This window comes from Oryx dammah, unplaced genomic scaffold, assembly GCF_014754425.2.
Source record: "Oryx dammah isolate SB20612 unplaced genomic scaffold, SCBI_Odam_1.1 HiC_scaffold_12, whole genome shotgun sequence".
Taxonomy (NCBI): Eukaryota; Metazoa; Chordata; class Mammalia; order Artiodactyla; family Bovidae; genus Oryx; species Oryx dammah.
This window is the reverse complement of record NW_024070196.1, coordinates 12,590,200-12,662,288: the sequence shown is the minus strand read 5'-3', so window position 1 is coordinate 12,662,288 and position 72,089 is coordinate 12,590,200. Positions and strand designations below refer to the sequence as shown.

The window sequence follows — 72,089 nt, the reverse complement described above, 5'->3', positions numbered from 1 at the left end:
GACTCTCTGCAACCCCATGAACCACAGCACGCCAGGCCTCCCTGTCCATCACCAACTCCCGGAGTCTACCCAAACCCATGTCCATTGAGTCGGTGATGCCACGAAACCATTTCATCCTCTGTCGTCCCCTTCTCCTCCTGCCCTCAATCTTTCCCAGCATCACGGTCTTTTCAAATGAATCAGCTCTCCTCATCAGGTGGCCAAAGTATTGGAGTTTCAGCTTCAACATCAGACCTTCCAAAGAACCCCCAGGACTGACCTCCTTTAGGATGGACTGGTTGAGTCTCCTTGCAGTCCAAGGGACTCTCAAGAGTCTTCTCCAACACCACAGTTCAAAAGCATCAATTCTTTGGCATTCAGCTTTCTTTATACTCCAACTCTCAATTCCATACATGACTACTGGAAAAACCATAGCCTTGACTAGACGGACCTTTGTGGACAAAGTAATGTCTCTGCTTTTTAATATGCTGTCTAGGTTGGTCATAACTTTCCTCCAAGTAGTAAGCACCACAAGCCAATAAATTTAGAGACAAGTTGTTGGGGGCAAGAACAGTGGCATTATTCAGAAAGCCGGCAGACCAAGAAGATGGTGGACCAGTGTCCCAAAGCATCATCTTGCCCAGGTTTGGATGCTAGTATCTTTTCTAGAGCAAAGAGAGGGAAGTGAGGAGATAAAGTAGATGAGGTGATGTTCTTTAGTCACTAAGTCGTGTCTTAATGTTGTCTAAGCTATAGGCAACATCCCTTTAGGGACTGCGTGCATGCTTAGTCGCTAAGTCGTGTCCCACCCTTGTGACCCCATGGACTGTAGCCCTCCGGGCCCCTTCTGTCCAGGAGATTTCTCAGGCAAGAATACTGGAGTGGGTTGCCATTTCCTTCTCCAGGGCATCTTCCCAACCCAAGGATCAAACCCAGGTCTCCTGCATTGGCAGGCAGGTTCTTTACCACCGAGCCACCTGGGAAGCCCTGTTTACTGATTAACTTGTAGAAAAAGCAATAGCATACAAAGGTTAAAATAAAAGAAAGGGATCCAATATGGAGTCAGATTTGTTCTTCCCCCTTACACTCCCAGGGTAGCAGTTTCACAATTCTTATCTCTTTCACTTTGCCCTCAACTTCTCCTCCCAGCCTTGTAACCTGAACCTCTGTTTGTACAATATCAAGGTTGAAGCATTTATGCTGTGTTCCTTAAACAAAGTCAAGCCTCCTGTGATTTGCCCACAGGTTGATTCCACATGTTCCAAGCCAGTAAACAGTGTTTACTATCATTACCAGGTAAGTAGTATCCATGTAGAGCCAAGTCCTGAGCATAGTCGTAAGACTGCCCAGCCTCCTCAATGGCTGCAACATCACAACCATGCCCCTCAATGGAAAATGTTTCTATGGTTATGTTCAAATGGATTCTCCTCCTCTGTGCTCTATCATGTAACCAAAATAACATTTAATTTTAGTTTGCTTTTTACTTAGACATACTTTTTTTTATTATCAAAATTTTATGTTGTTAAAAATTTGTATTGGAGTGTAGTTAGTTTACAATGATATGTTAATTTCAGGTGTACAGCAAAGTGAGTCAGTTATACATGCACATATATCTCTTCTTTTTCAGATTGTTTTCCCATATAAGTTAATATAGAAAATTGAATATAGTTCCCTGTGCTACACAGTAGTGGACTATGACTTTCTGATGATGGGAATTTTTTTCTTGTAGTTTCTGATTCCTTTTCTGCTCTTTTCTTTTGCCTATGTGGGATGAGGTTTTGATATGTCAGCTTGTCTAGTCTGCTGCTGCTGCTGCTAAGTCTCTTCAGTTGTGTCCAACTCTGTGTGACCCCATAGACAGCAGCCCACCAGGCTCCTCCATCCATGGGATTTTCCAGGCAAGAGTACTGGAGTGGAGTGCCATCGCCTTCTCCATTGTCTAGTCTAGAGTTCTGATATTCTAACTCTAATCAAGGTGTTGCTGTGAAGAGCTTTTGGTAATTAAAGGCCCCAATCAGTTGATTCTAAGTAAGGAGGATTAAAGTGGATGGGGTGAAGTTTCTGTCAGAGAAAAACAAGACATTTCTCTGGACCTGTGCACAACAGCTTCGACCTGTGCACAACAGCTTCTACCTGTGCCCATGGTTTCAAGCCTGCCATGATGTTTTCTTCCTCATAGCCTGGCCTATGGGCTTGAGACTTTTGTCACCAAGCCCACAATCAAGTAAGTCCATCCCTTTGTAATCTATCATCTATCTATCCTTTCATCCATCAATCTTCTATCATCGCTAACTGCTTCTGCTTTTCTCTTTGAACCCTGCTGTTCTTTTATCACAATTTCAAGATTTACCAGGGTTTTATCATACTGTTTAGTCCACAAAATCCCCCGTTTTCCGGAGCTGTTCCCCCCACCTCCAGTCCACATCATTCTCTGGCCCCAACAGACAGCCACTTTCTCAGGACTTACCTTCACTGCTCTCCCAAGTTGAACTTATGTTTCCTGGATTCATATCATCCTGTCTATTGGTTATTCTTCCTCATTTTGTTGGAGTTCAACCAAAAGTTATTTCCTTTAAAAAAAAAAAAAGAAGGTAAATTTTGAGAAAATGTTTCACATTTTGCTCTCCCTGTTGCTAGACAGTTTGGGTACAGAATTCCAGATTGAAAATGACTTCGCTAAAACCTTTGAAAGCACTGATAAGAGTTTTTCTTTGCTCTCTAGGATTGCTGGTGAGAAACCCATACCAGCAGATTATCAATCTGTTTTTAGATGACCTATTATCTTTCACCACTGGAAGCTTTTAGCTTTGTCCTGCTAAATTCAAATGATAGTTCTCATTGTTATTAAAAATTATTCCACCAATTTTGCTAGGCATACCCTGTTCACTAGAACCTGTGAATATGTTATCTTACAAGGCAGAAGGGACTTGGCAGATGTGACTAAGTTAAATATCTTGAAAGTGAAAGTGAAGTCGCTCAGTTGGTCCAACTCTTTGCGACCCCATGGAGAGTGTATCCTACCTCTCTAGGTCCATGGGATTTTCCAGGCAAGAATACTGGAGTTGCCATTTCCTTCTCCAGGAGATCTTCCCGACCCAGGGATTGAACCCGGGTCTCCTGCATTGTAGGCAGACACTTTACCTCTGAGCCACCAGGGAAGTCCCCAAAAGGGAGAGATTATTTGATGGTCCCAATGTAATCACAGAAGTTGTTATGAGGGAAAGAGGGAGGCTAGGGAGTCCGAATTAGAGAAGGAGATGTAACAGTGGAAGCAGAGGTGGGCACCATCCAAACTGTTGAGGGTCCGAATACATTAAAAAGGCAGAGCAAGGGTATATATTCTTTTTTGTTTGAGCTGAGAAATCCTCCATCTCCTGCTTTTGGACACTGATGCTCCTGGTTCTCAGATCTTCAGATTGGGACCAATTATACCACCAAATTTCCTGGTTCTCCATCTTGCAGATAACAGATCAAGGGATTTCTTGAACCTCATAATGCATGAGTGCCGGGGTCCTGCCCCAGTTGGATCCAGGGTATCTGAAGTGTGATGGCGTCGGCGAAGAAATTTAGAGAGAGATAAAGAAAGGATGTTTCAGATAAGAAAATAGAGGAGAGAAAGAGGCTGATATTACTTGGTTTACACAGAAAGCCAGCAAAGTCCCAAACAAGTGACTTGCTTTGTTCACAGAGGCCACAGGCGCCCTCCCAGTCTCCCGAGGGAGTGAAGACACAGAGCGCCTTCCCGTTCAGGTCTTAGAAGCCCGGGCAGGAAAGTGAACACAGAGAGCCTCTGTGCTCCAAGGGATCAGCCTGAAAGAGAGCGAGAGAGAGAGAGAAAGAAAGACACGGGGGAACCAGGCTTTCGTGGAACTGATTCTGGTCCGTCACTTTATTTTTCAGGGAAGCTTTTATACCTTGACTGGTACATAGAGGGAAATGAAAGATGCAAAGTCATACGGAGTCAGCCCAAACATTACATCTGTTTCGTCTTTGTTGAAACCAGGCTTTTTTCTGCATACCTTTCCCATAAACAATGTTGTGTACATTATCTTCCGACCTTGGAGGCCTGTGAACATTTTATGACCCTCTTTTGATAAAGGCTGCTCAACCAGAAAACTTATTTTCCCTTGAAATGTTTTTTCTTTATATTTCTAATCTATGTCAGCCTCAGAAAGTATTAAACAGAGTTACATTTCTCATGGAGCAAAGGTGCAGTGAGTTACAACAAAGAAAGAACCAATAAGCTCAAAGGTCTGATGTGGTTAATTCCAAGGCTACACTTGTTTTTCTTACATTCCAACTATGTTAACTAATGCACTCCCAGGTGCACAGTGGATAAGAGATATGGGAACTTAGCAGCAAGCATTGGCTCAACAATTAAATCTTACGCCAGCACTACTCTAATAGCTTTTAACTCTTTGAAAGGCTCTATATTTTTAGAATTTTTAGGCTTCCCGTGCCTCTCACCATTGGGAGGCTGTGAATAATCACATGAGTAGCTGCAAGAGTCTGGATAAACCTGCCAAGCAAGCTAGAATGCTAACAGGGGGAGTTGAATTGAAATACTCCTTTCATGCCCAAGAGACTTATTAGCTATAGCCCTAAGTTGATTTTCTCCAGAGAAAGGTGGTCGGGGATAGCCCCCTGTTAATGTCAGAAGAGTTGGTGAAAGGCACAAAATAGTAAGACAGACAGATTCTCGTTTTGGGGTAGATGCTCGAGCAGGTCCAGGGGGCCCCTCGAAATCTGCCTTGCTTGTCAGGTCTCTTCTGCATGACCTTGTCATGGGTGGGATGGCCCAGGGAGTCCCTCAAGTCCTGAAGCCTTGCTTATCAGGTCTCCTTCACATGACCTTGTCATGGGTGGGATCTCCCGTGCTGGCTCCCAGCACATGAGCACACTCCTATTATCTTGAACCTCATAATGCTTGAGCCCACTCCTATTATATATAATAAGAATAAATATATGCATATATATAGAGAGAGAAAGAAAGAGATAGAGAAATACATATATAAAATTACATGTGTATATGTTAACTCAGCATTAATTTTTTTCAATCATTAGCAGAAATGTTCACCACTCATTCAATAAATAATTAAGCATCAATTTTGTGCAATATAATATAATAAGATCTGTTTGGGGCTGGATGCTTGGGATATAAAGGTGAGCAAAAGTAGATATATTTTCTGCTCTCATAGAGTTTACGGTCTTGAGATCACAGAAGCAAATGTAAAATTACATCTGTGGTGAGTGCTTCAAAGAAGTGGCACAATAGCCTATGACTGAATGCGGGCTTGCTGACCAAGTCTGAGAGGTAAGTGAAGGTTTCTGTAAGGAAATGACTTGTGAGTACCATAATTTTCAGTAAACGCCATTTTATATTTTATAAACATTTATATATATATATTATTACTGCATACATAGATTTCACCAAACATACAGCACATGAGAGATGATAGAGTAGAAGTGTGAAGTGTTTAGCATAGCGTATGGGGAGACCTGAGAGGCCGGAAGTCGTTGCCAGCAGATGGCTGTATAGCCTAGAGCAGCTCAACTTGGCTTCCCTGAGCAGGAGTTTTTTAGCTATACAGTGATGGAGTTGCATAAAATGATCTGTTAGGTCATTTCCAGATCTATAAGTCTGTCAAAATTTGTATATTTTCACTAAAAGTCTTGTCTCTCTTAAGTGTTTTGATTTAAGAACTAATTCTACTCAGGTCATGTAGAATTTCCTAAGGAAAGATCACTTGTTCAAGAAATATTTGGGGGGTACTTGTTGTCTAATCGTGTGTGCATGAATATGTGTGTGATGTGTATGTGTGTGTGTAGAGAGAGGGGAAAACATGTGAGTAAGATGGGTCATTTTAATTGAAAATAGAAATACATTTCTGTGTTGACGAATACATATTTCTGTCTGTTTCTGGGAGATGCATTGACTGAAGAACAGGGTTTCAATCAACAATTACTTTTTGGAGCATTGATTAAGTATTCCCTTGGGACTTTTTATATGAATCCTGACTTTGTTTTCAATTGTAAAATGTCTTAAATGTTAGCATGCAACAATGTTAACACCTGCTCTGAAAATATTATTGGAAACTGGATGAACAGTGCATGCATGCATGCGTGTGTGTGTGCGTGTGTGTGTGTGCACGTGTGTGTGTGTAGTTCATTTATTGGTAACAAAAGCCCTCTTGGGGGGAAACACAAGATCTATTTTCTAATTTCATAGAAATATACTTAGAAATGACTGCATGATTTGGAAAATTCAAAGGGAAAGTTGTATGTAATTTAAAAAAAACACTAAAATCGATTTTAGAATTAGACTAACTGTTTCTTGAAGTGAGTGATCTTTAATATTTTGTTTATCAGTTTGTACTTATTCTGGTATGTGATTAGAGATGCTTATGGTTTAGAAACAGTAATATAATCCAAGTGAATCGATTGCCCATATTTTTTAAAAATAAAGACATACACTTCCATTTTTTATTTAATGTCAAAATATCCTGTTCATAATTTTAATTTCTACTTTGGGCTTCAAATTGCAGGGAAATTTGAAGCCCCTTCAAATTGTTCTTTCACCACTGAAGCAGTCCTTCTCACCAAGGACAGCGTGGGAACTCAGCTGAACTCACAGGAAGTCTGCCATGATTTCTTTGGGTACTATTGAGTCAGTGAGGAAAAAGGAAACATAAGTGACAAGGGGAGGAGCCTCACCGGGGTCACTGAAAACAGTCAAGAGAGAAATGGCTCATTTCACCAACACATTCTTTCCTTCCTGAGAAATCAAGGTTTGCCAGCGGAATGCAGTCCTCAATCCCTTTTGATCTTGGAGGGCCTTTGAAATGCGCACATAATTACAAATAGGCTTTGGGTGGCATGTGGAAATGCTTAGGTAGCATCACCTTTGGAAAAGTGCTGGTGTCCTCCTTCCACAGATCTCAGTTCAAAAGCCGAATTCCTTTCCTGGAAAAAGTTCTGTATTTTTCCCATTTTCTGTAATGAACCTTGTGTTTCAGTTGCTAACTACCATTTATAGTCTAGCCTGCACAATGAGATGACTATTAATGCATAAATAAATACATGTGAACTACTAACAGGTGTCTCTAGAAACTAAGGTCCCCTTCCACAATTCATCTGAGAACTATAGTATAGGCAAAAATAGTAACACACAGAACCTTGATCAGCTGTGGGTATATCCAAATAGCCAAAATGCAGCTGTGGGGGGATTAGGCCACATGGGCTAAATCCTTTCTTTATAATTGTATTAAAGTGCAAGACAGAAGAGATAAAATAAATGAAGCCATTTACATATTTCCTAAAATGACAAAATCTGTGCCAATAGTTCAGAAATACATTTTATTACTTTGCATATGTATTTGTAAATATGGAATTTTTTAACCATTAAAAATTATACCAGTTATTCCTAAAGGAAATTTACCCTGATTATTCATTGGAAGGACTGATAATAATGCTGAAGCTCTAATACTTCAGCCATCTGATGAGAAGAGCCGACTCATTGGAAAAGACCTTGATGCTGGGAAAGATTGAGGGCAAGAGAAGGGGTGTCAGAGGATGAGATGGTTGGATGGCATCACTGACTCAATGGATATGAATTTGAGCAAACTCCAGGAGATAGTGAAGGACAGGGAAGCCTGGCATGCTGCAGTTCATGGGGTCTCAAAGAGTCAGACGTGACTTAGTGACTGAACAACAAAAATTATACTGTGGATGAATATTTGTTGCAATGGGAAAAAGTTTGTGAATGAATATTTGTTGCAATGGGAAGAAGTTTGTGGTAGACTGTTAATTTAAAAATCAGATTTTTAAAAATGTGTACTGAATGGTCTCCTTGTAGTAAATAAATGTATAATATAATATATTTTTATAATAAAAAGAGAGCTGAATTGATAACCAGTAGTTGTTAACAATGATTGTCCCTCAGTTCAGTTGCTCAGTCATGTCCAACTCTTTGTGACCCCATGGACTGCAGCACGCCAGGCTTCCGTGTCCATCACCACCTCTCGGAGCTTGCTCAGACTCATGTCCATCAAGTCGATGATGCCATCCAACCATCTTATCCTCTGGCTTCCCCTTCTCCTCCTGCCTTCAATCTTTCTCAGCATCAGGGGCTTTTCCAATGAGTCAGGTCTTTGCATCAGGTGATCAAAGTATTGGAGTTTCAGCTGCAGCATCATTCCTTCTAATGAATATTCAGGACTGATTTCCTTTAGAACTGACTAGTTTGATCTCCCTGCAGTCCAAGGGACTCTCAAGGGTCTCCTCCAACACCACAGTTCAAAAGCATCAGTTATTCGATGCTCAGCCTTCTTTATGGTCCAACTCTCACATCCACACATGACTACTGGAAAAACCATAACTTTGACTAGACAGACCTTTGTTACAAAGTAATGTCTCTCCTTTTTAATATGCTGTCTAGGTTGGTCACAGGTTTTCTTCCAAGAAGCAAGCATCTTTTAATTTCATGACTACAGTCACCATCTGCAGTGATTCTGGAGCCAAAGAAAATAAAGTCTGATTACCTCTAGATAGGTGTTTTATTTACTCTTTTTGCTGATCTGTGTTTTGCAATTTTTCTTCAAGAAGATTGCATTGCTTTTGCTAATAAGAAAAAAAAAATGCATATTACTGTAAACATATATCACAAAAAGTGTTAAGATCATTTGAGAGCAACTGAGCCACTGATAGATAACATGCAGTGATCATATAAGACATGAGTGAGAAGCAAATAAATAACAGTATAAATGGTTTTCTTAATTCTGAGACTAATTCCAATGTGTGGGTTTTGCCCTCACCACCAAGAATTTCTCTGACATCAGCTAGGTGTACTGCAATTTAACTCATTTCTGACACTTACCTACCAAGAACCCCACAGGTGAAGGGCTCAGTTCCTCAAGACTGGCTCTCACCCCAACAGACGCACACACACATACGCAAACACATCGCAAACACATACATACCACACACAACTGCAAGTCTGTTTATGCCCTGTGCTTCTTATTGACCAGCTATGTGGAGATTCCAGTGACCCCCTCTTTGGATTCCATTAATTTGCTAAAGTAAGTCACAGCACTCAGAGAAACATATTACTTAACACATTACCAGTTTATTATAAACAGGTGTAACTCAGGAACTGCCAGAAAGAAGAGAGGCACAGGGCAAGATACAGGGAAGGGACACAGCTTCTATGCCCTGAGAGCGCCACTATCCCCAAATCTCTGCGTATTCACCAAGGAAGCTCGCTGAATATCATCATTTTGAGGCCTCTTTACATAGGCGTGTGTGTGTGCTTAATTGCTCAGTCATGTCTGACTCTGCAACCCCATGGACCGTATCCTGCCAGGCTTCTCTGTCCATGGGATTCTCCAGGCAAGAATACTGGAATGGGTAGCCATTTCCTTCTCCAAGGGATCTTCCTGACCCAGGGATCTAACCTGGGTGTCCCACATTGCAAGCAGATACCATCTGAACCACCAGGGAAGCCCCATCACATAGGCATGGTTGATTAAATCATTGGTTATTGACAACTGATTCAATTTCCAGTCCCTCTCCCCTCCCCAGAAGTCCCGGGATGGGCCTGAAAGAATGATATACTGCCATTTGAAGCAACATGGATGGACCCAGAGAATATTATGCTTAGTGAACTGAACTGAAAAGGTACAAACTACTATATACAAAATAGATAAGTATATACTGTATAGCACAGGGAATTATACCCATTATCTTATAACCTATAATGGAATATAATTTGCAAAAATATTGAATCATTATGCTATCCACCTGAAACTAACTTAATATTGTCAATCAACTATATTTCAATTTTTAAAAAGATACCTTTATCATTCTTATCAGTTAGAAAATATGAAGAGTTTTAAGAGTTCTGTGTCAGAAATGGAGGGGAAAGCCAAATAAATACTTCTTATCACAGCATCACAATTCCTTAAGACCAATCTTCCCTGGGGTGTGCTCCCCAGAACACACGTGCCACAAAACACTCTGTAAAAAGTACAAAGGAGGTCAACTTTAAGACCTACTACAATATCAGCAACATTTAAGAAAGGACTAACTTACACTACTGGGTGTAAGACAGGTTCAGTGACGTACTACACAATATGGAGAATAAAGCTAATACTTTGCAATAAGTGTAAATGAAAAGTAACCTTTAAAACTTGTATTAAAATTGTTTTAAATAAAAAGAAAGCACTAACTTTTATTGGGGCTTCCCCAGTGGCTCAGCTGTAAAGAATCCTCCTGCGATGCAGGAGATGTGGATTCGATCCCTGTGCCCGGAATATCCCCTGGAGGAGGGCATGGCAATCCACTCCAGTATTATTCTTGCCTGGAGAATCCCATGAACAGAGGAGCCTGGCGGGCTACAGTCCATGGGGTTACACGGAGTCGGACACAACTAAAGCGATTTAGCTTGCACGCATACTCTTTTATTGATTCAAAAAACACTCTGGAAAGTTCTGCAGTGGAGAAACCTGCAGCAACTGTTACTGATTGGACCAAACATACCTTTACCCATAAAACCCTTATTAGCATTCCATGGCTCACTTTAGGAGCCCTCTCTTCTGGTTAAAGCCAAGGAGATGCTCCTCTTTGTTTTAAGTCCCAAAGGCCTCTTGTTTCAATTACTGCAATTGCCTAAAGAAGAAATTCTGTAGCCAAATGTTTTCAGTTGAACATGTCTAAATAAATTAAAGTGCAAAATAAGGGACTTCCCTGGCAGTCCAGCCGTATGCTACGAGGTGCAGCCAAAAGTAAAATAGAAATTTAAAAAATTATGAAGTGCAAAATAAATACAACTGTCAAACAAAGAGCAATCAGTGTCCTTCTGTTGCCTGACACTGAACAGAATTCTCCTTGGTGAGAAAGACACCAAACATTTAATTTCTCTTCAGACTCTAGAGGAGAATTGATTCTCCACAGCAAACTATGGGGGCTCCAACTTTCACCTCTGGCCATCATTCTTCAAGACCTCCTTTTGGCTTCTGCCAATGTGTTCTTGTTTCCTTTATTCTGTAGAAATTGATGTTTCAAAAGGATGTGATGAGAATTTCCAGAGCTGGCTTCCAGTGTGCCCAGGCGCTTGTTGGTTGTTTGGCTCACATAAGACTAACCACGTAGGGTATATGTTAAAATTAATTTATGTTACAGTTCTAAAATAGTAATAAAATAACATTTTTCACTGTGGTAAAATATATACGACATAATATTTACCATTTTAACCAGTTTTGAGTGTAACAGTTCAGTGGCATTAAGTATATTTACGTTGTTATGCAGTTATCATCACCATCCATTTCTAGAAATGTTCGATCACTCCAAACAGATTCTCATGCCCGTATCTGTACCCATAAGACACTAATTCTGCACTTCCCTCCTCCCACCCCCACACCCCTGGTAACTTTTAGTTTACTTTCGGTCTCTACAAATTATTCTTATACTTCGTATAAACAGAATCATTAACATTTGTCCTTCTGTGTCTGGCTTATTTCACTTTGCATAATATCTGCAAGGTTCATCTGAAATAAAATAGTTTTCTATGAATGATAATAATTATTATTTTATATCAGTGAAAGGGACAATACTGTTCATAATCTTTCACCAAGATGTCTTTAACCCACTAAAAGAGAGAGCTCTAGAGGCACACATCCCGTCAGATTCTTTTTTTTTTTTTTTGGTCACACCAGGAGGCTTTTACGGTCTTAGTTCCCCCACCAGGGACTAAACCTGGGCCATGGAAATGAAAGCTCAGAATCCTAACCACTAGCCCACCAGGGAACTCCCCAGATTTGTTTCTTACTCAATTTCGACTGAAATAGAAAATCCTAACCATAATTACTGGTCATCAGAATTAGTAAAATTTTCATGACCTCTGATACTCCTAAATCTTTGTCTCAAACATATACCCAGAAAGTACGTATTCTGGTTTCTCTCTCAGCAGTAAGTCAGTTGTTAGGATAAAAAGTTTTTTTTAGTTTTTAGGATAAGAAAAAATTTAGGATTAAAAAATTTCCCACACGTAATATCCGGGATGTTCTCTATAACAAATTCAGTGTTCTGGAGAAGGGAATGGCAAGATGACAGTAAATGGAGTAGGTCTCCACTTTGATTTCATTTGGCTCTGGAAAGTGTTTCTCCAGGTTTCAGATTAGTTTCAAACTAATTTGCATTAGTTTCTTTTATTTATCCTATTTTCAGGGATATGACATACAAGCACATCCCATAATGTCTTGAATTTCTCCAATGAATGAAAAAAATCACATGTTAAAATCAAACTTAAGATATTTATACCATAATTTGATCATTTTAAGAAATCCTGAAGGCTACAATATTTTATATGATAAAAATGTATACTCGGATATGATAGACTAAGGCTGTTAAAAAATAGATATATCATTGAAATATGCTACTTGAAAAAAATACTTTAAAAAAATGGCATTACTAATGTCATGGAGAAATGCTTTTATCTCATCCCTGATTTTAAAAGCTTGTTTAAACACTTTTATCTCGATAAACAGTTTACTACTGTGTGGAAAAGAAGGCTTGTACTTACTACCAGTTTCTTCACAAAGCATGCTTAAAAGATAAACACTCAGTGACCACAGTTTAAATGTACTATTTTCACCAACTATGTTCTGGAGATGAAGCAAGGGATAAGAACACAACCATTTTATCCAAATAAGTAAACACTTCCTCCTTGAATTCATAACCAATGCTGGCAATATCTTTCCAGCTTACATCATGGCTCACAAAATAATTGCCAACTACATGAAAAATCTCTAGCATGGGGGTGGAGCAAGGAACTAACCAGTAGGTCACTGAGCACTTCCCTTTCATTTATTTCTGCACATTTCTGCCAAGCATTGATTGATACTCTGCACATCTTTGATTCTTTCCAAATGTAAGCCAAGTGTCTGCCAGAAAGCTCACGACAGACATGACCCTTCTATGCTGAATGGCGTTAATGTTCTATGATATACAACAGTCCGCTTGGATTATGAAATTCCCAGTGGCTAATTAAAGGTTCTTCCTGAGCACGGTTATTATCATTAGCCTTATAGCTGGATTTGTAAACTTTTCGGCAGTATGTAACTTCTATATTTTTTGTTTGTTCCTATGTTTTGTTTTGTTTGGTGTACAACTTTGATGAATGTTTCTTTAGCTTTGGTCTCTTCTCCACCTTTAAATGACAAAAATTTATCAATTTCATATTAGAAAGCATTATTTTGTGCTTGTTCAGGAAAAACTCAATTGGTTTATCAGAAAGGTCACGATACTTTGAAAGCAATGCAAAAGCCCCTGTGGCTTCTTGCCATTCTTTAACAAAGTTTTGTAACAGACAATGCAATAGGAACTAGAGGCAAATTGATTGCTGGTCTGATAAAATCAAATTTTCACATATTCATCAAGATTCACTTGTTCTAACATCTATGGCCTCACATTTGCTGTTTGCATTGGACTCCTGTTCACTGTTTACATTTATACTACTGTGCTTCTATTTATATTGCCATTTTCATCACTACCTTTATGTTTTACTTAACTACCTCTAAGCATGTGATTTCATTCTGTGACTTGCCTATCATAACACACAATTAAAAATGTAGAATGAGATGTAAATAGCATTTAAATATATAAAATCTAACAGGGCAGGAGTGAACCATTAACTGGTGAACTAGTTGAGATAAACATTTTCGGAACATAGTGATTATTATGCATGCAACTAGATTCCTATCCAAATGATAAACTGATCTTAACATTCAAACCTGCAAAATGAACAAGAACTCAAGTGTTCCCTTGCTCTTTCCTTCTGTAGCTAGACTGGGAACGCAGATGATCCACAGTCTGCCTGTGACCAAGAATTCCCCCTGGGGTGGGATTTCAGGGTGTTGGGACAGCTGTCTGCCCTCCAGAATAGCTCATCCTCTAACTAGCCTGATAGCCAAAGTCCTCAAGTCATTAGTGACTCCTCCTAGGAGCAAGATAGACCTGGCTCACAAAATTCAAGGTAACTTTTATTAAATATCATGAAGCCCACGGCAGAAAGGTGGTTTATAAATACAGGCAATATATGAAACAGACACAGTCCCTGCCTTCTGGAGCTTATGATTCAGACCTTAAATAAACACATATAAATTGCAAACTACTGATTATGGTAAGTGCTGAAGGAAAAGAAGGACCAAAGAGAGAATCATAAAGTGGCAGGTGCGGGGAGGGGAGAGCTAATTTAAATTGACGGGTCGAGGGCAAGCACTGTGTGAATTATTCTCTTTGAGATCCTCAAAAAGCAGAATAATCCGTGGGTACTATATACATGTACATTCTTTTTTCTAATAACATTTGTGTAGTATAGGAACACCTAAGAGACAACATCCTTTTTGCTCTTTCAATTATTATTATTATTATCACTGGTGCTTGTAGTGTTTGCTATGTTCTAGGCACTGTTCTGGGCTCTGGTGTAGAGTTGTGGATGGAACAGACAAGATTTCTGTTCTCATGCAGCTTAAAGTTGAGATGCTCCTCAGAATATGAAAAGAGAAAAATATAACTAAATTCTGGAGTAATCTGTTAATAAAAAATATATATATGGAACTTCCCTGGTAGCCCAGTGGTTGCGACCTTGCTTTCCCATGCAGGGGGTGTGAGTTCGATGCCTGGTCAGAGAGCTAAGATCCCATATGCCTCTCAGGCAAAACACCAAAACATAAAACAGAAATATTGTAACAAACTCTATAAAGAGTTTTTAAATGGCCCATATAAAAATCTTAAATAAAAAAGCTTATAAAGCATCATTTCATCAATAATGCAAGATCACCATGGGAATAAGAAATATGTCCTTGCCTGACAACACCTGGCTGTAACCTGACTACATGCTAAATCATATGTTTAAAAACAGGCATATATCAGTCAAAACTAGAGAATAGCAATGTTGAAGATAAAACCCCCAAAATGGAGCTGCTGTATCAGGTTGTATAGATCAATGACACCAGACATTAATATCATCTTACTCTTGTGACTGAAATTTGGACTCAAATGGAAATTGGTCTATAAAGAGAATTGTTGACAAGTCTGTGTTACATTTTTATAACTGATCAATAAATTGGCATTCTGGTCAATCTGTAGAAGTATGTTTAACCTGAATGTTTTCAAGAGAGATCATACATCAAGTCTGCAAGGCCTAGTACCTGCCCGTCAGAGTTGCCCCAGGCTTTCTCCCTGAGACCACTGGCTTTAGGGTAAGTTCTCTTTCTGATCAGCAATTTGCATTAATCAATAATCATGACATATTTGGAAGCTACCTCATCAACTATCCCTAGTGAGGAAAATAATGATTTGGGATGTGAGGTAGGAAATGGTTATTTCAAGGTTTACAATAAATCATTTTCAACAAAATCGGCTGATATTCCTAAGAACTGTCGAATAGACTAGAAAATGAAGGAGCAATTGAATCCACAACTTTTGATCCTTTTGTGAGTGTAGTTGCCTGCACTTATCAGTAGGAAGACAGGCTAACACAGCCAACGGAGGGCAGACGTTTCTCATTTATCCCAACAAGCTGAAATAGTACAGAAGATCAAAAAGGAAGCTTTCAGCAGTTCAGTCTTGTCTCCTTTCTTTGTGAAACTGAAAAGAACCAAAGTAGGCACATCTGAATTTGGCATAAATGGGACTAAGAATATTTATCGTAAATGAATATTAGTCATGAGATCAAAGCTGTTCCTTCCAAGTTTAGCAGAAAAACACAAAGAATTTGATAAATATTGAATTATGCTATACGGCAACTGCTCATACTTTTAATATTAATCTGCTTTTATGAATTTCTTTCCTTCTACTTTAAAATCAAAGCCCATCACCAAATACAATTTTAAAAATACTACATTGAATTGCTTTTCATCTCAGCTTAGGGAAGAGTTTTACTTGCTTTCACACCATCATCTTTAGCAATTTTTCCTCTGAATAAGAGGGGGAAAAAAAGCTTGAAATTTCCAGAGAAATGTAGTGAAAAAGAAGCTGCCTGGAGAATGATGTGGTCATGTCAGACATATCACATATATTACTCTTCAGTTAATGTAAAGACATCAAATTAGATTATGGTAATTATTTTGGAAATTTGATTTTTCATTTTATGGAGCTTTCTATCAACTGGAGCGTACATAAGCACCTGAAAACATTGGCCAGTTTTTCTAAACTTTGCACATTAGGATCACTTGGCTGGGGCACAGGTGGATGGTGGAGGGGGTGGGGAAGGGTCAATTTTAAAATTGCTAATACCTTATTCCCACCCATGAGAATCTAGCCCCCTAGCTGATCATAATCTGCCATCAAAATTAAGGACTACTATTCTAAAAAAGAATTTTGGTAACCATCAAAATTCTCAAAATTCAAAAGGCATTTAAGTTTAGGTTAGGTTGCCAGATGAAATAGAGAATGCTTATTTAAATTTGAATTTCAGATAAACAACAAATACAAATACTGCAAAGGCACCCTATGTTTTTATGTACTGACAGCCCTAAATTAGGTTCTTTTTTCTTTTTTTGCTTAAAAATTCTTTGGAATAAAGTTGTTTACCTACTCTTGGAGCTGCTTAGAAACAGACTTCTTTGATTTAAAACAAAACAAACATCATGTGATATCACTTATATGTGGAATCTAAAAATTGGTGCAAATGAACCTATTTACAAAGCAGAGAGTCACAGATGTAGAAAACAAACTTATGGTTCGGAAGGGGAAAGGCAGGGGTGGGGATAAACTGGGAGGTTGGGATCAACATATACACACTGCTATATATAAAATAGGTAACTAATGAGAACTCTGCTCAGTGCTCTGTAATGACCTATATGGGAACAGAATCTAAAAAAGAGTGGGTATGTGTCCATGTCTAACAGATTCACTTTGCTGTGCAGCGGAACACATTGCAAATCAACGATACTCCAATAAAAACTAATTTAAAAATGAAAAACTAAACAAAAACTGGGTAAAGGTGTTAGATGTATTCTTTCCCTAGATCCTAAACCTGTTCATCTCTTCCGAACACTTCCAAGTTCTCCCTTGGTTGTGTCTTGACTTGTGTCCAAGGGTTTACAGTTGTCCTTAGCAGGGAGGGGCAGGGCTAGACAAAGCTAAACCATCTTGTTGAGACCCCAAAGCAAAGTACATCTCTGCTGTCATGATTAGAACTTAACGTTTCATTCAGAAAAGTAAAAGAAGTGCTCTTTGTATATTAAGTGAAAACATCAAGAAACTGGTAGATAGCTGCCACTAACATTATGTATTCCTTTAAAGCCTGCGTGCATGTGTGCTATATCGCTTCAGTCGTGTCCGACTCTTTGTGACCCTATGGACCTTAGCCTGCCAGGCTCCTCTGTCCATGGGATTCTCCAGGCGAGAATACTGGAGTGGGTTGCCATGCCCTCCTCCAGGGGACCTTCCCCGCCTAGGGATGGAACCTGCATCTCTTACATCTCCTGCACTGGCAGGAAGGTTCGTTTCCACTAATGCCAGCTGGGAAGCCTCTATTTCTTTCCAACTTCTAAATAAATACATTAGATAGATGTAGACCTGGGAATCGGTACTGGGAGATTTGATAACTGAGGCAGAAAACTCTCAGATCTGCTGTCTTCCTTGTTTTCTACTGTGTATCTCAAAGAGGAGGAGAAGTGACCATCTCAGCTTCACATACTTCCTCCCTGTTTCTTCCCTGCCTAATTATCCAGTTCTCCCTAGACTATTGATTATGTAACTTTTCTCATTTATTTGTGATGCTGTCTTTCCTATTTACAAATTTTTGTTCATATTGTGAACCAGGTATTTTTAAATTGTGCCTTGTAAGTAATTTTCTGTTATAAAGAAAAGTTCTTAATGTTTATCAATGTTTTATTTTGACTTCCTTAGTCAAGTTTTTAGGAAAGAAGCTTGTCAAACTCCGGGAGTTGGTGATGAACAGGGAAGCCTGGCGTGCTGCGATTCATGGGGTCGCAAAGAGTCAGACACAACTGAGCGACTGAACTGAACGGAACCCCTTCTTTGGGGAGACTTTATTCCATCTCTAGAATCGCATCCTAGTGAGTGGAAGTGTTTTGACGCCAGGACATAGGAGACCAATCAAGGGATTTGGGTCCCTTTTGTGTGTGTGTGTGCTCAGTTGTGTCCGACTCTTTGTAACCCCATGGATTGTAACCCATCAGGCTCCTCTGTCCATGGAATTTTTCAGGCAGAAATATTGGAATGGGTTGCTATTTCCTCCTCCAGGGGATCTTCCCCACCCAGGAATCAAACCCACTTCTCTTTCATCTCTTGCATTTGCAGGCGGATTCTTTACCACTGAGCTACCTGGGAAGCTTTTTATTCCTCATCAGATACTATCAAGTACGTTCAAACAGTCCTCATCTTGCTTCTAGCCCTCTTGTGAAGGAACGGTTCCTTGGGACCACTGCCTTATCCTCACAAAAGGGGGGTGTGCAGACCCCTGTTACTATCTCCTCTGGGTCAGAACCTGCGTGCTCAAGGTATCCTTCAGTCTCAAGACGTTTACCAGTGATACATGTTCTGCGGTGATTTCCAAAAACCTAACTTTAACCTCATTAAGGCTAACTTGTACACATTCTCCTGTATATTTCAAATTATCTCTAGATTACTTATAATACCTAATACAATATAAATACTATATAAATAGTTGCATGGCAAGTTCAAGTTTTACTTTTTGAAACTTTCTGGAATGTTTTTTTCCCAAGTATTTTTGACCTGATAGTGGTTGAATCCAAGGATTGGGAACCCATATGGAGGGTATGGAGAACAGACTGTACTGACTTAAAAAATCACTTTTCTACTTTTTTCCCTTAGTCTTCCCACCTAAGTATTGATAATATCCATAAATACTATAGGTTTTTTTAACTTCATAGAAATGGAATCATATAACATACAGTATTTTATATCTAGTTTCTTTCACTAAATATTATGTTTTTGTGATCCATCAGTGTTGATCTGAAGCATTCTTATGGTTACAGCTTTACAGAAACAGTTTTAACTTCCCACCCCTGCTCTGCTCCAAACCAAGGCAACCTACTTGTGTACGTATGGCTGAGTCCTTTCACTGTTCACCTGAAACTATAACAGCATTGTTAATTGGCTATATACCCCAGTACAAAATATTTTTGGTGTTAAAAAGAAAATTTTTTTTTTAAAAGAAGAAGTTGGGTATGTTCATGGCCAGTTTATCCTTTTTTTGGTATCTTGGCTTTAAGAAGGAGGGATCTCCTCTTAGATCTTTAACTTGGGTAGACCCTGGGCTTTCATTTCTGTTTTTTACACTCTTCAAAGCTACTAAAGCCAACATTTGCCTGGTTTAGGAAATGTTCTTAAGGCAAAACCAGTTCAAGTGCTCTGCTGATATTTCCAGGGTCCCTTCACTATTTAGATTTTGGCCTGGAAATTCACCCTTTTAAATTGCTCTTCCCTCCAGCTGGGAGAGTTGGTTTAAGCAATGTAGCCTTCCATATTATGGGAAATGGAGGTCTTTTATAATAAAAAATTATATTCAACCTGTATTTCTATCCCCATTTTCATTCCAAATGCATTAATGTGTGCTTATATGTGTGCATTTCTTAATCAAAATTTCCTAGTGCATTTTTGTATTATTTTTTCCTCCAGAGATATAACTTGACTCACAGCTCTAATATTTTTTATTTCCTAATTCTTTCATTTCTGCTTTTATCCTTATTTCCCTTCTCATTTTTTTTTTTAATTCTCTAACTTATTGTGTGGAACACTTAGTTCATTTACAGTTAGGCTTTTTTTTTAAAATATTGAAAATTTTTAAATAATGAATTTCTTTTTGAGTTTATCTTTGTTTGCATCCCATTAGTTTTATTATTTCATATCCTTTTGTAAAGGGTCTGTAATTGTAGTTTTGATTTCCTTTATAATCTTAGGCTTATTTGGAATGATTTCCTTCCTCAATTTCCAAAGGATTGCTTTTTTCATCCTTGTTTGACCACTTATTATTAAATTTGGATGTATTTTACTATTTTTAGAGAATGTGACCTTTTCAGTTTCAGAGTTTTAAAAGGTTTACTGAGTCTTTCCAGCCAGCGCCCAGTGATGGACATCTCTCGGGACAACTGGCACAAGCGCCGTAAGACCCGGGGCAAGAGAGAGCAGCCCTACCGCAAGAAGCGCAAGTAGGAGCTGGGACGCCCCGCTGCCAACACAAAGATTGGCCCCCGGCCGCGTACACACAGTCCATGTGCGGGGAGGCAACAAGAAGCACCGGGCCTTGAGGCTGGACGTGGGGAACTTCTCCTGGGGCTCGGAATGTTGTACACGCAAGACAGAAATAATCGATGTTGTCTATAATGCATCCAACAACGAACTGGTCCGTACCAAGACCCTGGTGAAGAACTGTATTGTGCTTCTCGACAGTGGTACGAGTCCCGCTATGCACTGCCCCTGGGCCGCAAGAAGGGGGCCAAGCTGACTCCTGAGGAGGAAGAGATTTTAAACAGGAAACGATCAAAGAAAATTCAGAAGAAAGACGATGAGAGGAACGAGCATGCGAAAATCAGCAGTCTTCTAGAGGAGCAGTTCCAGCAGGGCAAGCTTCTTGCATGCATCGCTTCAAGACCAGGCCAGTGTGGCTGAGCAGACGGCTATGTGCTAGAGGGAAAAGAGCTCGAGTTCTATCTGAGGAAGATCAAGGCCCGGAAAGGCAAATAAACCCTCTTCCCTCCTGTCTTAGCTCATCTAATAAAGGCGTTTACTGTTCTATGCCAAAAGAAAAAAAAGTTTACTGAGTTTTTTGTAGCTTAATATATTATCATATATATTTATATATATAACACATATGTTTATATTTAACATATATATTTATTATATATATATTTAACATATATTTTACAGATCCTTGTCAAAAAGAAGGAATGATACATTGGGTCTAACATTCAGGATATACATAACATAGATTAGATAGATACACAGATACTAATTTTTAAAATTATACTCATTTAAGGCAATTTTTTTCCTACTTGGTTTGTCAAGTCATTAATTCAAACGACAGGTATCCCTATCTTCTTAGGGATAATATGTTCAAGGCTATACCCTTCTAAATTTGAAGGCATTATTCTTTGCAATTAGGGGCATCCCTGGTGGCTCAGCTGATAAAGAATCTGCCTGCAATGTGGGAGACCTGGGTTTGATCCCTAGGTTGGGAAGATCCCCTGGAGAAGGGAAAGGCTACACACTCCAGTATTCTGGCCTGGAGAATTCTGTTGGACACAACTGAGCGACTTTCACTTTCACTTTCCTATACATTACTTTAGAAAACTTAATATTTTCACTAACTAGTGATACTGGAAAGAGTAAAGCACATGATTATTGTCTGTTATGTTTTTATTCCCTGTACCTCTTTCAAACTAAATGTATACCAACTATACCACAGTCAAATACATATCAACCATGGTCTTTATAGATCTTGTCTCTCCAATAAATAACATGATGACTGTGTTTTTTTCTTCATGCCTTGGACGGTCATTGTGTCCATTTTTTCCTAGTAACCATATGTTTAGGGGAGAAAATGAGCAAGAATGGTATCTCTAACTAGTATTTTGACTTTGGAAAGTCCCTCTCTCTCTCTTTACTTCTTCCTTAATCATTATATTGATAAAGTATAGGAATAAAATAAGAATTTAATAGGAATGAAATGACTTCTCATAGAAAATTCGAAAATAGTATCTGCAATATTAAAAACTAGAAAAAATGATACGCAACTCCATCACTCCAAGGCAACAACTATTAACTAGTTTTCCTTGTTTCCTTCTATTTTTTTTTTTTGAGAATTGTTTTTACACAATTAAGATCAATTTTGTGTCCTGACTTTTCTAGTATTTCTTTATTATTTTTTATATCATAGGCATTTTCCATTATTTAAAAATTCTCCATCAAACTTATGCTTAATGCTTCAATAACATTCCACTGTTTACTAAATATTTGTTTAATGATAGAGTATCATTTTTAATATCTTTGTATTATAAATAACATTTTGATGAATTTCTTCTTTTTTTTTCCTCCAGTAATACAGTGGATCCTGAAATTTCAGGTGCATCAGAAGCATCTGCAGAGCCCCTTGTCCAGAGTTTCTGAGTCAGTAAGTCCAGAGCAGGCAAAGAATTTACATTTCTAACAACTTCAGGTCATGCTGATGGTGCCAGAACCACAGTTTGAGACGTGTCACTGGAATCACTGTAACGAATAGAATGTGCAAGGATTTGCTTCAATAAATTTCTGAGAAGCAATGCTTCTTCCTTCCACAGTAGGTTGTATCTTTGACATTGCAGGGAAAAAATTGTAATGCTTATTCTTATTAGAAAAGAAAATAGTGATGTCTATTTAAAGGTTCTCTTAAAGTCTTTTAGTCACTGGCTTTTGCTAACCCATTTGCATTTACTGTGGAATCTTACTGGAACATTCATCCATTTGACCCTGGAGCTCCATCACTATACAGCTGGTCTCTTTCTTTATTATTTTTTTTTGGTAGGTCACCTGCTCTCATTTAATTCATTTCCTTTTGTGTTTTCCTTCCTGTGGGAAGTCTCTGACATCTGTCCCACATACTTCTCTATGAATACAAAGACTCATCTTTTATCTTTTTATTTTTAACTTTTATGAGTCAGTTACTCTTAACCTTTTTATAGTTGTGCTTTTTTCATGCCATATGTTTTAAAAAGACACTCTAGACTGTAATTCTTTATGGTTGCTTTTTTTTAAAAAAAATGTTATTTTTTAACACCTTTAATTGCATTCTGTTGACATTTATATTTAGGTCTGAGCCTAATATGTCACATACTAGGAACACATGGCTTCTCACTTTATTGGCACCATCATGTGGTGAGTTTGTGTATCACACTGGAAAATCTGCTGTATATAGTGAGTCAGGGTGTCATATTATCACATCCTTATGATGAACTTAGAGAGGTCATCATAAACTGGGGAATCTACAGTAATCCCATTACTTTAGTACATAGCAAAATAGGAGCTAATAAACATCAACCATTAAGCATGTGGACACTGGAGTCAAGGACATGAACTCAAACCCTGGCTCAAACCACTTGTAATAAATACTATGACTATGGGTACCGGGTTAATCTCCTTGAGCCTCCGTTTTCTGCAGAGCATGGGGGTACCAGTAGCATCTATCTCGCAGGGATGTGAGAGGAGCAGTTAACATTATGATAACAGTTCACAATGGTCATTAAATAGTTTAATAATATTAGCTATCATTGTGTTGCGTGCTTAGTCGCTCAGCCATGTCCGACTCTTTGCAACCCCATGAACTATAGCCCGCCAGGCTTCTCTGTCCATGAGGATTCTCCAGGCAAGAATACTGGAGTGGGTTGCCATGCCCTCCTCCAGGGAATCTTCCTAACCCAGGGAATGAACCCAGGTCTCCCACATTGCAGGTGGATTCTTTACCATCTGAGCCACCAGGGAAGCCTATTAGCTATCATTAGCTGTTAACAAACCTTCACATTTGGTTTTTCCTTTATATTCCAACTCAATAGGAAGAGTATCAGGAAAGAATAATTCCCCTCACTTTTTAGAAAATTATACCACAATCGTATATTTTTAGAATGATAAGAAATAGCTTGAAAGGGACTTCCCTGGTGGTCCAATGGCTAAGACTCAGTTCTTCTAATGCAGGGAGCCTGGGTTCGATCCCTGGTCAGGAGACTAGATCCCATACACCACACCTAAAGATCCCTCATGTTGCAACAAAGACGGAAGATCCTGTATGCAGTGACTGAGACCCGGTGCAGCCAAATAAATAAAGAGAAGCTGATTGTGAATAATTATATTTTTTAAAAGTAGCATGAAGTTAAAAACTGCAAAAGGTAGATACTGAAAAAATATTTAAAATAAAAATGTTTTGTTTTTTTTTTTAGAAAAGAGGAAGGAAACTACTGGGAAAAAAGATCTTCTTAACTCTACTTACAAAGTGAAGTTTGAAAAACATCTGGCTAAATTAACTATAATTTACAGTCAAAAGAAATAATTATCAAGGGAGCAACTTAACATTGTTTTCAAGGGTGGGAAAAAAACTTTCAAATATTAAAAATGATTTATAGCCTCAAATCTTTCCAAAGGTCTATTAAAGAGAAATGTTTACTTTTATAAATCCTTGGGAAAAAATACACTTAGCACAAATCTAGGCGTTGGGAATTTTTCTATTAAAAATGAATTTTAATTATTTGATTAGAAAAACAGGATGAAAAAGTTACTTAAGAAATAAAGCATGTGAGGTACTCTCTACCTCCCTTAAAATCATACATCATGACTGAGTGGAATCGGGGATCTTGCCAGAACCAGTCTTACACGCAGTTTCCAACTGTGGTTTCCTCAGATAGTTAGCATCATTCAATAAGGTTTTGTTACACCATTATGCAAATGTACTCTATGTGCATTATCTTTCTACTTATTAAATTCATCAAAAGCCATCCAGGGCCAGATTTTTTGTTTTGTCAGCCACACAGTCTTGTTCCCATATTCTTCATCAGCATTTATAGACTGTGAGAGAAAGAAAACAAGAAATGAGAACGATTTCATGAATTTTAAACATGCTGTAACGCTGTTTCAGTGCAATATTCCAGGGTATAACAGCCGTCTGCCACTGCTCCCAGCATACCCAGTCTCAGGGCACTGTCGAGTTGGTTGGAATGGGGATTAACATGTCTATAATCAATTCTTACGTCATTCAACTGGTTGTGCAGCGCAGAAAAATGTCCTCTGTGTCAACCTGAACTTCGGAGGCAAGCAGTCTAGAAAATCATTGCCTTTGATTATTGAAATTTGGGGGTTTTCCAGAAATCCCTCTATTATTGACTGCTATTTTAATTTCATTGTGGCCAGAGAGCAAATTTTGCATAAGTTGAATCCATATAAATGAGTTGAGATGTATTTTTGCTTGGAGCATGGTCTGTCTTGGTATATGTTCTGTGTGCACGAATATGGTATATATCTTCATTTACCTAGCTCTCCTTTCATTTCAGCAATGCTTTGTAGTTTCAGAGTAGAGTTCTTACCTTTCATTGAATTTATTCCTAGGTATTTATAATACTGTTATAAATGGTACATTTAAAATTTTCATTTTCTAATTGCAGCTTGCTATCATGGAGAAATATTGATTTTTCATATACTGATCTTTTACCCTATGAGCTGACTAATTTCAATGATTAATTCCAGTAGATTCCAAAGATAATCTACATGGGCAATTTGTTAATTTAAAGACAATTACTTAATTTAATCTATTAATCAAAAGGCAATTAATAGTTTAAGAATTAGACTTTCTATGTAGACCACTGTGAAGAGGCAGTTTTACTACTCTTTTCTAATCTTTATACCTTCTATTATTTTAGTTATTTTTCATCTATTGTACCATCTAGACCTCTGAAACACAGCCAAATGGAAGTGGTAAGAGCAGACAGTCTCACCATCTTCCTCACAGAATTGACTAATTGACCGCTAAGTATGATAGTAGCTGTTGGTCTTACAGTACCTATACATGTCTTCATAACATAAACTCTGTTCTAATTTCTAATTTTCTGATTGTTTTTGTCATTAATTGGAAATATATCAAATTTTTTTTGATTCATTGAGATATAGAATTTTTTCTCTTATATTAATGTTGTTAAATAACATTGTTTGAATAAATGTTAGGCCAACCTTGCATGCTTGGAAAAACTCCAGTTGACCATTGTATCTTTTTCTATATTGCTATGTCCAATTTACTAGTATTTTGAATAGGATTTTTGCACTTATGTTTAAAATGTGATGGTGGTCTGTGATTATTTTCTTCTAATGTTCACTTAGATATTTCTATCAGGGTTATCTAGTTATCATAACATTTATTGGTAGTATTTTCTCCTTTCTTTTCTCAGAGAGTTTATGCAAGATTGACATTATGTGCTCTTTAAATGTTGAGAGAATTTACCAGTGAAGTCACCTGGGCCTGGAGTTTTCTTTGTAAAGTGCTTTTTGGTCATGAATTCAGACTCTGTAGTAATACAACTACTCTGATTTTCTGTTTCTTCTTGGTTTTGGAAGATTTTGTTTTCCAAGGAATTTGTTAATTTATTCTAAGTTATCAAATCTTATTGATCTAAATTTGTTTATAATATTCTGCTTTGAAGATTTGAATTAGAATTTTTTGACCTCAGTACTACTGATGGAAACAGTGACAGACTTTATTTTCTTGGGTTTCAGCATCACTGCAGATGGTGACTGCAGCCATGAAATTAAAAGATGCTTACTCCTTGGATGAAAAGCTATGACAAAAAAAGACAGCATATTAAAAAGCAGAGAGATCACTTTGCCAACAAAGATCCATATAGAAACCTATGGTTTTTCCAGTAGTCACATACAGACAGGAGAGTCGGGCCATAAAGAAGGCTGAGTGCTGAAGAACTGATGCCTTTGAACTGCGGTGTTGGAAAAGACTCTTGAGAGTCCCTTGGATTACAAGGAGATCAAACCAGTCAATTCTAAAGGAAATCAACCTTGAATATTCATTAGAAGGACTGATGCTAAAGCTCCAATACTTTGGCCATCTGATGCGAAGAGCCGACTCATTGGAAAAGACCCTGATGCTGGGAAATATTGAGAGCAGGAGAAGGGAGCAACAGAGAATGAGATGGTTGGATGCCATCACCAGCTCAATGGACATGAGTTGGAGCAAACTTGTAAAGATAGTGAAAGATGGGGAAGGTGGCATGCTGTAGTCCATGGGGTCAGACACGACTGAGACACTGAACAACAACTATTGATATTTGGGGCAAGAAAACTCTAGTGGGAGACTGTTCTATACGCTGCAGAATGTTTAGCAGTATCCTGACTTTTCCCCGAGGGATGCTGATAGTTTGAAAACCAAAAACGTCTCTCAGTTCAGTTCAGTTCAGTTCAGCTTCTCAGTCGTGTCCGGCTCTTTGTGACCCCATGAATTGCAGCATGCCAGGCCTCCCTGTCCATCACCAACTCCTGGAGTTCACTCAGACTCACATCCATCGAGTCGGTGATGCCATCCAGCCATCTCATCCTCTGTCGTCCCCTTCTCCTCCTGCCCCCAATCCCTCCCAGCATCAGAGTCTTTTCCAATGAGTCAACTCTTCACATCAGGTGGCCAAAGTACTGGAGTTTCAGCTTTAGCATCAGTCCTTCCAAAGAACACCCAGGGCTGATCTCCTTCAGAATGGATTGGTTGGATCTCCTTGCAGCCCAAGGGATTCTCAAGAGTCTTCTTCAACACCACAGTTCAAAAGCATCAATTCTTCGGCACTCAGCTTTCTTCACAGTCCAACTCTCACATCCATACATGACCACAGGAAAAACCATAGCCTTGACTAAATGGACCTTTGTTGGCAAAGTAATGTCTCTGCCTTTCAATATACTTTCTAGGTTGGTCATAACTTTCCTTCCAAGGAGCAAGCGTCTTTTAATTTTATGGCTGCAGTCACCATCTACAGTGATTTTGGAGCCCCCCCCAAAAAAGTCTGACGCTGTTTCCACTGTTTCCCCATCTATTTCCCATGAAATGATGGGATCAGATGCCATGATCTTCGTTTTCTGAATGTTGAGGTTTAAGCCAACTTTTTCACTCTCCTCTTTCACTTTCATCCAGAGACTTTCTAGTTCCTCTTCACTTTCTGCCATAAGGGTGGTGTCATCTGCAAAACTGAGGTGATTGATATTTCTCCCGGCAATCTTGATTCCAGCTTGTGCTTCTTCCAGCCCAGCGTTTCTCATGATGTTCTCTGCATATAAGATAAATAAGCAGGGTGACAATATACAGCCTTGACGTACTTCTTTTCCTATTTGGAACCAGTGTGTTGTTCCATGTCCAGTTCTAATTGTTGCTTCCTGACCTTCATATAGGTTTCTCAAGAGGCAGGTCAGGTGGTCTGGTATTCCCATCTCTTTCAGAATTTTCCACAGTTTATTCTGCCAAATGTTCCTTGGGGCCCAACAGCTCTGATTGAGAATCAGTGTTTTAATGTCTATAGGATCTTTAGTGATCTTTCACCCCGTGTACTGGTAATTTGTCTTTTTATTTTTTAATTTTGTTAGGAGCTTTGCATGGTGTACTAAACAAACCAGGTTCTGCCCGAGATTTGGCCCATGGATCATTTTGCTGACCTTGACTTAGAACATTAACTCTTTTGTAATGGCGGTGATTGCTGGTTTAGTCGCTAAGTCGTCTGACTCTGTGACCCCGTGAACTGTAGCCCACCAGTCTCCTCTGTCCATGGGAATTTTCCAAGCAAGAATACTGAAGCGGGTTGCCATTTTCCTTCTCCAGGGAATATAATTTTTCCCTCTAAGAATACTTTATTTGTCTCATAAATTTGAAAATGCTATATGGTGTTGATGGATATTAGCAAATTAATGGCTATGGAGAGTACTGTTTATCTATGTAGATAACATATGGGCATTATTCTTGCAACAAAACCTCTTACAAATGGATTTTGGGTTCTATGAGAGATAAGCAAGGAACAATATTAATATAACAATATAATACAATTTAATCACATAGATATACTCTCACAACAAGTTGATATAAATTCCTATAATTTGGCAATATTGTTTTTGCTCTTCTAGCTAAGAAAAGCCAGTCTGCAACATCCAAGAATGTTTACCAGGATGAGAAAACAATGATTTTACAGCAGCTTATCGAGTATTGATTTGCTGCCACCTGCTGGGAGGCAGATATGGGTTTCCAGCATCCTTAAAAGGTGAGAATGATGAACTTAGAAGTTGTAAAAGTTTGCTTATCCCATAAAATGAAACATAATATATGTACCTTTAGGCTTGGAAGAAGTCAATAACTCTAGGATAAATTAACTGCATGTAAGGAAAATACGATGTGTATAAAAATGAAAGTATTATTTTCCATTTAAGAGAAATTAGATGCCATATTTACATTTACCATGAAATGATTATATAATAGTTCCTGAAAACGGTGAGCTCCTCAGGTACTGATTGTGGATTTGTGTAAAGGTAATTAATCACTTGACTGGGGCTTATGGAGAAGCTTAAGATCTGAAGAACCACTGCTAAATGAAGATTATAAAAAATAAAACTAAGTCTAATGATAACATTGATTGTGATAGGCAGCAGAATAATAGCCCCTCGAAGCCATCCACGCCCTAATTCTCAGTGCCTAGAGGGTGAAGCCTTGAGCCCAGGGAGCAGAACCAAGAGCCACAGAGGATGATTCCTGGGCCTTGAAGTGTAATGGAGACTGCCAGATTGGATTTTGTAATTGTCTGGGCTTGTGACTCCTTCCTTCCATTTTCTCCCTTTTTGAAAGGTAATGGTTATCATTGCTCTCCTGGACCTCCTCTATGTTATTCTGAGAGCAGAGAACTTGTTCTCTAGTTTCACGGGTCTACAATGGAAAGGGACTTTGGACCCAGCATGGATTATACTCACTTATACCTTAGATGTAGATGATATTTGGGATTTTTGAGATTTAGATGAGATGCTGTAATGGCTTGAAAATCTGGGGGACTTAAAGAGGGGGTGAATTGATCTTGCATGTGAATAGACATGAATCTTTGGGAGCCAGAGGGTGGACTGGGACAAGCAGAACGGCCCCTCCCAGAGATGTCCATAGTCCAATCACCAGAATCTGTAAATAAATTACCTTATGAGAAAAAGTGACTTTGCAGATATGATCAAAGTTAAGAACCCTGAGATGGAGAGATGATCTGGGTGAGACTAATTTGATCACCCAAATCTTTACAGTTCTTTGACCAGTGCAATCTTTGACTGATGTTACTAGCTTTGAGGATGGAAGAAAGAGGCCAAAGCCAGGGGATGTTGCTGCTGCTGCTGCTGCTGCTAAGTCGCTTCAGTCATGTCCCACTCTGTGCGACCCCATAGACGGCAGCCCACCAGGCTCCCCTATCCCTGGGATTCTCCAGGCAAGAACATTGGAGTGGGTTGCCATTTCCTTCTCCAATGCATGAAAGTGAAAAGTGAAAGTGAAGTTGCTCAGTTGTGTCTGACTCCTAGCGACCTCATGGGCTGCAGCCTACCAGGCTCCTCCGACCATGGCATTTTCCAGGCAAGAGTACTGGAGTGGGTTGTCATTGCCTCTAGAATCAGGGAAGATCAAAGCAGCAGCTTCTCCCTAGAGCCTCCAGAAAGGAAGCAGTCAGCTGATGCCTTGATCTCACCCGCAGAGAGACCTGTATTGGACTTTAGACCTGCAGAATGTTAAGATAATATATTTGTGTTCTTTTAAAGCACCAAGTTTATGGTAATTATCTTACAACAGCAATAGAAAATGAATCCAGTAATAACAGCTAACAGGCTATGCTCTTGCATTACAGCACTACATCCATCTAACTCTCTTAAGAAAGGAAGCTAAAGCTCATCTGAAATTATATTACGAAATCTGGCCTTGGTTACCTCTCTGATGTCATCTCCTACTACTCTCCCTCTTGCTTCTGTTATCCATTCACTCCAGTCTCCTTACTATTCTTTAACTATGCCAAGCAAGCCATTCCCTATTTTTAGTATGTGCTTTCCTTAGATATCCACAACTCACCCCTCCCTTTCTCAGGTCTCTTCTCAAACGTCACCTTCTCAGCGGGGTCTTCTTTTTCACCCTATATACGCCCACACCTAACCTGGCACTCTCTAGTTCCTAATTATTCTATAATACATAGCAATTACAATCATTTTATTTGTACTGGAATGTTGATTCTGTTTTTTTTTTCTTGCTCGCTAAATATAAACTCTATGTGAGCAGGAGCTTTATCTATATTGATGACAGTTGTATCTTCAGAACATAATATAGTGCCTGGCACACAGTAGTCACTCAATAAATATTTGTAAGCATAAAGGAATATTTTTAAAACTATTGACAGATTATAAGAATTCATTTATGCTAAAATTCTCATGCAGAATACACAGCATAAAGCGGGGCAGATAATACACATTAACATTGCTTTGGTTGGCAATTAATGGACCTCAGTGTACAGATGCAATATCATGCCTTGAAGAATGAGATCATTTCTCAAATGACTTCCTATATATAGTTCTTAAATATGGTACACCTTTCTCAAGGTCAGATTATAAGAAAACTGCTATACAAACGAGGGCTTCCCTGGTAGTTCAGTTGGTAAAGAATCTACCTGCAATGCAGGAGACCCGGTTCAATTCCTGGGTTGAGAAGATCCCCTGGAGAAGGGATGGACTACCCACTCCAGTATTCTTGGGCTTCCCTGGTGGCTCAGAAGCTCCGCCTGCAATGCAGGAGATGTGGGTTCAATCCCTGGGTTGGGAAGATTCCCTGGAGGTGGGAGGGCATGGCAACCCACTCCAGTATTCCTGCCTGGAGAATCCCCATGGACAGAGGAGCCTGCAGGCTACAGTCCATGGGGTGGCAAAGACTCGGAAACAACTGAGCAACTAAGCACAGCACAGTATATAAATGAATTTTGCATTTTCTTATAAATAAACATAACCAATGCATTTTTAAAAGGTAAGTGCTGGCTACATTTTTTCCCCAACTTTTTAAGTGTTAAAAAAATTTCAAACCTATAGAAAATTTGAAAGACAGAACCACAATAATTAACATAATGCCATATTTTCTCTTAGGGTGTCCCTGGTGGCTCAGATGGTGAATAATCTGCCTACAGTTCGGGAGACAGGAGTTTGACCCCTGGGTCCAGAAGATCCCTGGGGGAAGTAATGGCTACCCACTCCAGTATTTGTGCCTGGAGAATTCCATGAACAGAGGAGCTTGGTGGGCTAGTGACTCAAAAAATCCATACTCCTATCCAAATCACAGTTGCCCACTAATGCAGACAAGTACTCTGCCTTGCTTGTCTTTCAGGATACTGACATTATTGAAAAGTCCAAACAAATCACATTCTGAATTAAACTGTTTCTTCACAGATTCAAGCTGTGTTTCTGTTAGAACATTTAAACAGATTCTAATGTTCTGACAAGAATGCTACAGCACTGTACTTCCAATAATTTGTGTTTTACTCAGTATTGATGCTAGAGTTTTGTTTTGTTTTTTTTTTTTCCATGAAGCAATTATTAACTTTTTGCAAAGTGCTAATGTTCCATGGAATATGCTTCAGGGAACACTTAGACAAGGAAAAAAAAAAGTGAAATGCACTAAAATGTTTTAGAGTTTGAAGTGAAAAAGCAGGTAAGGATTAAAAATCATTTTTAAATTACAAACTTCATTTCCTTAGGATATGCAAACTGAGCTTTCATAAAGTTTTCCAAAACCTACCACAAAACACTGTTCTAATGCTCAGCTCCTGGCTTAAAGAAAGAAGCTTCTCCCAAATTCTGCTGCTGCTGCTAAGTCGCTTCAGTCATGTCCGACTCTGTGCGACCCCAGAGACCGCAGCCCACCCGGCTCCCCCATCCCTGGAATTCTCTAGGCAAGAATACTGGAGTAGGTTGCCATTTCCTTCTCCAATGCATGAAAGTGAAAAGTCAGAGAGAAGTCGCTCAGTCGTGTCTGACTCTTAGCAGCCCCATGGACTGCAGCCTACCAGGCTCCTCCATCCATGGGATTTTCCTGGCAAGAGTACTGGAGTGGGGTGCCATTGCCTTCTCCATCCCAAATTCTATCATTATGTTATTCAGGAGCTAAGATCTAAAACCAGATTTGACTGCTTACATGTTCTTTTTTCCATCAGCCCCTCTCCCTTAGCCTTCAGTTCTAGTTTCTGTAATTGACTTTTCTTGGATCTACAATTACTTTGGGATAAAAGTGGCTGTCTTTTAGTCCAAATAAGAATAATAAAGATGATAAGGAAGACTTAGCTCATTTTTTATTGTCCCATATTCAGTAAGAATCAAGAAATAGCAGAGGAAGGTCTAATCCCTCCCACAGGCATGCAATTATGCAAATCATATGCGGGGGCCTGGGATTTCGGCTCCAGACACTAATTGTAATATTATAATTAGGAATCTATTTACGGCTATTTTTATTCACTGTAATTTGATCCCTGCTATTGCCTAATGATTGTCTTTACTACATTACAGCAAACATATAGGAGATACCAGTATTTCTTAAAAGTCCTACAACTCAAGCTCAGGTTTTACTGTTCTTCCTCGTGATAGTGAAAAGTGAAAGTCACTCAGTGGTATCTGACCCTTTGGGACCCCCATGGACTATACAGCCCATGGAATTCTCCAGGCTAGAATACTGGAGTGGGTAGCCTTTCCTTTCTCCAGGGCATCTTTCCAACCTAGGGATCAAACCCGGGTCTTCTGCATTACAGGCGGATTCTTTACCAACTGAGCCACAAGGGAAGCTCACTCTTCCTGGTAGCTCAGTGGTAAAGACCCATCTGGCAACGGCAGAAACCAGGAGAAACCAAAGGGACAAACCAGACCAGAAGGCAGAAAACAGGAGTTCAATCTCTGGGCAGCGAAGATCCCCTGGGGAGGGGAATGGCAGCCCACTCCAGCATTCTTGCCCGGGACATCCCATGAACAGAGGAGCCTGACAGGCTACAGTCCACGGGGTTCCAGAGTCCACCACCACTTAGCTACTAAACAATAACAGCAGCAACGGATCTAACAGGTTTCCAAAAAACTTAGTTACTATTCTGACGCCCAGTGAGGTCGCAAATGGTAAGCATGTTCGTTTTCGCCCCCATTTTAGGCGAGAACCTTCCCTCTTCGGGTGACTTTCCGGCGGTGGTGAGCGTGGGTCCTTGGTTTTGGTACAAATTAGGAAATAGTAATCAGTACAAATAGGTAACTTTTAAGAGAAAAAACTGCGAGCCCTTCAGCTGTTACAAACCACGCCATGCTTTAAAAACTCGTTGTATTTCAGCTGAACACTGAGCTTTCACTCCCACAGGTTGGAAACTGTTTGCCGAGTTTTAATTCTAATTTCACCATATTATCAAACGACCCATGTCTCACCCTCCACCCATATAGTTATTTTTTAAATTAGAGGATTACTGCTTTACAATATTGTCTTGGCCTCTGCCATACATCAATATGAATCAGCCATAGGTATATAAATACATGAATACATATATACATATGGGGAACATATGTACACCCATATACTTTTAAGCTTCCAGGAAGCATTAGGAAAAGGTTGCGGCTGGGACCGCCGCTGATTGCGCGGATCCGGACCGGACTCGAGCTCCATCTCCCCGGCTTCGCGAAGCGCCGAGGCCGGGAGAGGAAGGACTTAACTCTCCGCCTTTGGAGCCGATGTGAACCTACAGGAGGGCAAAAGCTATCCCTAAAGACTGTCAGCCGCCCTTCTCTGCTGCACTTCTCAGACAGATGTCCGGCGCCCCGGGGTCGCCCCGCGGACCTCCCCACCCTCGAGACCGCCGCCAGGCCTTCGGGGTCCCTGGACCGCCGTCACACCCCGGAATCCCGCGGCCACGCCCGCCGGGACCCAGGCCACGCCCCACGCCGCCGCCCAGCCCCGGGTCGCTCCCGGGGGCCCGGCACCCGGCAGTGGGCGCCGCGCCTGCGCGCGGGAGAGCGCGGGGCGGGGCGAAGCGGCCCGCCGGAAGGGGCGGGGCAGGAGGGCGCTGCACTTTTACGGCCGCGGGCGGGTGAGTACGGGGCGGGGGTTGCGCGCCGCGTCCGGATTGGGGCCAGGCTCGTGCCTCAGGCCGCCGGGGGCTCAGCTCTGCGTCTGGGGCGCCCCCTGGAGAATTCGGGGAAGGGAAAGGGAGAGGAGACTGTGATCGAGTCCGATGATGATGGGGGTGCAGGAAACGTGTGAACGAGTAAGCGTCGGCAAAATGGATTCACAGGGAAGGTTGGTTGGTTTTCTCCTGAAAAAGGAGAATCTCTGTGAACAGCGTGTTACATTTTTCATTATTTTGGACAAGCTTGTGATTTTACCGTTGTGCCGCAGTAAGACAGTTTTCATAAGGTGGCTCGTAGTTTGCCGCTGGCAAATGGTTAACCAGACGGTGGCCTGTAAAAAGGCAATGTAGTTCAGTGTAGCGTCTACCCAAGAGGGAGGTTAAACCTCGTCTTTAGCGGAATAAAAATCAGTAAATAAAAATAGGACTTAGACTGGAAGTCACGGAGACAGCATCAAGGTTCGGTGAAATGCTGTGCTGGGCATGGGCTAGGTCTCTTCCAGCAGACATACTGTGTTCAGTAATTCGTGTTTATCATTATGAAAGATAAATACAAATTGTTATTATGAAAGATAGTCTAAGCCAAAATGGCATGAAAAATTTTAATTACCTTGAGAGTTGTGCCCTAATATACTTTGGAAAACAAACACTACTATAGCTTTTCCAAATTGGTAGAAAACCAGGAGTTTCCCAAAAGCCTGTGTACATTTCTACTTGTTTGGGGCTCTAGTACTCTTGCCTGGAAAATCCCATGGACGGAGGAGCCTGGTAGGCTGCAGTCCATGGGGTCGCTAAGAGTCGGACATGACTGAGCGACTTCACTTTCACTTTTCACTTTCATGCATTGGAAAAGGAAATGGCAGCCCACTCCAGTGTTCTTGCCTGGAGAATCCCGGGGACGGGGGAGCCTGGTGGGCTGCTGTCTATGGGGTCGCACAGAGTCAGAGACGACTGAAGCGACTTCAGCAGCAGCAGCAATGTCCAGAATATTCTTTTGTATAGTGAAAATCCATATCGTTTTGTGTTCGAAGTAATGAAAACCAGGACAGTTCAGTTCCTTTAAGGGCTGTATTCTATTAGAGCCAAAAAAAGAAAAAACATAAAAAGTTGCGTAAGAAATGTGAGTTACGGTTTGAGATATTTGAAGACGTCTAAAAACCTATATTTGGCGTGGAAAGAGCTGGTGACTGCTGGAAACATGTGCCCCTCCACTGATTGTTGCCATGTGGGAATGTGGGTCCCTCATGCACAGATCTGACTTTCCCCATCACAGGCCAAAATCTCTATCTTTGTAATATTTCTTGATTTTTATTGTTATTGGCAACCAATCCTTTATGCACTCACATACCCTCTTTGGGCCAGGAACAGCCAGTTTGTGACATCTGCAGATTATCACCTGAGTACTCAGAAATAATTGGAATTAAGAGAGGAAAAAGTTCCTGGAAACTGTGTCAGGAAGGGATTTAAGAAAACAGTGGGATTTAAGCTGGGTTGAAAAGGAGCGGTGTCATGGAGGAGAAAAATATAACCAGTGACGACTTCCCTGTTGGTCTAGTGGCTAGGACTCTGCATTGCCAATGTAGGGGTCCCTGGGTTCAGTCCCTTGGTAGGAGAACTAAGATCTCACAACTAAAGATTCTGCATGCTGCAGAATAAATGTGAAGCAGCTAAGTAAATAAATATTTAAAGAAAGAAAGAGAATGTAACCAGTGAGTAAAATCTCAGTTGGAAAGTGAATAGCAGGTTTGGAAGATGGTAAGTAAACTCTCCTTAGGAGAAGTCTGAGAAGGCAAGTATGGTAAATGGAGGAAAACTGGTTTGGGAGACCCTTGAAAACACTAGACTAGACTTTATCCTCAGGCACTGGTTCTCAAATTTGAGCTTACGTCATATTCACCTGGCAGGTTTGTGAGATAGTGGCAGGCATGGCCCCCACCTCCAGAGTTCTTGCTTCAGAAGTTCTGGGGGTGGGGCTTGAGAATTTCCCTCTTATCCATTCTCAGTTGCTGGAGTTGCTGTTGGTCTGGGGACCACACTGAGAACTACTGTCCTAGCATGGGGGAAACTATTGGAGGAATTTGAGGTGGATTAGTAAGGAGATCACATTCATGGTTCAGTATAAGTCTTGCTGTGTCATCCAAGATGGAGGATTGGGGAAGGGAGGAAAGAGAGAGAAGAAAAGGTTTCTTACAGTTGGTTAACACCTGTTGGTGCCAGGCCCTCTCATGCGCACAGTTTCCTTTCATAGTCTGACTCTGATGTGTAAGTCTTAATATTTTCACATGGAGAGTAGTAGAGACTGCCCAGGTCCTATAGCTCTGAGATTATCAGAGCCCCCTTAAGACTAGCTCAGATTTGAACTAGGGTAGTAGCAGTGGAAATGAATCAAAACGTTGGCTGGTGATAGAATTTAGAAAAATCGAGACTCGCCCAGAAGACTGAAACCTTGAAGTAGAGGTTGGGAAATCAGTGCTAACTGGAGGAGTGATGAAAGGTAAGGCGGACAGAAACTTTAGAATATTCCCTGCATGAGTTCAGCGCATGTTCTCTATCACTCTTCTGTAACAATGGCCTAGGTAAAAGTTGCTTATTTAAAAAGCCATTCTGTTCTACCCGGATTTTCTGAAAATTATTTGAAAAGGAGAAAGTAAAGCCTCCAATGGGGGTGGTGGTGGTGATTTAGTCCCTAAGCCGGGTCCAACTTGCGAACCCACGGACTGAGCCCTCCAGGCTCCTCTGTCCATGGAATTCTCGAGGCAGGAATACTGGAGTGGGTTGCTATTTCTTTCTCCAGGGGATCTTTTCAACCCAGGGATCGAACCTAGGTCTCCTGCATGGGGGTGGTGGGAGATGGTAAACAGATGGAGGGCATCTGACAGCCTAGCTTCACATGAAAGGTAATTAGCATGGAGAAATGGAAACACATGGTGTAACACCACTTTGCCTGTATGAACTGTTGTGCTGCAGACACTGACCTAATGTATTGATTTTGGAAATCCTCTCTGCTGTTTCTTGCCAGAGTAGTTATTGAAATTAAGAATATTCATTGGATCAATTTCAAGACAAATACTCCAAGTCAGACTGGCTGCTGCCGAACAAATTTTTAATGAAGGAAAACATCCATATATTGAAATCAGACTTTAAGAAGGAAGTCCTAAAAATATACAGTGAAATCTAGAAAAGTGTAAGTTTTCAAACATCAGTCAACTAAGTAATCAACATAATGGAGTTATACATACGAAATTATAGCATACGTTCATTCGTTTATTCTGTGACTGATAAACTATGTTGTGGATCCAGTGATAACTCAGTCTAGGAAGACTGACACTTTTTAAAAAATGGTCACAAAATGATGTGATCAGCATTGTAATGCTGATTTCAAGAGTTAGAAATGGTGACTGAAGGAGAGTAGAAAAGAGGCCACAGAAATGTGTTTAGAGGAGACCCTTTTAAGTTGATCTTCAAGGCTGAGGAGGAATTTGCGAGGTGATTAAGGCATTCTAAGAAGAGACATCAAGAACAATGGCCACAATGTATAAAAAAACTGAGTTTTTCTGGGACTTTCTTGCAGATCAGGATAGCTACAGCAATATGATAAGAGTGGATAAGAGCACTCATAAAGAATATGAAACTAGTTTAATGACTGTCCTGGCTGGATTATAAACTTCATGTTAGGAGCCATGTTGGCTCTGTATGCCAATGAATGCTAAGGCCTTAACAGAGCTCCTAGCAACAGAGCTCCGTAGACTCTCAGTAAATAGTTGCTCAGTGAATGAATGGCTAAATCACAGGGGAAACAAAATTTAACAAATTATACACAAGGAACTTTTAAAGTATTTTAAGCATTTTAAAGTATTTTAAGTGGAGTAATATAGTCAGTTTTACATTTTATGAGGATAAGTGGTGATATGGAAAATGAATTAATAATGGCCATAGTTAGCAGTCAGTCTAATGGGTGTGGGGTGGTATCTCATTGTAGTTTTAAATTGCACTGTCTTTATGATTGATGATGGTGAATTTCTTTTCATGTGCTTATTGATCATTTGTGTATCTTCTTGGAGAACTGCCTGCCTCTTCAAGCCCTCGGCACATTTTTGATTTGGGTTGTTTCTGTTGTTGAGTGTCAGAAGTTCTTTATATATTCTGGATATTAATCTCATGTCAGGTGTATGATTTGCAAGTATTTTCTCCCATCCTGTTAGTTGCTTTTTACTCTGTTGACATTGTCTTTTGATGCACAAATTTTTTAAATTTCCATAAAGACGAGTTTGTTAAAAATACTGGCCATAGCAATGGCTGTAATAGGTTGTGCCCATTGGTAGATTGCAGTCTTCATTTTAAGAAAAACTTGAAAAGTATTAGCATATAGCACATGTAATAGGGATAAAAAATGTTTGTGAAGCTTGTTTCAGGTATATGTCTGTGTATTGACTGGTATAAGTGTGTTTCTTTCTATGAACTTCTGTCAGAGTTTGAAAGCCATTATACTAGAGAAATCTGGGTGTGATGGTAAGAGAATGGAATGGATGTAAAAGATATTTAGAGGAAAACAAGTGTGAAACCACGCACCTTAAAATTCTGCTGTCCATATGAACCCTCTTGCAGGAGAGGGGATGTACTTACCCAACCTCTTTCAGTATTTTTGCCTACTTGGTGCTTTCATTATATATTAATAAGTAGACTTTCTGGTTTATTAGGAATAATGGTGCTTTGAGGTATCTTACTGAGTGTTGTAAGTGCTACAAAATTTCTTTTTATTTTCCTGCTCAGTGTAAAATTGTAGGATGAAACCATACTCTTAGGAATTGTGAAAATTCATTGTAACAGTTTGATTATTGGCCAGCTTCTTTGATTTCTTTCCCTAAGAAAGCAGGAAAGGGTGCTTAGCTACATGAGCAGGTGGGAAGTCCTTCCCCCTGTTGTTGCTTAGTTGCTAAGTCATGTCGGACTGTTCTGCAGCCCCATGGGATTTCCCAGGCAAGAATACTGGAGTGGGTTGCCATTTCCTCTCCAGTGGATCTTCCCGGCCCAGGATTGAACCCAGGTCTCCTGCATTGCAGGCAGGTTCTTTGTCGCTCAGCCACCTGGGCCTGCATGATTTTGCCACTCTAGTAGACTTGGTCTGTTCTGTCTGTGACATGTGCATATGGGCAGAAAGGTGCGCATAGAAGGCTGAGTCATACTGGCGCTTTTTAAAAACTGTGAGCAAGAGCCTTTGTTGTGATTTATCTATGTATTATTATTTTTCAATTGCACTTCCTCTTCATCGCCGCGTGCGGGCTTTTTCTAGTTGCAGTGAACGGGCTGCTTTTCATTGTGGTGCACAGGTCTCCTTGTGGTGGCTTCTCGTTGCAGAGCACAGGCCCTGTGGCTTGCAGGTTTGGTAGTAAGGGCACACGGGCTTTATCGTTCCAAGGCATGTGGAATCTTTCGGACTAGGGATCATTGAACCCATGTCCCTTGTATTGGCAGGCGGATTCTTAACCACTGGACCAATATAGAGGGAAATCCTCTGTACTGGCGTTTAAAAAGTTTATGGACTTCTTTAAAATCCAGTTGGTTTTGTGAAATTAATGGGTTTAAGTATATTTTGCATTTAGTTGTCAAGTGGAATTATTCTGTGTAGAACAAGGAAACATTAAAAATTTTAGAAATTTGGTCTATTCTTTCACCTAATACATTATTAGGATCTCCTACTGATAAGGTTTGCACAGAAAATATAAATTAAGTTTTCCTTTTGGCCTAAGCCAAAGAGAGAGAGAAAGGAACAACACAAACAGCCTGTGCCATTACCAAATATGATTATTTGATGTTCCCTTAATGCGACATGGCACCACTCCTCTTTTTATACAACAATCTGCTGAGGCTGCTGCTGCTAAGTCGCTTCAGTCATGTCCCACTCTGTGCGACCCCATAGACGGCAGCCCACCAGGCTCCCCTGTCCCTGGGATTCTCCAGGCAAAAACACTGGATTGGGTTGCCATTTCCTTCTCCAGTGCCTGAAAGTGAAAAGTGAAAGTGAAGTTGCTCAGTCGTGTCCGACTCCTCACGACCCCATGGACTGCAGCCCACCAGGCTCCTCTGCCCATGGGATTTTCCAGGCAAGAGTATTGGAGTGGGGTGCCACTGCCTTCTCCAATACAAGAATCTAGATACTGTATAGATCTGGCTCAATGAAATCTGCAGTTTCCCCAGATTCTGCCACTAGTTGTTAGGCGTTGATCAGTCAGCCTCGCCTTTCGAGCCTCACCTGTGAAATGGACTCGCGTCTGCTGTTCTGAGGCTTAGCTGAGGGAATGCCTGCTCAATAGCTCACACATCATCAACATTCAGTAAAAGGTAGCAGCTGCTGCTCTGCCTTTCAGAAGGTCCAGAGGGTTTGGAAGCACCAAGAAAATCAGCCCTCAGGGAGAGACTTGAAAGTATAAAATTCTGGAATTATATACATGTGGATAGCTTTCTAGTTTTGGCAAACAGTGAATGACTTAAAATGTTATCCTCTTCCTGGCTCTTTCTTTTCATTTAAAGACCTTTTCAGATTTTTGTTGGCATGAAAGGGCAGGGAACTTTACAATCCCAAATTGTTATAAATCCTACAATATAAGCTATAAGCTTGTCGGATAGCTGGCATGGATTTTCTGAGAAAAACTACAAATAAATTGTTGTAAGAAATCACTATTCTAAATGTTAGAGCAGAATCTATATTCTATTGCTATTTATTGTTGTTGTTCAATCACAAGTTGTGTCCGACTCTTTGCCACCCCATGAACATCAGGCTTCTCTGACCTTCCCTGCCCTTCACTGTCTCCTGGTGTTTGCTCAAACTCATGTCCATTGAGTCAGTGATGCCATCCAACCGTGTCATCTTCTGGTGCCTCCTTCTCCTGCCTTCAATCTTTCCCGGCATCAGAGTCATAGTGAGTGGAATCTTGGCATCAGGTAGCCAAGAATTGGAGCTTCAGCTTCAGCACCAATCCTTCCAATGAATATTCAGGGTTGATTTCCTTTAGAATTGACTGGTTTGATCTTGCAGTCCAAGAGACTCTCAAGAGTCTTTTCCAGCATCACAGTTCAAAATCATTTGGTGCTCAGCCCCTTTAATGGTCCAACTCTCACATCCATACATGACTACTGGAAAGACATAGCTTTGATTAGACGGACCTTTGTCAGCAAAGTGATGTCTCTGCTTTTTAATACTCTGTCTAGGTTTGTCTAGCTTTTCTTCCAAGGAGCAAGTGTCTTTTAATTTCATGGCTGCAGTCACCATCTGCAGTGATTTTGGAGAAAGTTAAATCTGTCACTGTTCGCATTGTTTCCCATCTAATTGCCATAAAGTGATGGGACTGAATGCCATGATCTTAGTTTTTTGAATGTTGAGTTTTAAGCCAGCTTTTTCACTCTCCTCTCACCTTTATCAGGAGGCTCTTTGGTTCCTCTTCACTTTCTGCCATTAAAGTGTTATCTGCATTTCTAAGGTTGTTGATACTTTTCCCAACAATCTTGATTCCAGTTTTGATTCATCCAGTCCAGCATTTAGCATGATGTACTCTGCATAGAGGGGGCTCAGTTGGTAAAGAATCTGCCTGAAGTGCAGGAGACCCAGGTTCCATTCCTAGGTTGGGAAGATCCCCTGGAGAAGGAAATGGCAACCCATTCCAGTATTCTTGCCTGGAGAGTCCCATGGATAGAGGAGCCAGGCAGGCTATAGTCCCTGGAGTCGCAAGAGTCAGACACGACTTGGCAATTAAACCACCACCACCACCACTCTGCATAGAATTTAAATAAGCACGGTGACAATATACAGCCTTGACGTACTCCTTTCCCAATTTTGAACCAGTCCATTGTTCCATGTCTGGTTCTAACCGTTGCTTCTTGACTGGCATACAGGTTTCTCAGGAGGCAGTTAAGATGGTCTGGTATTCCCGTCTCTTTAAGAATTTTCCACAGTTTGTTGTGATCCTCACAGTCAGAGGCTTTAGCTTACTCAGTGAAGCAGAAGTAGATGTTTTTCTGGAATCCCCTTGATCTTTCTATGATCAATGGATGTTGGCGCAAGATAAAACCTGTACCTCATCCTTAAGTGTTCTCTTTCTCTCCCATCCATGTCTCATGTATTACCAGCTTCTCCAGAATTCATCCAGCATCTAACTCCAGCCTACCTGGTCGAGGTCACTGTTAGCTCATCTGCATTTTTGCAGTAATTTCGTAGCTGCTCTTCTTTCTGTTCTTGCATCAGATCCCTTTGATCTGAGGGAAGTCAAATTGGGTTCTCCTCTGTCCCTGACTTCCCCTCTCACTCAGAGTCGAATTCCTTCCAGTCATCTTTAAGGCCCTATATCTGACCCCCTGTTTGGCCTTCTCCCTTACACTTTCTTTCTTGCTCATTCACCTGCGGCCATGCTGACCTTCTTATTCATAGCCTGTTGTCTGTTTCCCTTACTTGGATGTTAGCCTCATGGAGGCAAGAACTATTGTTCTGTTAGATCGCTGTTGCATCCCCAGTGCTAAACTGCTGCGAGACACATAGTAGATGATCAGGTATTTGTTGAGTGAATGCTTTATGATCTTGTTTCTCTCTCTTTCTCTTTATATTACTTTGCTCTTTTCAAAGAGCATAGCTCTGTTGGCTAAGAGATTGTCATGGTAAGAATTAATTAAAGAATTAATTTAAAAAATTTTTTTAATTAAGTTAATTAAATATTTTAAATGTAACTTGTTCTTTGGCTTCTCCTAATGCTGCCCCATCACTGTACACTGAAAATGCTTCTTACCACTTCGGGAGGCACAGAGTTACTAATATCTATTTCTCAAAGGAGCACCTTTATTCTAAAACAATTTATGGAGAAAAAAATGCCACAGAGAGTCCTGGGTTTGAGTCCACTGGCTATGACTGTAGTAGCTAACTCACTCTTAGTTTCTCTTATTAAATGAGAATAACTATCCAATTGTCTTGATGGAATTGTCTGGGAGAATAAAGTGAAATAAAGTATTCAAAATGGTTCATACACTCTTGAGTGACAGGCAATTGGGAAATGAAATAAGATCAGATTAGCATTCTTTAGAATAATTGCAGTATGTCAGACTCCTTGGCAAACTTTGAGGACCCTAACATGGAAGTTCAGTTCAGTCGCTCAGTTGTGTCCGACTCTTTGCGACCACACGGACCGCAACACGCCAGGCCTCCCTGTCCATCACCAACTCCCGGAGTTTACCCAAACTCATGTCCATTGAGTTGGTGATACCATCTAACTATCTCATCCTCTATCATCCCTTTCTCTTCTTGCCTTCAGTCTTTCCCACATCAGGGTTTTTCAAATGAATCAGTTCTTCGCATCAAGTGGCCAAAGATTGGAGTTTCAGCTTCAACATCAGTCCTTCCAATGAATACTCAGGACTGATTTCCTTCAGAATGGACTGGTTAGATCTCCTTGCAGTCCAAGGGACTCTCAAGAGTCTTCTCCAACACCACAGTTCAAAACCATCAATTCGTCGGCTCTCAGCTTTCTTTATAGTTCAACTCTCACATCCATCCATGACCACTGGAAAAACCAAAGCTTTGACTAGACAGACCTTTGTTGGAAAAGTAATGTCTCTGCTTTTTAATATGTTATCTAGGTTGGTCATATCTTTTCTTCCAAGGAGCAAACATTTTTTAATTTCATGGCTGCAGTCACCATGCGCAGTGATTTTGGAGCCCCCAAAATAAAGTCTGTCACTGTTTCCATTGTTTCCCCATCTATTTGCCATGAAGTGATGGGACCAGATGCCATGATCTTCGTTTTCTGAATGTTGAGGTTTAAGCCAACTTTTTCACTCCCCTCTTTCACTTTCATCAAGAGGTGTTTTGGTTCCTCTTCACTTTTCTGCCATAAGGGTGGTGTCATCTGCATATCTGAGGTTATTGAGATTTCTCCTGGCAATCTTGATTCCAGCTTGTGCTTCTTCCAGCCCAGCGTTTCTCATGATGTACTCTGCATATAAGTTAAATAAGCGGGCTGACAATATACAGCCTTGACATACTCCTTTTCCTATTTGGAACCAGTCTGTTGTTCCATGTCCAGTTCTAACTGCTGCTTCCTGACCTGCATACAGATTTCTCAAGAGGCAGGTCAGGTGGTCTGGTATTCCCATCTCTTCCAGAATTTTCCACAGTTGATTGTGATCCACACAGTCAAAGGCTTTGGCATAGTCAATAAAGCAGAAATAGATGTTTTTCTGGAACTCTCTTGCTTTTTCCATGATCCAGCAGATGTTGGCAATTTGATCTCTGGTTCCTCTGCTTTTTGTAAAACCAGCTTGAACATCTGGAAGTTCACAGTTCACATATTGCTGAAGCCTGGCTTGGAGAATTTTGAGCATTACTTGACTAGCGTGTGAGATGAGTGCAATTGTGCGGTAGTTTGAGCATTCTTTGGCATTGCCTTTCTTTGGGTTTGGAATGAAAACTGACCTTTTCCAGTCCTGTGACCACTGCTGAGTTTTCCAAATTTGCTGGCATGTTGAGTGCAGCACTTACACAGCATCATCTTCCAGGATTTGAAAGAGCTCAACTGGAATTCCATCACCTCCACTAGCTTTGTTGGTAGTGATGCTTTCTAAGGCCCAGTTGACTTCACATTCCAGGATGTCTGGCTCTAAGTGAGTGATCACACCATCGTGATTATCTGGGTTGTGAAGATCTCTTTTGTACAGTTCTTCTGTGTATTCCTGCCGCCTCTTCTTAATATCTCTGCTTCTGTTAGCTCCATACCATTTCTGTCCTTTATCGAGCCCATCTATGCATAAAATGTTCCCTTGGTATCTCTAATTTTCTTGAAGAGATCTCTAGTCTTTCCCATTCTGTTGTTTTCCTCTATTTCTTTGCATTGATCGCTGAGGAAGGCTTTCTTATCTCTCCTTGCTGTTCTTTGGAACTCTGCATTCAGATGCTTATATCTTTCCTTTTCTCCTTTGCTTTTTGCCTCTCTTCTTTTCACTGCTATTTGTTAAGGCCTCTCCAGACAGCCATTTTGCTTTTTTGCATTTCTTTTCCATGGGGATGGTCTTGATCCCTGTCTCCTGTACAAGGTCACAAACCTCTGTCCATAGTTCATCAGGCACTCTGTCTATCAGATCTAGTCCCTTAAATCTATTTCTCACTTCTACTGTATAATCATAAGGGATTTGATTTAAGTCATACCTGAATGATCTAGTGGTTTTCCTTACTTTCTTCAATTTAAGTCTGAATTTGGTAATAAGGAGTTCATGAGCTGAACCACAGTCAACTCCCGGTTTTGTTTTTGCTGACTGTAATAGAGCTTCTCCATCTTTGGCTGCAAAGAATATAATCAGTCTGATTTCAGTGTTGGCCATCTGGTGATGTCCATGTGTAGAGTCTTCTCTTGTGTTGTTAGAAGAGGGTGTCTGCATTCTCTTGGCAAAACTCTTTTAGCCTTTGCCCTGCTTTATTTCGTATTCCAAGCCCAAATTTGCCTGTTACTCCAGGTGTTTCTTGACTTCCTACTTTTGCATTCCAGTCCCCTAGAATGAAAAGGACATCTTTTTTGGGTGTTAGTTCTAAAAGGTCTTGTAGGTCTTCATAGAACCATTCAACTTCAGCTTCTTCAGTGTTACTGGTTGGGGCATAGGCTTGGATCACCGTGATATTGAATGGTTTGCCTTGGAGACGAACAGAGATCATTCTGTCATTTGTGAGATTGCATCCAAGTACTGCATTTTGGACTCTTCTGTTGACCATGATGGCTACTCCATTTCTTCTAAGGGATTCCTGCCCACAGTAGTAGATACAATGGTCATCTGAGTTAAATTCACCCATTCCAGTCCATTTTAGTTTGCTGATTTCTAGAATGTTGACGTTCACTCTTGCCATCTCCTGTTTGACCACTTCCAATTTGCCTTGATTCATGGACCTGACATTCCAGGTTCCTATGCAATATTGCTCTTTATAGCATCAGACCTTCCTTCTATCACCAGTCACATCCACAACTGGGTACTGATTTTGCTTTGGCTCCATCCCTTCATTCTTTCTGTAGTTATTTGTCCACTGATCTCCAGTAGCATATTGGGCACCTAATGACCTGGGGAGTTCCTCTTTTGGTATCCTATCATTTTGCCTTTTCATACTGTTCATGGGGTTCTCAAGGCAAGAATACTGAAGTGGTTCGCCATTCCCTTCTCCAGTGGACCACATTCTGTCAGACCTCTCCACCATGACCCACCCCTTGAGTGGCCCCCACAGGGCATGGCTTAGTTTCATTGAGTTAGACAAGGCTGTGGTCCATGTGATTAGATGACTAGTTTTCTGTGATTATGGTTTCAGTGTGTCTGCCCTCTGATGCCCTCTCGCAACACCTACCGTCTCACTTGGGTTTCTCTTACCTTGGTTGTGGGGTGACTCTTCACGGCTGCTCCAGCAAAGCTCAGGCGCTGCTCCTTACCTTGGATGAGGTTGCCCCTCCTAACCTTCAATGTGGAGTAGCTCCTCTTGGCCCTCCTGTGCCTGGGCAGCACTAGTTCCATATATTGGGTTGGCCAGAAACGTCATTCTTGTGTTCCTGTAACAGCCTGAAAAACCCAAACTTTTTGGCCAGCCCAATGTATATGCCCAGTGTCTGCTTCTTTGAGTTCCTCAGTCTTCTCTGATGTGGTAGAGACCAAGCTCAGCCTCTGTACAAGTACGTCCTCAGCCTGGAAGGCCTGCCTCGTCCTTCTGCAGCTTTATGTAACCTTTCACCCCGGCATTGACTCCTCAGTGACTTTGAACCTTCTCCTGCCTCAGAAAAGTTCTTTTCCATGACCTTGTCTGTTCTCACAGTCCATTGTTCTTTCTCTGAACACAGTGTTTGTAGTACTATGAGCTGTTGAAGTGCTCGGTTTAGACCATTTAGGGTAAGATAATGAGGCAGTCCACCAAAGGAGGTGTAGTGGAATGAATGGTGGTCTTCAAAATGATTTGGCCACGTCCTAATCTCTGGAACTGGAGAATGTGATTCTGTTTGGAAAAAAGATCTTTTCAGATCCTAAGTTAAAGACCTTGGGATGAAACCATCTTGGATTATCTGAATGGGCCCAATTCAGTGACAAATACCCACACAGAAGAGAGACACAAAGAATAGGCCATGTGAAGAAGGAGGCAGATATTGGAGTCTTTTAACTATGAGCTGAGGAGCCCCTGATGCCCCAGGAAGCTGGGAGGAGCAGGGAAGAGTCTCCGTCTAGAGCCTTCAGAGGGAGCGATGTCCTCCTAACATTTTGGTCTCCGACTTCCCACCTCCAGAACCATGAGACAATAGGTTTCTGTGGGTTTAATCCACTGAGTTTATGGTAATTTGTTACAGCAGCCTTTGGGTGCTAATATAGAAGTTTATAGTACGGTGACTGGAGCATAATAAAATATCATTGCCACCACCATCGAAAACATTATCATCACTGTTATTCTTATAACCTGGCATGGGGCGTGGACGGTGGCACTGCTCAGAAGATCTCCTTGCCTGTGCATGTCCAGTTTGGTGGTAGTGATAGTGTGGATGAGAAGTGTGTCTAACGTGGTCTCGAAGAGAGCTTCCAAAAGAGAGTCCCTCTTAACTGTTTTTGTTTTAAATGTCTCTCTGTGTATTTCTTCACAGATTACCCTTTGTGAAGGGTAGTAGTGGATGTTTTGAACTTTTGGATACATTTTTACACATTTTAAATTAAATTGTACTTTTAGAATAAGACTAATAGAAAAATGATGTGCAATTATAGTTCTAACAATTAAAAAAAACCTTAAAATGTTTCTTTTTTTCTCCTAATAAAACTGTTATTTAGTTAAAGTTAATTTTCCGCTGGCCTTGGAATAAAAGTAATAAAGTAATTTATTTCATTGTCTTACATGGTACTTGAAAACCAAAAATTTCAAATAATCATGAATGCAGACTTATATGTCATTTGCCTGACATAATTTTTCCAAAATTTTATAAATTGGCATCTCAAGAATAAAAGCTAATTAAGTTTATTAAGCTAATAAAGTTTATTAAGCTCTTACTCTGTGCTAGGCACTGTCCCCAGCTGTCTATATGAATTAACTCATTTTGTTCTCACAGCTTTCCTAGTCCTTAATCTGTTCTTTTAACTCGAGAGGAAGCTGAGGCACATAGTGGTTAAGTGGCTTGCCCAAGGTCATTGTTGCTTAAGTGGCAGAGATGCCGAGTGGCCGTGGCCCATAACCTCTGCACTCTCCTGACTCTCAGTGGACCCTGTGAGCCTTCATTGTCTAATACAGTCTGAAGCAGAATATCAGTACATCTAAGTAAAACACCCTTGTCCAGATCCATAGTTGTTCAGACTTTAGTGTGCTTACCCACAGAGATTCTAATTCTTGGGGCTGGGGTATGTAGTTTTAATAAGCACCCAAGTGGTTCTTTCCATACTTTGAGCATCCCCACACTGGATTGGGTTCCAGAAAGCCCGCAGTTCATTTCCCGCAAAGGCTTGTGGTGGTGGTTGTGGTGGTCTGCGTGGAATGTCAGACCATTCCTGGCGTCTGTCTGTGTTCCAGGTGAGTCTGTTGAATACGTGCTGTGCTCTGCTCCGTCGCTCAGTTGTGTCCCACTCCTTGCGACCCCAGGGACTGTAGCCCACCAGGCTTCCCTGGCATGGGATTCTCCAGGCACAAGCACTGCAGTGGGTTGCCACGCCCTCCTCCAGGGGATCTTCCCAACCCAGCAATTGAATCCACATCTCCTGCATTGTAGGTGGATCCTTCATCATCTCAACCACCAGGGAAGCCTCAACACTGGAGTGGGCAGCCCATCCCTTCTCCAGGGGATCTTCCCAACCCAAGAATCGAACCAGGGTCTCCTGCATTGCAGGTGGATTCTTTACCAGCTGAGCTACCAGGGAAGCCCATTGAAGATGTACATGGATCTAAACTTATACCTCAACGCCTGTATTACTAGGCACTTTCCTTTTGTGGAGATGACTAAAAAGGGGATTTTTTTTTTTAACCTATTGAATGAGTTTCAAAATAAGGTATATTCAATCCGAGGAAATTGTTATGATAAATAAAAGGTTTGCAGACAGAAGAAAATAACCATTATATAAAGTTTCTATCCTAATAGGTTGTGGGTTTTTGGGGGAGAGGGGGTCAGTTTGGTTTTTGTTTAAAAGAAAAGTTTAATGTGCTGTGCACTTCACAGCAGAACAACAGTTTCATGGTTTGGGTGACTCTGAATATTAACTCTGGACAAGGTGGGAGTCTTCGCTCTTAAGTTTGGAAAGACACTTTTATGCCTTTGTACTATCAAAATCCCTGATTCTGTGTGTTTTGGAATCTAGGGAGGACACTAAGCTTGCCACTTCACCACTTTAATATCTTAGTTGGATGTTGAACTGGCGAAATACGTTTGTTTTTTTTTTTCCTCTCTTAGGGAGTCAGAAATCACATTGAACCAAAAAACGTACAGCGTTTTCTTCAATTACAAGCACAATGAATATTCCCACGCTGCTCCAGCGTCCTCACCAGTACTTCCTAAAAGGCCTTTTGAGAACACCTTTCCGACGTTACCGCTTCATCTTTCACCCAAGTCCTCACCTCGGATCTGGAATCCCGTGTGCTCAGCCACTCAGTTCTCCTGGACTCCATTGTGCAAAGTGGATGCTGCCATCAAATGGTTTAACAAGAAAATTATGTTTGCAAACAACCTTAGAGGAACACACAGAAGGACTTTCTGATAAAGAACAAAGACTTGTGGATAAGCTCTATGCTGGTTTAATCCAAGGCCAAAGGGCCTGTTTAGCGGAGGCCATAACTCTTGTAGAATCAACACACAGCAGGAAAAAGGAGTTAGCCCAGGTGCTTCTTCAGAAAGTGTTAGCCCACCACAGAGAACAAGAAAAATTAAATAAAGGAAAACCACTAGCATTTCGAGTGGGTCAGTCTTTTTTTTTTTTTTTTTCAGTACATATTTTTCAAAATTCTCTCTCTTCTTTTAAAATAAGTCTAAATAGCTTATGATTTAAAGGGGATTTTTTTTTTTCTTGCAGAAGTTTGGAATGACTTTTAGAGGCCTTTTCTTTGGAAACATTAGTCTTGTTATATTGGTGTGGAGGGAAAATGCCAGGACCACTTGAACCAAGGCTCTGTATTTTAAGAGAATAATATGAGATTTCTGTTTTGGCAGAGACGTTGCTGTGGATTTCCCTAGTGGCTCAGATGGTAAAGCATCTGCCTCCAATGCGGGAGACCCAGGTTCAGTCCCTGGGTTGGGAAGATTCCCTGGAGAAGGGAATAGGAACCCACTCCAGTATTGTTGCCTGGAGAAATCCATGGACAGAGGAGCCTGGCAGGCTATGATCCATGGGGTCTCAAAAGTTGGACGCGACTGAGCGACTAACACTTCCTTTGCTGTGGCTTCCAGAGTAGAAACAGGTGTAGGCAGAAGCGTCCACCGGTTTCATTGCTTCTCTCAGCAGAATTTCTGCTTAATAGTCTAAAGTGAATTCCTTGTGGTTGTGGTTATATCGACCATAATTGTCCTTATCACATTTCAAAATTATGCTTCTTAGGTGTTTCATTAGTCTTTCTCCAGGCCAGTTTCACTTCTGTCAGATACTTTTTTATTAGAGTTCCGGAAATGGCTCTAAGCATAGTCATCTCAATACCCAAATGTATTTTAAAGGTGACTCCATGTTCATATACTGTCTAAAATGTTCACTTGATTTCATGAACAGTTGACCTGTTTCTGTAATTGCAAATAAGCTTGTTATGTTTTCAACATTGTGGAGTCTAGAATAATGTAGATGTGTTTGACCAGAAGGAATTAAGCAGGTCAGTTTTGGGTAGGATGCGTGCTTTTCATGATGGCAGACTAAGTGATTCCAAACAAGCCTCCCACTTAAAACAACTAGAAGTGGTGGACAAAGTGCAGAACGTTTTTGAGGAGTGAGTAAATACACTTAAAAATGGATTGGCATTACATTATACTCATATCTCAGTTTATTTGCAGTATAGAGCCTAAAACCTAGATTTTTGGGGTAATGGGGCCAGAATACTTTAAAGATAATTTCAAAAAGAGCTCACCAACTGCTATTTGTACTAGTCCACATTTTTCCTACATCTTATTCTTCTGCCCTCACTAAGAGGTGTCTCTTTTTGAAGGTACTACACTGGATGTTAATAATCATTATGTATTGTAGACAGATAAAATAGCAAACTCCCATAGAGAAATTCCAGTTATGATCAAGTGTTTACTTATTGGCTGTAGAGAATCTTTGAAGAGAAAATGTCCAGAAATACCTAGAGTTAACAAGCGACTCACACCTAACTGTTGTTGTTCAGTTGCTCAGTCGTGTCTGACTCTTTGCAACCCCATGGACTGTAGCACGCCAGGCTTCTCTGTCCTTCACCGTCTCCTGGAGTCTGCTCAAACTCACGTCTATTGGATCGGTGATGCCATCCAACCATCTCATCCTCTGTCACCCCTTTCTCCTCCTGCCCGCAACCTTTCCCAGTATCAGGGTCTTTTCCGATGAGTTGGCTCTTTGCATCAGGTGGCCAGAGTATTGGAACTTCAGCTTCAGCATCAGTCCTTCCAATGAGTATTCAGGGTTGATTTCCCTTAGGATTGACTGGTTTGATCTTGCTGTCCGAGGGACCCTCAGGAGTTTTCTCCAGCACCACAGTTCAAAAGCATTAATTCTTCTATCTGGACCTTTGTTGGCAAAGTAATGTCTCTGCTTTTTAATACGCTGTCTAGGCTTGTTATAGCTTTTCTTCCAAGGAACAAGCAACTTTTAATTTCATGGAAATTTACATCACTCTTCTGGTTCTTCCATCTTGATCTTATGAGGCCAGATAAACCTGGGTCTTTGTTGCAGTTGTTTTATCACCAGCATAAATTAAACCAACAAATATTTATTCAGTACCCATTAAGACAGAGACCTGCCCTCAAAACTATGGTATGGAGCCAAGCATACCATATGCCATGCATACTTTTGAGTGTAGTTACAATTAAGTCCTTATGTTTTATAGTTTTTATTGAACATAGTTATATATCTCTTTTGACACCATGTGCTGTTCTAAACATATTGCAAAATTAACTCATCTAATCCTCACAATAACCTAAAGGTGCTCTTACATCTGTTTTATGGCACAGTATACTCAGTGTACAAAATGATTAAGTGACTTGCCCAAGATTACACATCTCATGAGAGGCAGGGCTAGAAACAGAACGGGCCAACTGACTGCAGAGTTTGTGTTTTCACCTTCCATGCTCTATGGACCCTCCAAATAGGGGAATTTCTGTCTTAATATAATTTTTTCCCCAGTATTCAGTTTATATTATTTCTTTGAATTATGGGTGAGATGAAAAATTATCTTTCATAAGTAGAAAGTTTCTCAGTTATTGGGAATTTCTGGAGTAAAGAGTTGTTTTTCAAATGGGAACATGGCATTGGGGTGGGTGGAATAATTCCTGATCGTGGTGATAGGTGGGCAGATACTGTAGAAATTGAGCACAGTGACAACGTAGGAAACGAAATCAGCCCCCAAAGATCTACATTATAGTAAAAAAGAAAATCACATTTAGTAATTTTTACAAGTGAATCTGGTGAATGTATGGAACTCAGAATCATTTCCTCTGTGTATCCCTGTTACTCAGGGAGTAGATAAATAGGTAGATTTTCATTTACTGCTTTAGGAAATGTTAAACTGAGTTAACAGTAGTTTTAATAAATTAGGAGAAATGGAAGCCTAAGATTTTTAGTCTAATTGTGCTGATTTCATTTATTTCATTAAATTACAAACTCTCCACCATAGGATTGTCTGGGCCTCCTGGTGCTGGAAAATCAACCTTTATAGAATATTTTGGAAAAATGCTCACTGAGAGAGGACACAAATTATCTGTGCTGGCTGTGGACCCTTCTTCTTGTACTAGTGGTGGTGAGTATCACAGTTCTTTATAAACTGCACAGCAGGGGTGTGGGCCCTTCTTGTACTAGTGGTGGTGAGTATCACTGGTTTCTTTGTAAATTGCAGAGCAGGGGCTCCTGGGGCCAGCTCTCTGTTAGAGTTTAGAGGCAAATTGAACCAGATTTGAGTTTGGTCTCAGTGAAGGTAGAGAGTTCAGGGGGCAAGGTGGAGACTGAGGGAAATGGTTTGGGTCATTGGGTTTTCCAGAGGAAGTTAGCTTCCAGGTCCCCTAGGAGTAAGCTGGGTACTTAGAGATCTAGGAGAACAAGTGCCAGAAGTTGAAGATAATCAAAAGCAAATGTCAGTGCTTTCTCTGTCACACCTGGGGCTCAGCCCCTTTTCCCTCCTGTTGGCTTTCCTGCCTGCATCAACCCCTATGAAGTACAGAAAATGATGTCTCACTCACTAATTTCCTCATATTGTTGTAACTTCTTTTAAGCTTAAAGAAAAAAAGTCTTCATGCTCTATCTAACCTGTCACCTGTTTCTACTACTTGTTCAGTTACACAGAAAGCTCTTAGAAGGACCTTGTGATATACTGCGGTTCCCCACAGCACTTAGCCCAGTACGCTGCACATGGTGCTGTGCAATTACTTACTGATTTGAGGTCATGCAGTCACTCAAAGCTTAATTTGCAGCTCATCAGAGGTAAAATGGATAAACTTAGTTCCCAAAAGGGTCATTTAAGGGAAACATAAAGCATGCTATATAAATACTCAGGAAAGCTTTTTCTTCCCTTCTCTTTATGATTTAAGCATCTCACATGCAGTTACTCATTTAACAAGTATTTTAGCACATACAGCGAGACCCTGTGCAAAGAACATGCTGTGTTGTTTAATAGTGAATAAGACACAGTCCTCTTGGCCTTGTGGAACTTTATATCTTGTGAGGAAAGTAGGTGCACACAGGCCATTACAGGGTAATGTGTGTTGTGAAGGGGGAAATTCAGCATGCTTTGTGGAAGGGTGGTTTTATATCCTGTGGGTTTAATGCTAAAAAAATAAAGATATCATCATCACATTTTAGGGGCTTTAGATCAGCAGACAGGTGGATAGCAATTCCTATTACCACCCATTGAGAAATTTAGCTGATAACATTCACAGTTTTTGATTCACTATAATGAAAAGGTTAACCATAAAATAAAATTCATACTTGCAAAGTTCAAGATTAAATCCATGTCAGTGCATTATCTTTTTTTATAGTCTAAGAACTTTGTTAAAGGTAAGTACTAGCAGGTGTAAAGTACTAATAAGGTATAAAGAATTTATTTACAGTGGTCTTTATTTCCATATAGGTGCAAAGGCTTTTCTCCTCACCTTCATAAATACTCTATCATACTTGGAATAGCAAAAGAAAACAGTAGCTTGAGATGGAAGTAGCAGAAATGGTGACGTAAGATAATCTGACTGGGACTTCCCTGGTGGTCCAGTGGTGAAGACTCTGCACTTTCATTTCCAGGGGCACAGGTTCAATCCCTGGTTGGGGAGCTAAGAGCTCAAATGCTGCGTAGTGCGGCCAAAAACGTAAATAAAAATTTTAAAATAAATGTCTTTTTAAAAAAGGTAGTCTAATTAAAGCTGCATAGCCATGTGGTTTTTGACTTTTCTCAAACCAAAAATGATCCCCTTTTCAGGTGAAAATACATAGACTTTGAAAGAAAAAACTACATAAAGATAAACAGGACACTCCAGTCTTACCTTATCATTGCAACAGTACATAAACATTTGAAAATAGCATTCCATTGAATGATCTCTGTTCGTCTCCAAGGCAAACCATTCAGTATCATGGTAATCCAAGTCTATGCCCCAACCAGTAACGCTGAAGAAGCTGAAGTTGAACGGTTCTATGAAGACCTACAAGACCTTTTAGAACTAACACCTAAAAAAGATGTCCTTTTCATTCTAGGAGACTGGAATGCAAAAGTAGGAAGTCAAGAAACACCTGGAGTAACAGGCAAATTTGGCCTTGGAATGCAGAATGAAGCAGGGCAAAGACTAATAGAGTTTTGCCAAGAAAATGCACTGGTCATAGCAAACACCTTCTTCCAGCAACACAAGAGAAGACTCTACACATGGACATCACCAGATGGTCAACACCGAAATCATATTGATTATATTCTTTGCAGCCAAATATGGAGAAGCTCTATACAGTCAGCAAAAACAAGACCAGGAGCTGACTGTGGTTCAGATCATGAACTCCTTATTACCAAATTCAGACTTAAATTGAAGAAAGTAGGGAAAACTGCTAGACCATTCAGGTATAACCTCAATCAAATCCCTTATGATTATACAGTGGAAGTGAGAAATAGATTTAAGGGCCTAGATCTGATAGACAGACTGCCTGATGAACTAAGGACAGAGATTCGTGACATTGTACAGGAGACAGGGATCAAGACCATCCCCATGGAAAAGAAATGAAAAAAAGCAAAATTGCTGTCTGGGGATGCCTTACAAATAGCTGTGAAAAGAAGAGAGGCGAAAGGTAAAGGAGAAAAGGAAAGATATAGGCATCTAAATGCAGAGTTCCAAAGAATAGCAAGAAGAGATAAGAAAGCCTTCTTCAGCGATCAATGCAAAGAAAGAGAGGAAAACGACAGAATAGGAAAGACTAGAGATCTCTTCAGGAAAGTTAGAGATACTAAGGGGACATTTCATGCATAGCTGGGCTTGATAAAGGTCAGAAATGGTATGGACCTAACAGAAGCAGAAGATACTAAGAAGAGGTAGCAAGAATACACAGAAGAACTGTACAAAAAAGATCTTCATGACCTGGATAATCACGATGATGTGATCACTAATCTAGAGCCAGACATCCTGGAATGTGAAGTCAAGAGGGACTTAGCATCACTACGAACAAAGCTAGTGGAGGTGATGGCATTCCAGTTGAGCTATTTCAAATCCTGAAAGATGATGCTGTGAAAGTGCTGCACTCAATATGCCAGCAAATTTGGAAAACTCAGCAGTGGCCACAGGACTGGAAAAGGTCAGTTTTCATTCCAATCCCAAAGAAAGGCAATGCCAAAGAATGCTCAAAGTATTGCACAGTTGCACTAATCTCACATGCTAGTAAAGTAATGCTCAAAATTCTCCAAGCTAGGCGTCAGCGATACGTGAACCATGAACTTCCAGATGTTCAAGCTGGGTTTTGAAAAGGCAGAGGAACCAGAGATCAAATTGCCAACATCCGCTGGATCATGGAAAAAGAAGAGAGTTCCAGAAAAACATCTATTTCTTCTTTGTTGACTATGCCAAAGCCTTTGACTGTGTGGATCACAACAAACTGTGGAAAATTCTGAGAGATGGGAATACCAGACTACCTGACCTTCCTCTTGAGAAATCTGTATGCAGGTCAGGAAGCAACAGTTAGAACTGGACATGGAACAACAGACTGGTTCCAAATAGGAAAAGGAGTATGTCAAGGCTGTATATTGTCACCCTGCTTATTTAACTTATATGCAGAGTACATAATGAGAAACGCTTGACTGGAAGAAACACAGGCTGGAATCATGATTGCCAGGAGAAATCTCAATAACCTCAGATATGCAGATGACACCACCTTTATGGCAGAAATTGAAGAGGAACTAAAAAGCCTCTTGAAAGTGAAAGAGGAGAGTGAAAAAGTTGGCTTAAAGCTCAACATTCAGAAAACGAAGATCATGGCCTCCGGTCCCATCACTTCATGGGAAATAGATGGGGAAACAGTAAAACAGTGTCAGAGTTTATTTTTCTGGGCTCCAAAATCACTGCAGATGGTGACTGCAGCCATGAAATTAAAAGACACTTACTCCTTGGAAGAAAAGTTATGATCAACCTATATAGCATATTCAAAAGCAGAAACATTACTTTGCCGACTAAGGTCTGTCTAGTCAAGGCTATTTTTTTTCCAGTAGTCATGTATGGATGTGAAGAAGTTGGACTGTGAAGAAGGCTGAGCACTGAAGAATTGATGCTTTTGAACTGTGGTGTTGGAGAAGACTCTTGAGAGTCCCTTGGACTGCAAGGAGATCCAACCAGTCCATTCTGAAGGAGAGCAGTCCTGGGATTTCTTTGGAAGGAATGATGCTAAAGCTGAAACTCCAGTACTTTGGCCACCTCATGTGAAGAGTTGACTCATTGGAAAAGACTTTGAGGGAGGGACTAGGGGCAAGAGGAGAAGGGGACGACAGAGGATGAGATGGCTGGATGGCATCACTGAGTCTATGGACGTGAGTCTGAGTGAACTCTGGGAGTTGGTGATAGACAGGGAGGCCTGGCATGCTGCGATTCGTGAGGTCGCAAAGAGTCGGACACGACTGAACTACTGAACTGAACTGAAGTTTGAGAAGCCTATGTCAATCCTTATTGTATTTTGAAATCACAGGCCCCCTGCAGTGAAAGTTTGGAGACCTCCCTAAGGGCCTGCAGTCAGCAGTTTTGGATTTACTGACAGACAGCTATATGGGACAGTAATTCCATAAATGTTTAGTTTGGTGTGTAGGGAATCTATAGGATAATAATTTAAAGTGTAGCTTTGGCAGATTGTTGACTTACACAGAGATGATTTCACCCAGAAAATTACCTTAGAACATTTTATGTACAGTAAACATGGTAGTTGAGCTCTGTTGTAGGTATATGCTCTAGAATTAGAACCTATGAGAATGTGAAATTGGACTCATCAGGGAAAAGATCATCTCTTTAAGGAACGCCTCAGTGTTTAGCGTCAGCCTTGGAAAAGTCAGCTCTTAAGCTGAAATTAAAATTCAGATTAGCACAGCACCCACCCCCTTCAGATGTTATTAGGTGCTTAGTTGTTCAGTTGTGTCTGACTCTTTTTGACCCCATGGACGGTAGCCTGCCAGGCTCCTCTGTCCATGGAATTCTCCAGGCAAGGATACTAGAGTCAGTTGCCATTAGCTTCTCCAGGGGATCTTCCTGACCCAGGGATCAAACTCGGGAAATGTTACTATGTACTAACAAAAAGAAGATACAAGGTAATCTCACTAGTTCTAGAGCTCTCAGTCTATTAGAATTTGCAGGTACTGATGTTTGCCAAAATAACTGCAAGTAAGTCCTGAAACAGCCCCGGTTCTGTTCAATAGGTATTGCATTAATTGCCTACCATGAACAAGCATTAGGTGTACAGAATATGTAAGAAGTGATCCTATAGACAACAAACACAGATTAAAGCAGAGTTTCTCTTTAAATGGCCCTCTATGTTGTGGGCAGTTGTTAAGGACATTCTGTGTTGTGGACAATTGTCCTGCACACTGCAGGATGTTCGGCAGTATCCTTGGTCTCTTCCTGCCAGATACCAGGACACCCAACCCCCCAGGTGTGACAAGTACACATATCTGTAGATACTGATAAACACATTAAGATGACAGTAAAGAAACCACCCCAGCTGAAATGGAAGATTGGTTTGGGGATTAGTAGAAGCTGAATTGGACGAGCAGTTAGGTGACAATCTCAGGGCCTCCAGTGCAGGGCTGAAGAATCTAGATCTGAACCGCTAGTCAGCCATTTGAGGGGCTGGAAACATTAAACAGATTAATTTGGTATCATTACAATACACTGTGTTGGAAAAAAGTTTAATAGCATGAGATATAGTTTGAGATTTTGAGAGAAATGTCCTAAAGCATTTCTCCTAAGAATTGACTGATTGATCACTGGCCCTTATAGGTGTTCTATGATTGTAAAATGTAACTGTGTGTTTCAGGATCACTCTTAGGTGACAAAACCCGAATGACTGAGTTATCTAGAGATATGAATGCATACATCAGGCCATCTCCTACTAGAGGCACTTTAGGAGGTGTGACAAGGACCACAAATGAAGCTATTCTTCTGTGTGAAGGAGGCGGATATGACGTCATTCTCGTTGAAACTGTGGGTGAGTGTTTTCTATTTCATAACAATAAAGTGCCGTGGTCCAGCCCCGGTGGATCCAGGGTGATTCGAAGGTGGGGACGGAGTCGGCGTCCTTGGAAATAACTTATTTAATTACAGATAGAGAGGGATTAGAAAATTAGCAGAGAAAAAGAGGCTGAATAACTTGGTTTACATGGAATACCAATCACCACCTACGTAGGCCGCAGGCATCTTCCCATTCTCCTGAAGGAGAGGAGGCACTGAGGCGCCCCCGGTCCAATCTTAGAAGCCCAGGCAAAATTAGTAGGCTTGGTGGGTACCCGTGTACCAGATGGGAATTCAGCCAGAAAATAGTAGGAGAGAAAAAGGAGACATGGGGGAATCAGTCTTTCTGGAAACTGATCCGATTCCTTTATTTTGGGGTTTGCTTATATACCTTTTGTTACACATAGGGATGAATACAGAGTCACGCGGGGGTCAGCAGTCCTGACCTTTATCAAAATCAGGTGCTTCACATAAATGTATAAAAAAAAGGTCTTAGGGGTTTTACATCATCTTCTGGCCATGAGACCTGCTGACATTTTATGACCTTTTCTGATAACCAAAAAACTTATTTTTTCCAAGGGTGTTTTTTGTTAAACCAGGCACCACCCTCCAAAAAAATTTGCATTCCTGTATGGTGAGGGTCTAGTGAGTTACAATCAAGAAAGGAATTTACTTAACCCAAGGTTAACATGATTAATCTTAAAGGTTAATACTTATTTCTCCTATATGCTTAAAGGTTAATACTTATTTCTCCTATATGCTAGTTATATTCATTATAAGGGCAGGGAATATGGAGATTTAGCAGCAAACATCAGCCCAACAAATGAAAATCCTTTCACCAATACTCCCCTTAAGATCTATTTAGTCTTGAGATAGTGATAAAGTTACATTTTTACATCGCAAGGACACAGTGATTTATAACAAAGTACAGTGATCTATTACAAAAGAGAAAATTCATTAACTCAAAAAGTCTAGTATTGTTAACCTTAAAAACTACTATATTTCCTTTTCTATATTCCAAATACATTGATTAATATATTCCCAGGTGCCTAAGGATATGGAGGCAATCATTGACTCAACAATGAGAAAAGCCCTATGCTAATTAAGACTCTCAAAATACTCCAAAACTCTGTGCTGTTTATGGTTGAGAGGTAGTAAACAATCATGTGCTAGTGGCAGTACTATGGATAATCCTGTCACACAAGCTAGTCTGTCAACAGAGAGGTTTGACCTGAGACACCCTTGTCCCACCCAGGGCAGGGAATTAGCAGCAATTATTGCACAAGGAATGAAAAAAACCCTTCACCAGTATAATTCCTAACCAACCCACTATACTGACAATTTCCAACTTCCCAAAGGAATTTGCCTTTAATAAGTCTAAAACATCTCGCGCCTCTCAGGTTGGGAGGCTGTAAACAATCACCGTGTGTGGGCTAGATAACCTTCAGAGGAGTCCATAAGCTGAAACACTCTTGTCACGCCCAGGAATTTTTATTGACTTGGAGCTTCATGTTTACTCCTTCTCTGAGAGAACCGGTGGGGAACAGCCCCCCATAAAGTCAGAGGTGTAGGCGAGAGCATGAAACAGTAAAGTAGGTAGACTCTGGTTTTGGGGGTAGATGCTCGGAAACAGGGGGTTTCCTGAGGCTTGATCACGCCTTTGCGTATGCCAAGCCTCCTTCCTCATGACCTTTGCCATGGGCAGAGTTCCTCACACTGGCCCCTGGCAATAAAGTACTGTTATAATGGATGTTCTATAGAGATGAGTGACAACTAGTTTCATTTTGTTCATTCAACAGATACTTACTAAAGAGATAATTAAATATAAGCTATCTCAGACTCTGTAGGAGATATGAGTATGTAGGCTATAATCCTTTGTCATTATTGTTCAGTTACTAAGTTGTGTCAGCGCTTTGCAACCCCATAGACGTCAGCCTGCCAGACTCCTCTGTCTTCCACTGTCTCCCATATTTTGCTCAAACTCATGTCCATTGAGTCAGTGGTGCTATCTAACCATCTCATCCTGTGCCACCTTCAGTCTCCCGGCATCAGGGTCTTTTCCAATGAGTCGGCTCCTCGCATCAGGTAGCTAAAGTATTAGAGATTCAGCTTCAGCATCAGTCCTTCCAATGAATGTTCATGGTTGATGTCCTTTAGGATTGATTGGTTTGATCTCCTTGTAGTCCAAGGGACTCTTCAAGAGTCTTCAGCACCACAGTTCTTCGGCGCTCAGCCTTCTGGATGGTCCAACTCCCAGCATCCTTACATGACTACTGGAAAAACTAGCTTTGACTATATGGACCTTTGTCGGCAAAGTGATGTCTCTGCTTTTTAATACACTGTCTAGGTTTGTCACAGCTTTCCTTTCAAGGACCAAGCGTCTTTTAATTTCATGGCTGCAGTCACCATCTGCAGTGATTTTGGAGCCCAAGAAAAGAAAATCTGTCACTGCTTCCACTTTTTCCCCTATTTACCTGAAATGATGGGACTGGATTCCGTGGTCTTAGTCTTTTGATTGTTGAGTTTCAAGCCAACTTTTTCACTTTCTGCTTTCACCCTCATTAAGAGGCTCTTTAGTTCGTCTTCACTTTCTGCCACTAGAATGGTATTATCTGCATATCTGAAGTTTTTGATATTTCTCCCGGCAATCTTGATTCCTGCTTGTGCTTCATCCAGTCTGGCAAAGGATAAGCCTTATATCTGGGTAGTAATGACACGAGGTGGTATGTTTTCAGTGCCAGAGGAGAACTGTCAGCATTAGGATGACCTGTGGAAACACTACTTTACACCCAATTTGGGAATTCCATGGTGGTCCAGTGGTTAGGACTCAGTGTCTTCATGTCCATGGCCCTGTTTCAGTTGCTGGTCAGGGAACTAAGATCCCACAAGCCTTGTGGCGTGGCCAAAAAAAAAAACCCCAAACCAAACAAAAAACATAACACCCCATTTTCTTGGCAGTCATATGTCTACAATATGTTTTCATTGTTTTCATTAAGAAAGCTAATGTACTTGGGCACGTCATGTTTTATCTTTATATCCCTAGGACATAGTTATACCCAGTGAATATACTGAAAAGGAAAAACTGAGAACATCACATTCCTATGGAGAGACAGTCTGTTGTATTACTGTGTGATCAGCGTTTGTGACACAGCCTCGCTCAGGTTTAGGGGATCAGGGAAGACTTTGGAGACGAGGTGACAGAGGAACTCAGTTTTAAAGGGAGAATTAGAGTTAAGTAACAGAGGGGCCAGAGGGCCTTCCACTGAGAGTCAGAGCAGTGAGTGCACGTGGCCCCATTGCGGGGCACTGCAGTTTGGGAAACAGGAAGGAAGCTGCATTGAGGGCCATCGCCTTTCCTGGACCGCGAGGAAGAAGGCGCTGGTGTTGGAGCCCATGACCCTCTGGCGGCGCCCGTCCACACTGTCGAGGGATTTCTCTGGGAGAGACACAGACAGTAGCACTGATCCATGTGGGCTTTGCAGGGCTGGTAGAAGGGTGAGGAGGCAAGAAAGCTGCCCTGTCGACAGGCCTGGTCTAAGCTTAGAATCAAGCACTCCAGCTGTCCACCCACAGAAGGGAAGCCGAGACGTAGCATTGCGAGCTTGGAGGAAGCACAGGTCTCCACGTTCCCTGTTCAGAGACTGAGCCAGTGGGGGCGGGGGCGAGGTAGGGAGGACAGCTTTGCTCATCAGGTGAGGCAGCGGCCTTTAATACATTGTTCAGAGGTGGGTGTTTAAAGTGGGATCAAGTTGAGAGTGTGATGCTGAGTGATTCCTGAACTGGAATGGAAGCGATGCTCAGGGCAGTCGAGAAAGTCAGATTTTTGTGACTGTTTTAGTAGACAGTTGTGACTTAAATTTTCAGGTGTGGGACAGTCGGAGTTTGCTGTCGCTGACATGGTTGACATGTTCATTTTACTACTGCCACCAGCGGGAGGAGATGAGTTACAGGTAATTATTTTGACTTTTTCACCGCCCCCCCCAAACACAAAGCATACATCTCTGAAAGTACAAGTTCCCAATGTTGTGATTTTTTGGCAATTGAGTTGATATTAGTGTAGGGGAAGAAATATCGTTCACATTGGCTAAAATACCTAAGGCAGGCACACTCTGCATGTTTTTTTTCCCGACTTACAGTTGTAGAACTTATGACCTTGAGCTAATCATACAGCTTAGACTTTTCTACCTGTAACGTGCGAGTGTGCCAATTTAGCAGTAGCTCCAGCCAAGAGACTACTGTTCCATGGTGGTTTGTGCTATAGTCGGTTGAAATACTCCACATGAGAGATGCCTTTGGTTTTAAACTGGGATCCCACTAATATAGTCTGTGTATTGTAGAATAGAGTTCCTCCTCTGGCCTGCAGTGCATGTCTGGAATTGACTCCCTGAGTTAGCACAGCCTTCACAGAGTGGGGGCCCCACCCTTCACAAGACTGGCTTCACTCAAACTCCAGCAGCAAGCCTGGGGTTCCCAGGCCCCCCCATGCCTCTGACTGGCTGCAAAGGTGGGGGTTTACACTGCCCCTTGGGTTCAGTAGTTCACTGGAAGGATTCACAGGTCTCAGGAAAGCACTGTGTCACCAGTAAGAGTTTTATTATAAAGGAGACAAATCAAGACCAGCCAAATGAAGAGACACAGAGAGACAGGTCTAGGAAGGATCACAGCCTCGAAGGTTCTGTGTCCTCAGGACACATTTACCTCTTGGCACACTCATGTGTATCACCAGCCAGGGAGTTCTCCTGAGCTTCAGTGCCAGTCGTTTTTGTTGGGGTTTTATTATGGAGGCATGATTGACCAAATTGCCATCCACGTGATGAAACTCAGTCTGCAGCCGCCACCCCCCAGAGGCCATCAGGCTGCTCTCACGTGGCTCAAAGCCCCTGCCCCCCAATCATGTGGGTGACTTTCTGGTGCGGTCAGGCCCCATTCCGAATGATCTCTGCATAACCTCAGGTACCGTCCTGGGCACTCACTGTGAATAATGGAGTCGCTCCTGTCACTCGGGAGATGACAAGGCTCTAGAGGTTACCTCCCGGGAACCTCGGACAAAGACCAGCTGTCGCTGCTGCTGTTGTTCAGTTGCTAAGTCACGTCCTGCTCTGTGTGATCCCGTGGACTGTAGCCCACCAGGCTCCTCTGTCCTCCACTAAGTTCTGTATTACACAACACCCCACTTTCAGTTGAAAAATTCTGAAAAACTAGTGACATCAGACTCCGGTTGCTGCAGTTTAGAAACATTAGTAGAATTTAATCATTGTGTTTTAAAATGCTTGGAAAGGAATTTTAATCTTAGATAGCAAAATATTCATTTTCCACATAAGGTTTGGCCTTAGGATTTTTCTAGTGTTTTCATACAGTGTAATTTAAATCAAGAGATTGAGACATTTTTAGCCATCAGGTTATTTTTTCCTCAGATGCAAATAGAAAAAAAAAAAAAGCTGCATCTATTTAAGGGAAACTTCAAAGACTTTGTTTCTGGAAATGCATCTGCTAGTGACAGGGTGTTTTCTTCTTTCGAAGCACCTGAATGATGAGTTTGGTTCCTGTAGGGTGAGCTCTGGGAGAAGTGGGATCCGTCATGAGACCGTGTGAGCTGTCTCCTGTCACTCAATCACATTGTGTCTGAATGATGCATTTACTCTAATTCTGAATGTATTCCAGCGTGTTGGTCTCCAAGTTTGAAAGAGATATTACAAATGACTTTCATAATCCTGAGACTCGATGCTTTTGAGTAAATTCCATCAAATAATTGTGATTCCTAGTAGAAGGTGCAGAGTATTTGACTTTCAAAACCCTAGCGTGAACTGGTGTCCCATTGTTTTCTAGCATTAACTATTTGGGATAAGTCACTTTCCTCTCTTTTTCTCACGAGGGCATCAAAAGAGGAATAGTGGAGATGGCAGATCTGGTGGCTATCACCAAATCCGACGGAGACTTGATCGTGCCAGCTCGAAGGATACAAGCAGAGTATGTGAGCGCGCTAAAATTACTGCGCAGGCGTTCAGGAGTCTGGAGACCAAAGGTTAGCTTGCGTTCCATTCTGCATTTTTCTCCCCGAGTAGACTGTGCACATCAGAAGAGAGGATGTAAGTCCCAAGCTAGACATACAGTCAATCTTTGCTTGAATGTGAGATCACAGTTCTAAAACTTATGACAAAGCCAGAGCCCGTAGTTATTATTTTAAATACATTCTGTCAACCACCAAATGTGAAAAACTGGATGTGAGGTGATAGATTATATTGCTTAATGCTGGGCTCGAGCTGTTTGGAAGTGATGGCAAATCCATTCTGAAAAGATCCACCCTTAAGATTATGGTGCAATTAATGACTTGATTATCTATATTAGAGTTTGAGTAAGAGAGAGAAGTCTTTTGATATGGTAACTTTCCTTCCCATTATATTTGTTGGGTGATGTTTTTAGTAAGGAAAAAAAAATCCAGTGGTAAGTGATGCAGTGATATTGATGGGGACACTTTACCTGTAGAAGGACACCATGTTATTAAAGAATAAGCTGTCTTCGCTATAATGAGAACGATGGTGATGTCTCTTGCCGTTGGCTCCCAGCATCCTGTCTTTTTCGCTGTGTCTGGAGCCACCCTGTCTGTGTGGGCACTGATGCTCAGGTCATAGCCCCTGCCAAATCAGGCCGTTTGATGGAACAGTGCTGTGTTCTCAGCTCGGTTTCATTGTATGGCACTCAGGCCTCAGGGAAACCTCTGTAGCACTGCCCATCTCATCCCAGTGACCCTCCCACAGTTCACCTCTGTGACCTTTAAAGACTGTGCAAGCAATCCTTGGTCAAAATAAACCTCTGGGCTAAAAATTTGACCTAGAGTCCATGTCTGATTTCTGCTTTGCACTTAGTAATCTTAGTAAGTTATCTTAGCATATTTCTCAGCGTATTTACTTTGATACAGTGATAAAAGCTCTCATTTTTGTCACTTAGCTCTTTCCACAGACTGTAAATATTAATTGGCAAATGCCGGCGTCCCCACAAAAGGGTTTTCTATCATTGTGAATACAATAATTCTGGTTCTTCCCTTTTCAACAGGTAATTCGTATTTCTGCCCGAAGTGGAGAGGGGATCACTGAAATGTGGGATAAAATGCAAGAATTCCAGGAGGTGATGCTTGTCAGTGGGGAGCTGGCCGCCAAGCGACAGAAGCAGCAGAAGGTCTGGATGTGGAACCTCATTCAGGAGAACGTCATAGAGCATTTCAGGACCCACCCTGCAGTCCGGGAACAGATTCCTCTTCTGGAAAAGAGGGTTCTCAGTGGGGCCCTGTCCCCAGGACTAGCAGCAGACCTGTTGTTGAAAGCTTTTAAAAGCAGACACTAATGAAGTGCAGCCTACACAGTGATTTTAATATATCTTTTAATAAAGTATTTTAATATTAAAAGTCACCCGTGTGCTTGTCTTTCCAGTAATTCTCTCTTGGTGTCCCTCGGCCTCCTTATTTGTGAACCGTGCTTGGAAAGTCGAAGAGCATTAGACGCAGATGTCAAAGATCAGGCGGTCAGCAGCATTTGCAAGCTACATGCTGTGTGTTCCTCAGCTCCACTTCTTCCTGTTCTTGTACCCTGACACGGTGGCCTGTAGGATGGTGTCTCTCAGCAGTCACAAGCAGAGACAGCTGAGGACAGAAGGATGTACCTTAAAATGCTTTCTTTGGTTCTCTGTTCTCTGAGTTTCCAGAGAAAATGTAAGCCAGAGTGACTGCATTTTTGAAGTCTTCCTTGAAGCTAGAATAATATACACTGGGTTTCTAAGAGCTGGAAATCACATTTAGCATACCAGACTGTTCTAGGAATTTCTGAAGTGGCCGTGTACATGAGTAGCACAGCAGTTGGAATGTGTAGGGATGTGAACACAACTTTAAAATCTGCTCATCCAGACTTGAGGACCCCCTTTGGTAGGCAGGAGAGCCCAAGGGAACTGGAGAAATCAGCTGCAAATAATGTGGGTCCAGTAATCCCCAGGAGTCGAGAGTACATCGTGAAAAGGCCCAAGTGAGGTCAAAATGATTGAAGGGTTATTCAGTTTGAATGTTATCAGAGTTTTTGCCTGTCTTCCTTCTTGGCCTTTTGACATCATATTAGCATCTTAAAAATGTACTTGATTCTTGATGATGAGGAACCAGTTTTGTCCTCTGGAGGAAGCATGGCACAGTGATTAAGACCTTGGGTTCTGGTATTGGGAGTGGTGAGTTTAAACCCAGATCAGTTCCTTACTGGCTGTGTCAGTTTGCACAAATGATCTACTTTTCTTTTCATTTATTGTTATTTTTATTGGAATATAATTGCTTTAAAGTGTCGTGCTAGTTTCTGCTGTACAGCAAAGTGAATCAGCCATACACACACACGCCTACCGTTCTGAGTTTCCTAGTTTCTTCCCTGGTGAACGTGGTGACTCAGATGGTAAAGAATCTGCCTGCAATGCAGGAGATCCAAGTTTGATGCCTGGGTTGGGAAGATCCCCTGGAGAAGGGAATGGCTACCCAGTTTAGAATTCTTCCCTAGAGAATTCCATGAACAGGGGAGCCTGGTGTGCTGAAGTCCATGAAGTGGAAGAGGCAGACACAACTGAGCAACTAACACACAAAATGGAATTGACATGGTAACTTTATAGGGTTGGTGAGGATAAATGAGCTAATAGGAAAATCATTTTGCTGTCGTGATAGTGCACTGGAAATGCTCCAAGTCTGCTTGATATTATCATTCTGTTAAAGTTACAGTACATGAAGCTGTGCAGACCTTATAACAAGTTCAGTTTTTTCCCATGGTCGTCTTATTACATCATAATCTTATGATATTTTATGATAGTCTTTAAAGTACCTGCTCTAGTTAATTCTTTGAATATATTTTATAGTATTTGATGATAGTTATGACTATGTACATTTAAGTAAAATTATTTCTAACCATAAAATTTCTCCATTATTACTATTTTAGCAAACATTGTTTTACTTTTTTTTTTAAGGTTAGTGTTATTGGCATACCTACCTGATATTTTAGGATTAGGAGAAAATTGAAAAGGTCACACAGTCAATTTACCTAACTTTAAAAAGGACCACTATCAGACCACCGTATCAGATGAAAAACTGTTTCTAGAATCTTCCAGAGAAGTAATTCGGTAATTTCCCTTAGTAAGTAAGCTGTTACAGGGAATAGCAGCCCTGTCATCTGTGGCCCAATGGAAGCAGTGCTAGGCCACAGACACACTGTTACAAACAAGGCAGAGAAAGGGTGGCATTTGTTAGGCCTAAATTTTTCTATGCATTTATTTCTCAGCTTGAACTGCTTTTATATGTTATATATACAGCCATAAAAAGCATTTGAAAACCTTCCTTGTGTTTCTTGTGTGGTTTTTATACAATTGGCCATGATATAGAGACCAATTTCCAAGGTTCACATTTTTTTATTTGCTATACTAGAAGCTGTATAATATAGTAAAGTATATACATACTGTATAATACAGTAAAATATTTGTGGCCTTTAAAAATAATTCATATTCCCTTTTATTAAGTTCAAAAATGCCATCATTCCTCCCCACCTCTGATTTTAGCATGCTGGACCCCTGACTTGGTCAAAAACAGAGGTTTTGACTTAGATACCCAGAGTGAAGTCTCAGCGCTGTCACTAACCAGCTATATGATTGGAGGCAAGTTATTACTGCTCTGTATGCACCGACCTCCTCATCTGTAAAATCAGGGCAAGAACAGCTACTTTATGGGCTTAGGTGACTCAGTGGTAAAAAATCCACCTGCCATTACAAGAGACACAGGAGACCCACAGCCCTGGGCCAAGAAGATCCCCTGGAGGAGGAAATGGCAACCCACTCCAGTATTCTTGCCTGGAGAATCCCATGGGCAGAGGAGCCTGGCGGGCTACCATCGGTGGGGTCACAAAGAGTCAGTCACGACTGAGCACACACATGCATAGCTGCTTTGTAGAGTTGTTGGAATAATTAAAATGAGATTGTATTTAAATTGCTTGGCACTCAGTAATTAGTGTGTGCTACATGCCAGATGGCTTCAGTCCTGTCTGATCCTGTGGATTGTGGCCGCCAGGGTCCTCCGTTCCTCGGGTTCTCGGGCAGGATTACTGGAGTGAGTTACCGTGCCCCCCTCAGGGGGTCCTCGTGACCCAGGGATTGAAACTTTGTCTCTGAAGTTGCCTGCACTGGCTCGCGAGTTCTTTACCGTCAGCACTGCCTGGGAAGCCCACAGTAATTGGTAGGTGGTGTTGGGGGTGTTACAGTTGACACTCTTTGTTTCACAAAACAAATTCACATCATTTAATTTTAGTTTGGCCAAACAAATTTCACTGTGCCTCAGTTAATGAATGGGATTGATGATAGTATTCACCCAGAGTTGTTGAAAGGACTGTCTTGGAACTTCTCTGGTGGTTCATGGGCTGAGACTCTGCACTCCGAATGCAGGGGGCTCAGGTTTGACCCCTGGTCAGGGAACTAGATCTCTCATGCCACAATTAACAGTTTGCACATGCAGCAGTGAAGACTCGATGTGCCAAATAAATAACTATTAAAAAAGAGAAAGAACTGTGTTAGTTAATATACATATAGTACCTGGACATAGTAAGTGCTAAATAAATATTTAACAATGGAGAGTTGCTACCTCTTAGGGTTGTTGTAAGAATTAAATGAGCTCATCTCTATCTCAAACGGATAATTCTTTTCTGGAAAAACAAGCAAACCTGACTTCAGTTCAGTTCAGTCGCTCAGTCGTGTCTGACTGTTTGCGACCCTATGAATCGCAGCACGCCAGGCCTCCCTGTCCGTCACCAACTCCCGGAGTTCACCCAAACTCAGGTCCTTCGAGTCGGTGATGCCATCCAGCCATCTCATCCTCTGTCGTCCCCTTCTCCTCCTGCCCCCAATTCCTCCCAGCATCAGAGTCTTTTCCAATGAGTCAACTCTTCTCACGAAGTGGCCAATGTATTGAAGTTTCAGCTTTAGCATCATTCCTTCCAAAGAACACCCAGGACTGATCTCCTTCAGGATGGACTGGTTGGATCTCCTTGCAGTCCAAGGGACTCTCAAGAGTCTTCTCCAACACCACAGTTCAAAACCATCAATTCTCTGGCACTCAGCTTTCTTCACAGTCCAATTCTCACATCCATACATGACCAAAGGAAAAACCATAGCCTTGACTAGACGGACCTTTGTTGGCAAAGTAATGTCTCTGCTTTTGAATATGCTATATAGTTTGGTCATCACTTTCCTTCTAAGGAGTAAGCGTCTTTTAATTTCATGGCTGCAGTCACCATCTGCAGTGATTTTGGAGCCCCCCAAAATAAAGTCTGACACTTTCCACTGTTTCCCCATCTATTTCCCATGAAGTGATGGGATCAGATGCCATGATCTTCGTTTTCTGAATGTTGAGGTTTAAGCCAACTTTTTCACTCTCCTTCCTCTTTCACTTTCATCAAGAGGCTTTTTAGTTCCTCTTCACTTTCTGCCATAAGGGTGGTGTCATCTGCATATCTGAGGTGACTGATATTTCTCCCGGCAATCTTGATTCCAGCTTGTGCTTCATCCAGCTGAGCATTTCTCATGATGTACTCTGCATAGAAGTTAAATAAGCAGGATGACAATATACAGCCTTGACGTACTCCTTTTCCTATTTGGAACCTTCACTTTTGTCAAAAGCAAAATTATCATTAATTTTTGTAGATGGGTAAAAATGTGCTGTCTTCCAAACTGAGCTCCAAAATTGACAGACATTTTGCTAAAACAATATCAAATTTCATTAAAATGTCTGGACTTTCTTGTAGAGGTATAGCCATAGTTAATAGTGGCTGCCACAATACAACCTAGCAGAAATTTTCTCCATAATCACTAGGCTGGCTGTTTATCTCTTTCCCTAAGCCTTTGTCCCTATTACCCAGTATACGCTGGAGACGAAAGCTCATGAACAGTGTACATGTGGTCCTCAATGTTTATGTAATCCAGTCTTTAATGCAAAAAACAACAGGAAGAAGCAGTGAAAGCAGTTCTAACATTGTACTCACCCAGTAGATTGCCATCCTAGAAGTCCCAGTGCTACTGCCAAGAACTGGTCAACTGCAAGAACTTTGAGAAGCAGAGATGACTGATCCATGCAGATGGTGGAGCCCAGCTGCCCCCAGAGCCTGAGAAATCCACATGGGCTTCATAAACACAAATGCTTTCCAAGTCAGCCATTCTGAAACTCCTTATAAAGTCTGTCTCCTCATCCAGGGATACATCTTGGGGTACAGCATGACTCATAGTGTATTAGGATACTGACTAAATGTCACCATCATTATTCAGGTAAGACGAACAAGTTGGAATTTTCCTTGAAAAAGAACCATAGAATGGAACTGTAGACTACTTGGCTTTCTTTCCTTTATTGTAGGTTGCTAATTACTTCTAATTACTAATTACATTGTAGGTTACTTCATTTTGGTTACTAAATTTAACACCCATGTGACATGAATATATGTTGATAATTCTGCCCTGTGACATTTTTAGAAGTTCACTTTTTGGTCATCAGGGGCATGTTTGATAATGGAGTATTGGAATGGCACAAAAGCAGTTATATAATATTGGATGCCCTTTTTTTTCC

General features: G+C 41.0%; 1 protein-coding gene and 1 pseudogene across 3 annotated transcripts; both read left to right on the top strand.

Moving 5' to 3' along the window:
- The first annotated feature begins 18,139 nt into the window (after positions 1–18,139).
- On the top strand, positions 18,140–20,771 carry LOC120870881 (annotated as a pseudogene).
- A 13,788-nt stretch (positions 20,772–34,559) lies between these two features.
- Positions 34,560–66,888, top strand: MMAA (metabolism of cobalamin associated A). Of its 3 annotated transcripts, none has more exons than XM_040250429.1 (7): positions 34,560–34,610; positions 50,057–50,560; positions 53,446–53,568; positions 59,292–59,462; positions 63,350–63,435; positions 65,358–65,507; positions 66,536–66,888. In XM_040250429.1, exons 2-7 carry the CDS (start codon positions 50,116–50,118, stop codon positions 66,821–66,823), a joined length of 1,263 nt encoding a protein of 420 aa, XP_040106363.1. In that variant the 5' UTR covers positions 34,560–34,610; positions 50,057–50,115; the 3' UTR covers positions 66,824–66,888. The 3 variants fall into 3 exon arrangements, with proteins under 3 accessions (XP_040106363.1, XP_040106364.1, XP_040106365.1); XM_040250430.1 differs by lacking the exon at positions 34,560–34,610 and adding an exon at positions 34,669–34,819; XM_040250431.1 differs by lacking the exon at positions 34,560–34,610 and adding an exon at positions 37,679–37,833.
- The last annotated feature ends 5,201 nt before the right edge of the window (positions 66,889–72,089 follow it).

Coding starts and splice junctions, on each gene's coding strand:
- MMAA (XM_040250429.1), top strand. CDS start 50,116: ATGAATATTCCCACGCTGCTCCAGCGTCCTCACCAGTACTTCCTAAAA. Junction 50,561..53,445: donor ACCACTAGCATTTCGAGTGG/GTCAGTCTTTTT, acceptor TCTCCACCATAG/GATTGTCTGGGCCTCCTGGT. Junction 53,569..59,291: donor TTCTTCTTGTACTAGTGGTG/GTGAGTATCACA, acceptor TGTGTGTTTCAG/GATCACTCTTAGGTGACAAA.